This window comes from Typopeltis vanoorti, chromosome 22 (genome assembly GCF_054136105.1).
Source record: "Typopeltis vanoorti isolate ZY-2024b chromosome 22, IOZ_Tvanoo_1.0, whole genome shotgun sequence".
NCBI classification, from domain to species: Eukaryota; Metazoa; Arthropoda; class Arachnida; order Uropygi; family Thelyphonidae; genus Typopeltis; species Typopeltis vanoorti.
Window position 1 is genome coordinate 47358073 of NC_143570.1, and position 72089 is coordinate 47430161.

Sequence of the window (72089 nt, forward strand, 5' to 3'; positions counted from 1 at the left end):
GTTCGATTCCCGTTGTAGACGTGAGGAATTTGAGGATCTTCCTCAGGCATAGCCAAGTTAGCCGGTCTTGGGCGCGGTCAGTAGGGTTTTTTCCGCCAGTTTATCTGGCGTTTTTCATCCCGCAAACAGGCAAACCGGTCCCATGAACATACGCCTCTACAGTCAAAAATATATCCCCCCCCCCCAGCGGCAGACCAGGCGACGGGTCGGTTGGGAGTAGTACTAACAAGAAGTCGCATCTAAAAGTAACACGCGGACCCTGCATAGAAGCGGGAATAACGCGTAGAAGAAGAAGATACTAACTATCCCATTCTGATTTGTTGTCCTTCGTACTTGCTCGGGCATATTATACACACTGCCTCCCTAAAGTCTGCATATCTACTCCCCCCCCCTCACTTAATAACTCTAGTTTTCCTGATTCTGCACTTCCACTTCATTCATGAACACTTTTTCAAGTCTCCGCACACCAAATCCATTCAAATGCAAATCATAACAAATTTCCACTAACCCTACTCTTGGATATAACGCCTTCACACTCCGCCCGTCCATAGTACATACGAATATATTACACCAGCGTTTCTCAACCTTTCTAAGCCCAAGGACCAGTAAAATGACTAAAACAATTCTACGGACCACTAAGTTATTTAATTTTTTTTTAAATGTATGTGGGGATTTCCAACATATACATATTACATTTACATGTTTACATACAATGGATGTCTTAAATTGTTTTGCTGGTCATGGAAAACTGTACAGGAAAATAAGACTATTCATATCGGCCGGAAATGTGTGTAGATGGGGGGGGGATGAATGGCTTTGGAATGTTCTGAGTGAAATTTTTGGGTATATGCAGGGGTATAGGCAGATAAATGGGGACGACATATAAAAGATGCCGTGGATAGATGAATGGGGATTAAAGATAAACGTCGTTGTGGGCAGATGAATGAAGATTTCAGCGGGACGGCGCTGACATTCCCCATGATGCCAACGGCGCTAAAAATGTTGTGTGGTTAGCTTAATGAGTGTGAGCAGATGAATGGGGTTAACATATAAAATATAAAAGTTGCTGCGAGCAGATGAATGGGGATTCAGCGTGACGGCGCTGATATACCCATTCATTTGCCCACAGCAAATCGGAAACTGATAATTTTTATTTGTTTAATAAAAATTAAAAAACTTTGTTCAGTGATGATACACTTTTAATCGTTTACTTCCATATGTAAAATGTTGTATGTAAATATATGTATATATTGGAAATCCCCACATACATTTAAAAAATAAATAACTTAGTGGTCCGTAGAATTGTTTTAGACATTTTACTGGTCCTTGGGCTTAGAAAGGTTGAGAAACGCTGGTGTAATATACTCGTATGTACTATGGACGTTATATCCGAGATAAGGATATAAGGCGTTATATCCGAGAGTAAGGTAGTGGAAATTTTTTATAGAAACAGAATTGAGATTGAGCTGATGTATATTCGTATTTACGCATCATCTTCTAGCTTCTGCGATTATATCAGACAGTATATCCATAGAACTACATCAATAGTACTGTGGGTATGCCACATAATCTTATATAATATATTAATATTCTCTCTCTTCAAATTTCACCAGGTGTTATCCCACACATGCATACTACTTTTTAAAAAAAAAAAATAGGTTGAACAAGGAAGAGAAATCGAGCAACTGGTGAACTACAGATATTGTTATGATGAATGACGGGTGTTAGCTAATTAAGTCTAATATGGTAAGCCGTATAAGGCTAGTCAACATAACACGAAAGAATTTTCAGGATTCATAGAGTAAAACCATAAACTAAAACGAATTCCCATATAACGAGCGAGGATTTTCACACTCTTAAATCGCATATCTCTAAGTAAGAATTAGCACATAAAATCTGATCATCGAGGTATGCTATACCTCGATGATCAGACTATGACTGATAGTACAAAATCAAATCCATAACGAAGAGATCCATCTGACCATTGCTGTTAGGCGAAAATTTACAATGACCTGGAACGAACACAATCTCAGTAGTTTGTCGAAGACGACTACGACGATATGTTGCAACTATTTTTTATTCAAGGGCGAAATTCGACACTTTACTCAATAGTATTTAACTGTAATGTACCACATCGTTTTCTCTTTCTACATTACCTGAACTACCAACTTTAACACACAAAAACACTCACTATCCTTGTTGAGGAGAAATTCGTATCTTCCACAACGCAGAGACAAAAAATGAGGCAGTCCATTTCCTAAACGATAGCCATTTGATAACTATTATGGAACACATTTTAAGCAACAGCCATAAAAGAATGTGAAAATGTTCATGCACTTAATCAATTCTGTCAAACACAGCTTGACAGAACTGATGAACTTCATTAACAGAGGATATTATACCTCTACTTTTCGCATTACGTTCTGATGATGTGGCATAGGCCAGTAGTATTTGTCGTGGAACAGTGCAATTTTTAATCAGATTATGACGATTAAAAGCACGGATGTCTTCGAAATAAAACTGTATAGATGATATTATTGATGATAAATGATAAATTGATGTGTGACATGTTTCGCACGAACCTTAAAATAGTTAAACACTGAAAGGTGGAAAGTAGGAAAATTTCACTTGAGTTAAATCGGTAAATAACTGATAATGAACTAGAATGTATTTCATTTTTAAGGACATCGAGGGTTCAGAAGGCCTAGATGATATCCTGTGTTGCTGTCAGTAATGAATTTGCTAGTTTCAGTTATATCATTTAAATTTGAAAATAAAATTGAGAAAATGCTCAGGGCGAAACTAAATATTTTCAGTGCTTTAAATTGTTCAAGAGAAAGCTTTTACCATTTACGAGCATGTGATTTACGTACGGATAAAAATACTGCATGTGTGGAAAGTAGGGCTGGCTCTGGTCACCAGCAAAGCAATCCATTTAGAAAGACTGTGCCATCGATATACAAAAAAACTTTTTTCTTTTGAAATTTTCAACATTTTGTAACTGTCATTATATGAAAATAAAAATTACTACATTAATAAGAAAATAATTTTTCATGAAATATCTAGTCTATAAATATCATTCACAAATTCACAAACCACGGGCTTACAGCAGCAGCCTCTACTCCAGTAGCAAGCTACTGCCTTGGCTTGCTGAAAGAGACAATACTTAGAAAAAACGCCACAAAGTAGGAAGCATTACATTGTCCAGAATGATCACATACCGTTTAGAGTTCAGCATTCGTGGCAGCACAAAGGTCAGAGAGACCAAATCAGGAAACACAGGACCATACAATCATACCTCCACCTCCGAATTTCAAAGTTGGATTACAAGCTCTGGCAAGAGACATTTACCGGGAATCCGCCATCCCATTCCATCTGCTCGGTAGAGAGTGTAGTGTAATTCGTCGCGTGGGCGGAGATTTACTCGTTTCAAGGAGTTGAGAATTTAAATGGTGATCTACTGTTATTTGCAGATGATGCAAAGTTGGGGAGAGAGTTATGAGAAGTAGAGCTGATGTAGTTTTGCAAGCGGTCTGGCTGAGATATCAGTTTAATGTTGCAAAGTGTGGTTTTAAAATTTGGGATATAGAGTATAGGATTAGTGGAAATAGTTTAGCGGCGGTAGAGCAAATAAAAGATCTGGGGATGATGGTCGACGGGGACAGAAGACAGTCAGGAAGCAAAATGCTCACGAACTTTTGAAATTTCGTGAGCATTTTGCTAAAATTGTTAGGAGAACACAGCGAATTATGGATGTTATGTAAGGATGTTTCGATTCCGTTGTAAAAGGCTTTGATCAGGCTACATTGAATACCATACAAAGATCGTCGCCAGGTTTTCAAAAGGATAATGGGTTATTAGAGAGGTTTCAGAGACGATTGAGTAAGTTGGCTTATGAGGACATATAGAGAATGCAAATAACAGAGCTTAATGGATAGCAGGAAGAGGGGAGACATGATCGAGACGTATAAATTGGTAATTACTAGATTAGCGTGGATGAGTTTCTTTTTTTATAGATCATCTGAAGACAAGGGGAGAACGAGAAGCCATCCCTGGAAGCTATATAAGCTGGGTGTAAGTAAAGGGTGGGTAAGAAGTAGAATTTTTGCACGGAGAGTGCAAAAATTCTACTTCTTACTTCGATTTTGCTATCATTGAACATTTGTGTGCTAAATGAAATTTCGGCTCGAATTTAAAATTATCATCCAGTTTTTAATTAAGGGCGCAGTTCATTGGTCTCGTATAGACGATGTGAAGGTGGTTATCTCCAGTTCTCAACATAATTAAATCTCATTAAACTTCGAATTTCAAAGATTCAAATTTTGTTTATTTACAGATTTTTGCGACAGCAGTACGCCATTCGCGTTATTACAACCTTAAGTAAATTGGGTTCTAAAACTAAGATTACAGTGTATGCGAATATAATTAATACCTTGATTTACGGCGTGCAGCATAAAGCTAGTCGACATAAAACGAAAGAATCTTCAGGATTACAAGAGCAAGATGAAAAGCTGAAAACAAATTCTAATAATTACCTGAGCAGTTTATACTCTTAAATCGCATATATTTAAGAATTAGCCGTTCATAAAAAAGCATACCTTGATTACCTGATTATGACGAGCAGTAGAAATCAAGTCCATAACGATGTAATCCATCTGACAATTGCCGTAAGGTGAAAAACTTACAATAACCTGGAACGAATATTTCAGTAGTTTGTTCTACACAGCAACTACGATGTGTTGCAGCTATTTTTTTTTTTAATTGAAAGGTGAAATTCGTCTCTTCACTCAATAAGTATTTAACAGTAATGTGCGTCGTTTTCTCATTCTTTCAACAAATAGTATGCTATCTAACAATGTTACTACTAACTTCAACGCACAAAAGCACACTCACTATACGTGTTGAGGAGTGAAGAAATTCATACCTTGCACTTGCTAAGCAGCAAAGTAGAGAAAATAATGGGGGCGCAGTCCATTTGGTAACGATTAAGGAACACATTTTAACAACACAGCCATAAAAGAATGTTAATCAAACAGAGCATACTTCTTGATAGAACTGATGAAGCTGCTTCCACTTTTCGCATTACTTTCTGATGAAGTGGCGTAGGCAGTATTACCTGCTGGGCTGGAAGAATGAAAAGGGGGGGGGGGTAGTGTTTTGTAACCAGATTATGACGCGAGATAGTTAAAAACATGGATGCTTCCTAAATCAAACTGCACTGATGATATTATTATTTTTTTTTTTAATGGTAAACTTATGTGTAGTATGTTTCATTCACATCAACCTTAAAAATTAACACTGAATAAAGTGGCCTCATATTCATTCTCTTTTCTCTTCAATAACACACACACTCAAAAACTTAACATCCCAGAATGCAACAGAAAGCCATACCATTCTCTCTCTTTCTTGCTTTAGAATAACAGCATCTACTCGTATGTAATATCGCCAGTAATTAAAATGAACAGGAAAATTTCACGTGAGTTAAATCAATAAATAAAATAAGCTACTAGGAGAGTTCACATGGTGTCTTTCAGAACCTCGGGAGTTCAGAAGGCCTAAACGATTCCCCTGTCATTAATGGCCACAGGAAGCTACAATGCATGTGCGAAAAGCAGGGCTAGTTCTGGTAACCAACAAAGCAAGACATTGATAAAGACGGCATTCCATCAATATGTACATACAAAAAACTTTTTGACATTCTCAACATGTAATTAGTAAGTGTTATTATATTAAAATAAAAATGACTACATTAGTAGGAAAATAATTTATTTCATGAAATATATATTAATTATGATTTTAAAAAAAATGTAAAACTCAAAACTTCTTAGAGTGGCAAAAAAAACCTCGACCAGTTCTGATGAAACGAATAGGGGTAGCGTGTCTTGTCTGCTTATTTTAAGTCATTTCACGGGATTCTTCTTAGATTGTGGTGGTTTTAATATCTAACTGGAAGGAGCGGGGTGGGGAGAGGTGCGTGTTGATTGCGCATGTTGAGAAAAGATCATATATGACCATCGACAAATTAAACTGCCTTGATCATTGCAACACATACATTGATATTATAGATTTAGGTATCTTTATTTTCAATTTCAGCAATGTGAGGATTAATTAAAAAAAAACAAATTGTACAAATTAGTCTTAACTGATTCTAGCCTTCAACTAATGCCATATATCGTCCATAAATAGGAGGGCTAAGAAACACTGCTTTAAAATACATTTAAAGAATCAAGTGATTTCGGGAATAAAATGACGTCGAATATGAAATAGAAACTAAACTGCAAAACAAATAAAAAAGCTTTAAATTGTATACAATGGAATTAAAAAATAGCTTTCTGCTTTCTTTTAAACGATGGTTTCATTTTGGGCAAATCATTTTCAAAAGGTTACAAAGTTAAGCTTGAGGCAACACTAATAGTTTTATGACACCCTCAGGGAGTGGAGTTTAGTGAACTGCCATCTAGGATAGGTGGCAACACGTATGAAAGATGGGAATGTGCCCCTTGATCAAATGACCTATCACTTCGAGTTGCAATGGTTTCCGATTACAGTAATTTATGAAAATTGCTGGAAGAGAAACCCTTACTGGCTATGTAAGAGGGCTGTTCAATAAGTAATAAGACGAATTTTACTGTCGCTAAACCACTCATCACAATATTAATTTCTATGGAATAAAGAAATGTTGCTGTCTGTATTAACAAAAGAGGTTGATAGATGGTATATACAGGCTGATGTGCCAGAGTGTCACGTGACTCAACTCAAGCTGGTTTCGGCGCGCCTACGAACCGCGACCAGTCGTCGAAATGGAAGCGTCCTTGGAACAGCGTTATGGGATTAAATTTTGTGTGAGTTTGCAAAAATCGGCATCGGACACTTTTAACATGATACGCGAAGCTTTCCACGATGAAGCAATGTCGAGGGAAAAGTGTTTTTCGCTGGAATGAAACTTTTAAGGAAGGAAGCCAAAGTGTGGAAGATCTTGAATGTGAGGGAACCCTCAACGTCCATCACAGACAATGATCAGCACAGCAGCGATTATCATCAAGGAGGATCGCAGAATTACAGTACGCCAGCTGCATGTTGTCCTGAATATTTCTGTGGGCAGTGTTCACTCAATCATGGCTGAACATTTGGGACTGAAACGTGTTTGCGCCCGATGGATTCCCAAACTCTTGACACCGGAGCAAATGTAGCATCGAGTGGATGTGTGCACAGAATGGAAAGAAAGACTGGAACAAGAAGGCGACAACTTCTTGAAACGCATTCTTACAGCTGATGAAACTTGGTTGTATCACTATGACCCTACAATGAATGGAAGCATCCGTCTTTGCCTACCCCCAAGAAAGCAAAAACTGTAAAATCGGCTGGTAAAGTTATGACCATACTGTTTTTTTTTTACTATGAAGGCATTGTTTACCAACACGCTGTAGAACCCGGGAATCCTGTAAACAAGTAGTCCATTGCTGAAGAATGGCTTCTTATTGCACCACGATAATGCAATGCCACATATTGCTGGTTGTGTAGTGGACGTTTTGCAGAAGAACAACATAGATATCCTACCACACCCTCCATACAGTCCTGATCTCGCACCGTGCGATTTCTGGCTGTTTCCTCAGCTCAAGAAACCACTAAGAGGCCGCCATTTCGAAAGCAACAAAGCATGTGTAAAAGCTGCGGATGTGGTTTTGAAAGAACTCTCAAAAAATGAACTTTCACATGTGTTTAAGAAGTGGACGCAACATTGGGACAAATACATCGCGTCTTACGGTAGTTACTTCGAAAAAGACCATGTAAATGATGACGATTAAAGGTAATCTGTTTTCTGTATAAATATAGTCTTATAACTTATTGAACAGCCTACGTATATTAAGCCATTAACAGGTGTTAAGTATTGCATGTAGACAAAATATTTTGCAAAGCAACGAAACAAAGAATTGTATGAAGTCATGAGCAATACTTTATTAAATGTACAAATTTATTCTCAAATATGATTTCCATAGTTTACATTAAGGAATTGTTGCAGACTATTATTTTGTTTAAGTAGTTCGACTTTCTGATACATTTTTTCTTGAAATTATTCTGCTGCTGAATTTTGCTTTCAGAATAGTGCGAACTTTACCTTTTAACGAAAAGGCAAGAAATATAAAAAGTCCCTGAAATGCACTGAAGACGATGAAGATGTAAAAAACAATTGAGGATTGAAGAATATTTGCAATCATCGCAGTAGTCCAGCTAACGCCCATAATCAGCGCCAATCTTACATACATCAAAAAACGTTTCTTTAATGTCCGACTTTGATGTTCTGAAGTTTCCATGCTATTTGACTTGATGGAATAAGCACACAAAACAAAAAACACGAAGTTAATTCCAAGCAGCGTATATATTGGACCCACAAAGTAATACAAGGTCGATTTTGGATCACTAAACCAGCAAGTCTCGTTTCCAAATTTTGGACGATATTTGTCCTCTATATCAGGAACATTATCAAGTACGGTTGCCACTATAACTATGAGCAGAGAAATCCCCCAAGAATACAGAGAATAAACCAGAAATCTTTTCCACCGAAACTTTTGAATCACTCTAAGGCTACGAACAGCAAGTCTGAATGAATGCCATATATCAAAAGCTATTGCATTCATCCACAGGAATGAGCTGAGAAGAAAGTAGTAAAGTAATTCAGCAGTTACCACACAGGAAATTCCTTGTACTTCATATATTCCAGCAATAATGATGAAGATGTATGCAAGCAGTAAAGCTAGACACAGAGAGGCCAGATTATATCCTGGTGTGTTTCGGAGACTAGGAACTATGCAGAAAACAATTAAATGAAGGATCAGGAAGAACACCGATATTCCTATGCCTGTTATACTTAAATAAAAATATGCTTCCGGCTCTTCCTCCTTGAATTCAGATTCTTCGTATTGTGAATATTCATAACACATCAGTACATAGTCCTCGAGTACTGCATAAGGCCTAGGCGGGTACGTCACATTACCCCAATCGATCACTGTGATACTTCCATTACGATGTAAGATTGTGTTTTCTTTTTCCAAACATACTTTCAAACAAGATATGAATTCCAGAGTATAATTTTTTGCATCTTCTTCTGATAGTAAACAAGGATTCGTATCCTCGTAATCGGAGAATGTAGATTCGTTAGAGGAATTCATCATTTTTTCAGAAGGATCCGCTTCTGTGAAGTTAACTGTTGAGCGATTATTTGTTAATGCTGATGAAGTTGTCGTTTGGATCTGGCTTACAATTGAGACTGTTGACATCACTATTGATATATGAAGATACAGGATACTCATCCTTGCAAATTTAGGGATCTGATTCATGATGAGCATTTCTGTCTTATTGAGCGATATTTGGCAGAAAACTTATTCAAATATCTCTTAATCGAAATGAATATTTCTCTTTTGGAAAAGCGCACTTACGAAATATTTAGAATCGGACATCTCGATCTATATTCCTCTTCTAAGATTCAGGAATTCGCGGATGACATCTAAAAAAAATAAATAAATAAATTTTAAATAGAATATTTTTTCTACAATAAATAAAAAATACATTTAAAACTAGTTAGAATATTTGGAATCAATACGATTGTCTCTTTTGCCGCTCTTGGTTAATTTAAACTAAAAAGGCATCCCTCCTGTAGTATGTATCATACAAGATCATTCTAATTAGTGCTTGATTACTAATCATCTCCTTATGAAACAGAATAACTCAGCAATTGATATAACTTTATTAAAATGCAAGTAAAAATATTTTGAGCAAGCATCACGTTCACTGGAGAGATTACGGCAGACAGAAAAAAAGATTAAGTTCCTCTAATTAGAGCTTTAGCTCTAATTAACACACAAAACTCCTTTTGGGACTGTGTGGGTGTTCTATCTTCAGGGATAAAACAGGTTAGAAGAAATTATTTACTGACATTGAGCCCATATATATTACTTATCTGAAAAATTCTCTAAGCATTTAGAACTTAAGTTAACTTCGTATTTATTAACAAGCTGTAGCAACACACACAAACATATGTTATTATAACATGGATTTTACATTTAAAATGGACTTAGACTGAGTTCCTAAAATAAAAAAAACATCAAGAACGAAACAGAAAAAAGATGAAAAAAAAAAATACAACAAGAAATATAGACCATTTCCAACAACTAATGACTATCCACAGGGTCATTTAAGTGCAAAAGCTAGATGACAGACAGGGGAATTCCGCATTCTAAGGAAGAAACGAAGATATCCAACAAAAAAAAAAGGGGGGGGGGAAGCATTCGGTCAGAAGTTGTGCTTGAAAATTGAACGAATGAGGGATAGCAGTTTCAGGATTAACGGTCCAAATTGTATTCTGTACTGGCTAAGCTTATAATAATGATACAAGTTAATGAAATTTATGTTGATCTGAGTTTCGTGAAGTTAAACATGACCTTTATTTCTATTTGATTTAAATGAAGCATTACACACAGCTATCAGTATCACATAATGTTTTAAGTTGGCTGTTAGAATACAAGGAGATATAGGATGATGGTTTGATGTAACATCGGGTGTAAGTACTAACTCTCCCTCTCCCACCAGAGCTATTTTATCTGTGTGGATGATATTAAGAAGAAAAACCGGCATGAAATCTGAGGATAATAAACTCATCTTTTTCTTCTAATGTAGGTGATGTTATATCTTAAATAAATCTAAATCTTTATTGAATAATGTCACGCTATAAATCGACAAAAAATCTACGAAAATGAAAATATCAGGATTGTGAAAAATATGAACTGTATCCTCAATAGACAACCCTACAGAACGAGTAAAACATTTCAGCTATTTGGGAACAATTTTAGTCAAGCTGGAAAATTATATTTGGAAACAAATAACAGAATAAGCAAACCTGATATATTGGGGAGACAACTGAACGCTGTTTTATCCACCACTCTGGATTTAGAGGGGAGGAAGCATTCGCTCTAACTTCGAGATGTTTTCAATTGAACAACAGAAATAAAAGCTATATTATTGGTAAAAAAAAAGAAAAAAAGAATGAAGTTCTGTATAAACACATGAAACAATAAATGACTGTTTCGTAATCGATCTTACCAAAACTAATCTCGATTGGACAAAACGAAGTTGAATCCCACCCTCAGTCTACTATCGAAATATTCAACTCTTTCTAGCTTGTCTATGAGTGTGACTTGCCATGGTATGAACATTTAATACATTTACCAATTTAGCACATTAAATAATACATTTATCTATTTAACTTCATTGAATTCCTGTAACTATTTCAAAAAGCATGCAAATGATTCAGATGAGTCAAAGTCTAAACTTACATTCCATAAAATAAGAATAGTTTTATACTTTGCAAGAAACTGTAAATCTCTCACGTACAACACGAATTTAACAATTAAGCGGTGGATTAAATCCTTAAATTAGAAATTATGCTCACCCTGATTTAATTGACATTTTAACCGAAGATCAAAATATAATACGCACATCGACGGAAGTGAACGAGGTTTACTTGTTGACGAGATCGGTGCAGTTTCGTCAGCGGAAGAACTTAGCTACTTGTGCCGTCCGTTATTCTCAGAAAAGCCAACCTGTTTTTCCAGTAATTCCGTATTGCCTAAGGGAGGAGAATTCTAAACATACGCTTGCACGTGAACTGTATTTCGCCTAGTTCATTGTGGGGTCCAATCCTAAGGGAGGGAGGCGTGTAAAATACATTTACAAACATTTTATTTTTTATATATTATTATATGACACCTCCAGGGAGTCCAAAGACTCATCGAGGGAGAGTGTGCCAACAGCATCGAACGATTGAATCCCTTCCAACTACTAACCGCGTTCGAACTTGCTTAACTTTTTGCATGAGCCATTAGTATCAGAGGCTCTACACCCTTGTTATGTTAGGGTTACCACGTTCTACTCAGTTTTGAAGGTGACAGTTTCTTTCGCAACGTAGTGCGTAAGCTACCTGCTATTATGATTTATTTTTACAACAGTAATCAAGGAAGTGTGTTGCAGGGGAGAAAGTGCATGACACGGACATGACGCGAATGTTATGATTTACAAATGGGTTTTCAGTTGGGCAATTACGCCTGGAATAACCATGTCTTATAAAACTGATGAATTAATCATAAGAATAATTCATGTGCCAGCTGATCATTTATTAACTAAATACGAAACGTATCGCTATGGAAACATGGTTAAATCCGTCTGTTTACGATTTTTTTTTCGCTTACTCTGTTCTTTTTGCACCCATCATAATGAGAATAAATAAAGAGAGAAATGCATTTTAATGTTTCATATTAATCTCTAATATAAAAGGTTCTTATCATCCTAGAGTCCTAGATAATAGGGATGGTATTACTTGTTTACCATATAAAATAAAATAAATAATCATTTCTGCGAAAGGAAACGGAACCTCTCTCACCGTTAGTGTCATTGCTCATCTTGATTATACAGGAAGGGAAAAATCATCGCAGGAAGTTAACATTCTAAAACTGCCATGATAAAGGTACTAATAACAAGCCATGCAATTATTCTGTTTTAGTCATTTTGTGATAATGATTTCATGAAGACTGCTTTTGTAATAAAAATTAAAAAAAAACAGCTAACACCTTTTTATTTCCGTATATAGGGAGTAAGCGAGGCCGTTTTAGCCCTATCTAACTGTTGGAGACTGAGTGGGCAGTTCAATCTCCACTGGTGGCCAATCAGAGATAGCTGGCCCAAGGCTATCACTAATTCAGTGGTATGCAGTGAAGAGAGACGGCTCAACAAGTTCCCGCCATCTCGTGGTCCCTAACACTCGTATTTAATGTCTGAAATAATGTGGGTTCTACGGTCGATTTTTTTGAGTTTACAGAGCGAAAAACCCGAGTTTCCAGGAGGAAAAACCCGCTTGCCCATGCCAGAGATCGACTACGGGAACCGTTTAGAATTGGTAAAAGGCTTAGAATTATTTCTTCTAGTCGCCGACTAGATTTGAAACCAAGATTTGATACCTAGGGTCCGATTAGTAAAACAAGTAGGGGTTAAATGGATGAATAACACCATTAAGCTTGAGCTGCAAAAAAAGAAACAACTGTGGAGGGAATTTAAAGAAAGGGGTGACCTGCAGGCACACGAACGGTATAAAGTGCAGGCCAGAAAGGTAACGAGTGTGGTAAAAAAAAGCAAAAGCGGATTATGAAAGGAAACTAGCTTTGCAAGCAAAAGAGAATCCCAAACAGTTCTTTCAATATGCTGCAAGCAAGAAAAAAACTGTACATGGCAAAATGATTTTAAGGAATGACGATGGTAAGGAGGTCACTGAATCAGTCGATATAGTGGAGTTACTGAGCGCGCACTTTGCAAAAGCATATCATCCAGGTGGTGACATTGAAAAAATGAAGGAACCATTAGTTTATACGGGAATAGTGATGAATGAATGGAGGTGACTAGTCTATTACAAAACCTTAATGTGAACACATCTGTGGGATTCGGGGGTATACCGGCACGGGTCTTGCGTGAAGCGGCTAAGCAATTATCAGTGCCCTTGATCATGTTGTTTAATCCGAGTCTCAGGTCTGGTTTAGTCCCGAAGGTGTGGAAAGAGGGGAAAATAGTTTCACTGCATAAAGGAGGATCCAAGACTACGGTTGCAAATTACCGACCGATCAGCATATCAGGAGTCGTCGTCAAGGCCTTGGAGAAAGTAGTCAAGGGAAAAATACAGGAATGGATTGATGAAAATGAGATACTGTACAGGGGACAGCATGGCTTTGTGAAGGGTAGATCATGCTTCAGTAACTTGCTCAAGTTTTATAACAAGGTGACGGCTGAACTGGATAAGGGAAATGGGTTTACGGTGATACTGCTGGACCTGGCAAAGGCGTTTGACAGGATACCACATGGAATACTAATCCGTAAACTACAACATATGGGAATGGATATAGGGTTGGTGAGATGGATAGGTGGTTGGTTGATGGAGAGATATCAAAGAGTAGTTTATTCAGGAGTAGAGTCCAAAAGACGGCCTGTGACTAGTGGTGTGCTGCAGGGTTCTGTTCTTGGACCACTGCTGTTTAATCTGTTCATTAACGATATAGGGAAGGATCTAAGTGGAACAATTCATTTGTTCGCTGATGATGCAAAGTTAGGTAGGGCAATAGTGAATGCAGCAGATGTCAAAGTCTTGCAGGATGACTTGGATAGATTGGAGTTCTGGGCTAAGGAGAATGGATGTCAATTTAATGTGACAAAATGTAAGGTTATGCATTTTGGGGTGAAAAGATTAGCAGCAGTATACCGCATTGGTGGAACTGTACTCCAAGAGATTGATGAGGCCAGGGACTTGGGAGTGTTGGTGGATAGGGAGATGAAGTTTAGGGGGAACATTGCAAAAGTAGCTAAATCTGCTCATCAACTCACTTGGTTGTTGAAAAATACCTTGACGAGCAGAGACAAGCAAGTTATTGTACCTCTGTACCGAGCCTTGATAAAACCTCATCTCGACTACTGTGCCCAGATTTGGTCACCTCGGTTCCTTCTTGATGGGGAGGAGGTGGAGAGGATCCAGAGGCGAGTGACTAAGATGATGTCTATGGAATGAACCATATGAGAACAGGTTGAAGATTTGTGGGTTGCAGAAACTAGTTGATAGGCGGAAAATGGGAGATATGATTGAGACATTCAAATTGCTAAAGGGATTCTATAGGATTAATTCAGAGAATATTTTTGAGATCAGGACTGGTGGTGGGAGAACTAGGGGACACCTATGGAAGCTGGGCAAGAGTGTGGTTAGCAGGGGTGTTAGAGCTGGGTTCTTTACTTTTAGAGTGGTAAATGAGTGGAATAAGCTGCCAGAGTCTGTTGTGGGTGCTATGACAGTGAGCGAGTTCAAGGCAAGGTATGATAGATACTGTGAGAATGAAATCGCATAGTTGTGTGGACATGATGTTTAGGGCCTCTCTCGATGAGTCTAAGGACTCCTGGAGTTGCCCGAAATAATAATAATAATAATAATTTGTGCGGTCAAGCTCCGTGGTATGCAAACGCCATATCCACTGAGCTACACAGACTTCATCGACTGGTATCAAATTAGTCAGTTATTATTATTAATTAATAATATTTATAATTAAATTAAATTAATAATAATATTTTTCTAACATGTTGTTAGAAAAATAGAACAAGGATTGTAGGAGGATATTAGAGTATTACTGATTGGTCGGAAGTTACAAAACTGATTTTAGCAATGAATTGTGGGAAGGGAGAAGTGTATTGTCCGACAGTGGTAGTTTTTATTATTGCGTCCTCTCGGAGAGAGGGTTGTTCCATATGTGTGTTTGGGGGGGGGGGTTGTTTTTAAGGATATTTCATGCGTGTTTGCATATCTATTTTGTACATATCTGTCTATTAGAGGATAAATTAATGAATTTGCCTGTTGGTTTATTTTCAGGCAATTATTTACTCTCCTCTCCCCATGTGAGGGGAGGGGGAGGATCCAGGGTATTTTTCATCATTTCCGGATCAATAAGAGTGAGTTTTCTAGATTGGATGGTTGTGTACGCAACTATTTCTGGAATATAAGTTGTCAGTTTATTCGGATTTTGTTTTCCTCCTTGGGATTTTGATTTTACTTCTGGCGGGCGGATGCTCATAAATCGGCTATTTCCATGCTCCCTTCCCCCTTGTCGGAGAATAAGAAATATTTTGTTTATTTGTAGTTCTGGGGACGAAATGCTGTTGTTTTTGCGCATGTCAAAGAGATTGGATTTGAGGGTTTGATAGCGCTCAAACCCTCAAATCATATCAAGGCCCCCCCCTCAACAAAACTAACGGCCCCAAGGGGTTCGTTAGTTTTGTTGAGGGGGGCGTGAAATAATGAAAACAAATTTAAATTGTTTTAAGACTAAGTGCGCCATGTCAAATGTGCATGTCAGATGCTAAAAATGAAATATTTGCATTTGATTTTTGCAATATTCGCTGTGTATGTTTGGTATTGAATATAAATACAACAAATATTATAATAATATGTCTGTAATACGATTTTTTTTCCCGATTGGGGCCGTGAAATATTTTAATTTTTTTCAAGGAGGCCTTTACATCAAAAAGCTTGGGAAGCAAGCACTGGTGTAGAGCACTCTCTCTCTACAGCTGGAACTTGGCCCCACTGGGCTTCTTATTTCCTAAACTGAAGACCCACTTCATGAGTATCCATTTTGAAAATGATAAACATGCCAAAGCAGACGTGAGAAAATAGTTCCGAAAGTAACATGAGGAAATGTATTATGACGACCTTGAGAAATTTGTTACGTGGTGAGTTCAATGATTTGGGGGGGAGGGATGTGTTGAGTAATAGTTCCAAATATCTATTTCATTTCCATAAATTATCTTTTTATTGCTGAGATGAGAAATTATCAAAATGGAGGCATTAATTTCGGAATTTGTTTTTTCTCTTCTATATTAGGGAAAAAATTCACTGAAGGACATGTCATTGATTTGAGAGACAGTTCACTAAACTTGCAGGTAACCAGAAATGCACAATTTAACTGAAAACAAATAATAACAATCAATGGAAAGATATCATTAAAATAGACAAATAGAATGTGGATAACAGGTAACTTTAGCATAGTATCCACTTACGAGCAAAATAAACTCCATACAGAAAATTGTAGTTTCTTCTCTGTCTCATCACCACAGCACATCGAGAGATTAAATTTGAAGATGAGGGAATTGCTCTCCTCAACCAAACAAAAAAATTATGTAAATTTTTAGTAACTACATAAATGAAACCTGATTTTTAAAATTATATTTAATATATTTAATTTAAAACTGCTTTTTTGTTAAAAAATGAAATAAATTAGATTAGTAGAAATGCCATTAATATTTTTTAATCTCCTTTACTCCTATACTTTCTAAATTTAATCCTGATCTTCCCTATAAACTTGCAACCTTTTAAAACAATGTTTTTAGTATTGCATTTCGTCTCTTTATCTGGTTTCTTTCGATTAAAGGTGAGTTAGCCGGTCTCATACGGAGGTAGAGGATTTTTTCTCCCGGAAACTCGTGTTTTCCGTCCCTTACAGGCAAACCGGCCTGGTTGGCCAAGTGGTTAGAGTATCTTCTCTCCAGTCAAAAGGCTGCGGGTTCGAATCCCGCCGTGGGTATGGATGTTAGTGATTGTCTGTGAAAGTACTAGTGGTGGTAGTCGACGTTACATGGCGTTGGTATTAGATGATGAAGGTTGGTGGAGTAGCGAGATGAGCAATTGTAGAGTATATGCCCTCCTCGATGAGTCTTTGGACTCCCTGGTGGTGTGATGTAACAAAAAAAAATACTCAATTCCTCATTAGAAGGGCTCAACCAGTCCTAAGGGACCGTCGAGGAACGGGGGTAACCCCCACACGAATAAATAAAGTGTTGCATTTTCCTTTGGGGGGGAGGCGGAAGATGGACACTCAATTTCCCTACTCTGGGAAACATAACTGATAATTATGATCGAAAATATTTAAAAACTGTGGACCTCATCTGTAGCATTCTTAACCTATAACTGATTGGTTATTTTGGGTTTACAAATCAACTGAGGCCACGAGACCAATGTATTATTTCTGTTAATTTCATGTATTCTTTTAGCTGTTTTGCCGGAGGGAAAACCCTACTTCTCTGTATGAGACCATTAACTCATTAAATTGAAAATGTCGCATCCTAGATGGAATTCGAACCCGGGTGTTGGAACCTTCGGTTCCAGTCACATGGGTTCGAATCTCATCGATGTCCTTTATTCTGAAAAGGAATTTTTGGATATTATTTTTGTTTGATTACCATTTATTGAATTCTTTTTCAGCGAACTGTCTTTTGATGAATTTTTATGGAGCCAGATTTTTAAACACTGTCTACACCTATACTGTAGTTAAAGAAGTTTTTGTGGTTCAAAAATGGAGTGTTTTCTAGCGGTCATTCCTAATCGTCACTTGCAATCCGACATTATTCGTTTCAATCAACCCCACCCCCTTTTTTAATTATTGCTGTATTGTGCTAGGTGAAAAAGGACTGCATTATTTACAAGGAAGTTGCAATAGAAAGACAAGCGTGTTTTTATTGTTCATTGATGTGTCAAAACTTGACAAAGTGGTTTGGTAATAATAGTCTTTAACTAAGCTCGTATTATGAATCTCGTGTTGCATCGTCTGTTGCGCAGAATAATCAGAGGCACTTCAGGTCTTAGGCAGAAGGGTAATGTTCGAGAAGTATATTATAGCCTCTAACACAAGTCAGTTTTACTGTGAATGAGTAACACAGAAGACAAGATATCACCTTAGAGGTAAATTTTTACATAAGTGAATGAAATGTCCTAGAGCATGTAGAAAGATCGTGGTATAGAAATGGACATCCTGGAAATTACAGAGATCATACGGAATGGAGAAAGTTATTTCAGACGACACGATGGTTAGCTAGTTGCTTTCAGGGTTTTGGAAAGTATCATGTAGTAACCTTGGTAACGAGGAAAGATCAGGCAAGAGATCTACATGGTTATATTCTCGTTGATTAATGACAGGATACTCATTAGGCTTAGAGTTCTATGGAAACCTACACTGTTTTTAACTGTCAAGGAGAGATATTCTTTTCAACTTAAGCAAAAGAAGGGAAGACTATGGAAGCAGGCCTGAGTATGGTAATTTCACCTAGGAGAACGTAAAAATGGTGGTGAAAGCTTGTTAAAATTTGCCTATACCAACAGATTAGTTATTACCAATATGCTTCCAGAAACACCCACAACGCACCCATACTTGGACATCAAATAGTGATAGGTCATTGCACCATATTAATTACATCATGGGATTAACCTTTTTGAGGACTTAAAACCTCTGCTTGAGGTAGACCATAAGCATCTTTGAGTGTTTGGTTTATTATTTTTCCTGAAGCAGTCTGTGGTACAGACCATTAGCCAGTAAGAGCCAAAGTAAGACAAACTCCGAAACCATTGATGCCAGGCCATCTCACTTGATTTGATGTCAGTGTAATCCTTAGCGAAACATCAAAAACGGTGTGTTCTCCCCACCGAGACTAGCAGGGAGAACACACCTCAATGCTCTGGGAGGGAGTCAGGTTATAATGCGGGATAAAGCCAGTAAATATCTAGGTCCAGTTAGAAGAACAAGAGAGCTCAGTTCATTATGGGATCTCATCAAAAGGAAGCTGTTAGAGAAATAGAGATTACATAGAAATATCATACAGTACATGGAAAATTACTAACTATATGAAGAGCCAAAGGCTTCAATTCGACTTCAATAATAAAGGCTTCAATAATATCCTTTAACTTACATAAGTTCGTGTCGCCGAATTGAAGCCTTTGGCTCTTCATATAATTAGTAATTTATTCGGACACCTTCTTGGCAATTCTCATAAAAGAGATGCAAGTTCTGTTCGCTACAAACTTGGTATTAACTAGGTCTACCTACTCACTGATGAGACCTCAAAAAATGTTGAAACCGGTCTGGGTAGTGACCTTCTCTCATAATGTTGAACAATAATACAGCTCCTAGGAGCTAAGTTCACATAATGGGTAAATACCAAGAATAGTGATCGGAGCTTGCTCCACACTTTCTATGAGTTGCCTCAGCTTGCACTACCTAAGGGATCAGGTGCTGCACTATCCAGGTATTTGCTTACGCTTGGAATAGTTTATAGGAACTTTATATAGGAACCTAACCGAATATAGGAACTTTATATAGTTCCTATATTCGGCACTTAACCCTGAGTTTCGTATTCGGCTAAGAAACAATATGGGATGTAATATCCCTTAACTTACATGGAAAATTATATTATGCTAAGAAATGTGAAGAGATGGAATTGCAGATGAGAAGGCACAATTATAATGGTTAGCGTGTCCGCTCTCCAGCCGAAAGGCTGCGGGTTCGAATCCAGCCGAGGGCATGGATGTTTATGGTTTTCTGTGGAAATGCTAGTATTAGTAGTGGGCGGTAGATGGCGTTGGTGTAGTGGTAGTTGGATTGAGTGGTGGAGACAGAGAGCTGTAGAGTAGGTGCCCTCCCTCGATGAGATTTGGGACTCCCTGGAGGTGTCACATAATAACGTAATAATAAAATGCTTGGATAAATCGTGAAGTTAAACTCACGTTTAAGTCAAAACTGGATGTTATTAAAGGCAGGAATGAAGCAGTACTAACAGAAGAACTAGAAATCAAAAACAGATGGAAAGGGTTCTATGAGGAACTGTCAGCAGATAGGACAAGGAAAATGTGAAAGAGTCCTCTTATCAGGAGAATTTTATTTTAGACCCACTTCCACTCAGCCATGAGATTGAAAGAGTTTCTCAAAAATAAGGCCCCTGGTGCAGATGGAATTCCAGCAGAGTTAACTAAGGCTAGTGGAGATGGAAGAATAAGTTTTTCCTAGATTGATTACAAGTATATGGGGGTCAAGATCGTGTCCTAGAGACTAGAAGAAGTCGATATTCATACCACTGCACAAGAAGACATTGAAACTGCGCTGACGATTCAGTACTCCTATGAAAGGGGAACTATGGCGAATCCTTGACATATCAGCAAGGACAGAGGACCTAACCTTAGTAAGATGAAAATTATGATTATCGAAGGAAATATAGACATTGAAGCTCCTGAGAAACAGGTGTAACTTAACGGAGAAATAATTGAGTGAGTCAACAAACTTGAGTACCTCGGATATCCATTATTACTGTGCACTGCTGTTGCCATAAAAGATCAGAGACGTCTAAAATCTGGAAAGATGGATCTATCACTACAGGAACAAGACTAATTATTCTGAGCATACAGTTGATTTTTCAATAGCCACTAATGGATACGAAACTCGGAACCAAGTAGCTGTAAGAAAAGAATAACTGCTTTTGAGATATGATGTTACAGACGACTATTGAGCAATTCATATGCAGAAAGACAAATAGATGGTGTTAGAAAAGGTTGGTAAAATTTTGTCTATGTAAAGTACTGACAGAAGAAAGCCGGAATACTTTGAACAGATTGAATACTTTGCTGGAAAACTTTAGAATGGAAGGATGACTTCTCAAAGCAGTAATAGAAGGTAAAGGTCTTATGAAAAGAGAATGAGATTAATGGTGTGACTGATCTTGAGAGAGAGTTGAAGTCTCCATAAAACATACAACAGGACCAAGTGGCAAGAACTTGTGTATCACAAACTGCATCTGAGAATGTTCAATGAATCTATCGATCGTGTTATGCATCTTAAATGTTTAATCCCTCCCCCGTTATCTCAATATAATATTTTATTTTATTTATTTACTTTGCAAAAGGAACAAAAACACGCTTTGCATCATGAAGACTAATTTTTGAAAGATAATTGCTGGCAGTTGTTTAATATGTCTTTCACTCATCCATGAATGGTAAATCTAGAATACATCTTTTATCCCTTTCCAAGATACGAGGAATCTCTGAAAGAGTGATTACATGGTCTCATATCAAAGCATTAGTTTTTCTCTCGCTAAAGAGACCAACCAGCCGAAGAATACAGCTAACATATATATATAATACACTGGTTTGACCGTACCTCTTTCCTTAATTATTCTTTCCATTCAAAACTGTATTTGGATAAAAGATGCGCTGTTTAAGTTGAGTCTTTGTTCAAGGATCCAGTTTTTATTAGCAAAGCAATTTATCACATACATTCCGAAACAAACTACTGTTGACAGTGAATTCAATAGTAATTGACTATACATACTTAATTATACATTACTTCTAAACTTGACTATACATTAATTCTAAAGTGTAAACCCATGGCATTTTGACTTGTTCGTAAACTGTGTAAAAATAAAACCAGATATTCAATGTTAATATTTATTACTTTTAAGTCTAATTTCCTCATATCCGTATTACTCCCACCCACTTATTTTTGAGCTTATAAATGCTCTTTACTCCTTGATTGCGCATAAATACAGGGAATTATCTCGCAAGAGAGACTGACTCATATCCCTTCCTCTGTTTCTAAGGTCAAAGTCATAACCATTAACTGCTGTCCTGGTATTTCCCAATGGATATATATATATATATATATATATATATATATATATATATATATATATATATATATATATATATATATATATATACATACATACACAGGTATAGGCTTTTTATATTCCAATGATTTATGCAGTTTCCATTCTTTATATGTTTTATTTCAAATAGCGAAGGAAATCTAATATATAATTTTTTTTTTTTTTTTTTTTGCACTTTCCTTTAAGAACCTCATACAATTTCCGTAGTAATTTTCAGACTAAATCGAATAGATTCATTTGGTGCTTATTGCATAATCTTGATTTCATCTTTATATTTTTAATTCATAATTACTCCATTTTTTATGCTTATCTTTTGTTTTATACTGTTCAGATTTAGCATAGTATACTTGGTCATTTTGATCAGATCATTACATAAATTATCCGCATCTGATTTCATCATGGAATCCTTGGTAATTTTTTTTTATATATCTACTGCTGTAATTGAAAATATTTTCTTTGTAATCGGTGCTGTCTGAGTCGGCCTTGTGTGACAATGAAGCTCTGCAACTTACGTGATGATCTGAGACATTACCAAACATGGATGTCCGCAGAAAATTTTCCTGGGGGGGGAGGAAGAGAAAGCTTTGAAGACAAATAATAATTACATCAATAAATTTTTATTTAATTATTGGTTGATTTTTTTTCACAAGTAGATTCCAGGGGGAAAGTGACCCGCCCCCCCTACCGACGCCCAGGTTACCAAAACAGTGTAGAAGGCTAATCTATTTCTTCGAGTTCATAATCAACACTGTAATCCAAGTAACAGATTATTTGCACCTTAATTGGCTGGATAAACAGCTAAACCTAATGGGTCATAATAAACAACGCATCATGAACCATTACAAATCCCACGCTGTGTATACTCATATCAAAGTTGTTATATTTGTTTTTATTTTATACAAATTATTATACCAGAGTGGAATAATTATGTGTGGAATAAGAAGAATAGAAGTACACAGCGAATAATAAATGTATAATCTCGGCAATCATAAAATATGTCAGCATTGAGAGAGCAACAATCGATTTCAAACTATTTTTATCTGTATTTTATTTTATTACTATATCGATATACGAGTACACTATTATTCAGTTTCTGCAAAGAGTAACAAAAAAATTAAAATTTTTTTTTGTTGGATTTGAAGGATTTTTAAAACAGATTTTTACTGTATTCGTATTGCACAGCTGGTCACAGGTCTTCAGAACTAGCTGTCTTCAGTACGTAGTTTAGTCAAGTCAGTGTTTCTCAACATTTTTTGGGGCATGCCCCACTTCAACGTCTCAAAGATTTTGATGCCCCCCCCCCAACATAATAGTCAGCCAAGTTCTGAAAAAGTATAATATAAACATGTATATGTACATTTTCTAATTGCCCCCATAATATCCAAATTACCCCCCCCCTATGGGGCGTACGTCCCACGTTGAGAAACACTGAGTCAAGTGAACCGTTACACAAGATCCACGTACTCGCGTACGTGGATCTTATCGCGCACGTACAAGAACACCAGAAGACACTGAAGCAGAGGCGCAGCTAGGGAGAGGCGGAGGGGGAGATCCCCCAGGCGGCACTTTGAACCTTTCTTGAACTTTTGCAGTTAATTCTAAAATACAGTCTCTCGAGAACTCATTTCGAAATATTGTAATACTACCACGAATTTTCCTCACAATTGATGTAAGTGTTGCTAGTTGGGAGAGGAGTTTTTCTAAATTAAAATTGATTATGAATGTACATTACTATGAAACAGACTTCGATAATGTCATCGACGAGTTTGCTAACAGAAAAGCAAGAAAAATAACATTTTAGATTGTTGAAATTAAGGTTTTACTTTAAAAATAAGCATATTGTTTTAACTATTTCCCTATGCGTGGTTTGACTTTTTGTAGTATTTTAGTGTGTATTGAGAGGGCGGCAAACTCAGGAACCACCCCGGGCGGCGAAAGCTCTAGCTACACCACTGCACTGAGGTCTTCTGGCGTTCTTATCGGTATCATTCTTTATTTTTTTTATTTTTTTTTTTACCCATTTAGAATGTTTTCGTCTTTTACACATTTTATTTGCTAATCTGTTCTCTCAGATTCAAAAAAAAAAAAAAAAAGTATTTGATATATATTTCTATCCAATTATATAATTGTTCACTAAACTATTTTGCTCCTTTCGTATTTCTTGCGTCCTCCATTGCTATGCAGTTGGATAACAAGTATTATAATGACTGTTTGCTTCTCTTTGTAATGTTAAATGTCGACAGACAAAATTCTAGTGCCTGTAAAAATGAAGGTCCAGAAGTACCCAAAAGCATGGATCTTTGCAGCACTTCGATGGCCAAGTTAAATTCGAGACTTCTCAAAGCCACCAACGATCACTTAACCCTAACTAAATGCAAAACAGAACGAAGTGATTAAACTGTCTTATAGGATTAACGAGAAGCGAAATAATGTATTTCAGGGTTGCTGATATGACACTTCACATCACAAAGGATTCATATGACAAAGGCTTCAAGGTGAGTGTTTTAGCAACACTGTTTCGGCATAATAACGCAATTCCCCGAGCGGTTTGGAATTTGAAATATTTTGAAAGCATGCAGTTATTTATTTCTTTTTCAATAATGTTTCCTTAGTTTTTTTTGTTTTTTTTTCGGAATTAGAGATTTTTCTCACGCAACAGAGACAACTTAATGAGAAAGCGAATGAGGTTGCTAATAGATTGTGATGCATGAAAATCTCAGTTAGCTTCAGTGCCGTAGCTAGGGCTTTTGCCACCCGAAGCGATCCCCGAATTTGCTGCCCTTCTCAATACACACCAAAATACTACAAACAGTCAAAACGACACATAGGGAAATAAATTAAAACACTACGTTTATTTTTGAAGTAAAACTTTCATCCCAACCTTCTAAAATGCTATTTTTCTTGCTTTTCCGTTAGCAAAATCGTCGATGACATTGTCCAAATCTATTTCATCACTCAGTTGCTGCCCTACAGACAGTACGGCAAGATTTCTTAAACGGTAAGTGCCGCCCGGGGCAGACCGCTCCCTCTGCCCTTCCGTAGTTACGCCCCCTGGTTAGCTTCCTCATTTTGAACGAACCTAATTAAACGTTTTGATACAAAAGTTGCAGAACTGACAACTTAGATGGTTTCATTTTTTATTCTATCTACACAACAAATGCCAATTTTCATCCTATGGATTCCAAGCAAACCATTCTATAATACAACTTTTAGGTCTAGCTGAAGAAAATATGTACCTGTATGAAGACGGCAAAAAATCCAAAGTAGTGCTAGCTATTGGACAAGGTGCAGAAGAACTTTTATATACGAGTACAAAAACGTAAATCACCATCTATAAGCCATTTCATTCAAAACTTAGAAACACTGCTACTGGTGTTCTTAAGTCTTTAATGAAATGGCTTATAGATGGCGATTAACGTTTTTGTACTCGTATATAAAAGTTCTTCTGCACCTTGTCCAATAACTAGCACTATGGATTTTTTGCCGTCTTCATACAGATGCATACTAGTAATACAACCGAGATTTAAAATCTAATTAATGTACGCAAATAGATACGAGACTCTTCGACACTTCTGCGCATGTCAAGAGAATCCATTCCGATAATAGGGTAATCAATCCATATTGTGGGATGAGTGTTTATTATTACACATCGGAAAATTAACTTCTCTTTTATGGTCATTGTAGTTTTTAAAGTGATAACTATTTTGCTTGTATAACAGTTGGAAATTTTACGTATAAAGCACGTGATTTCGCGTGTTGGTGACCAACTCGTACATCACCTTATTTCTTTCTCCCCTTCGACATGAATCGACTCTTCTTGGCAGTCTGCCAACGACGGCTCTCGCTTATGTGGTCGGACTATACTCAAGGTTGTTTTTTGTGTGCATTCCGCGGATATCATTATGTAAACTGATATACAAACATTACGTAAACCTGGTGAGAAGGGAATAATTTCCACTTTACAGCCTCCAGAAGATACCGACGAACTGCGTAATTAACATTAAAAACTCGAAGAAATTTTTAGATTAGAAATCATTTCATTCAACATTCACTTGACGGCGATGCTCGAAAAGAAAAATCAAGAATTACAACTTTTTATGAGCGTACATGTACTTGCAGGAGATGATCTACATATTTTGTTTTCTACTTTATATAATCATATATTCCTTTTCTTTATAACTAGATGTGTTAATATAATTTTAAAAAAAGAAAGTAGGTGTTAAAATCGTGCTCAGTTCAGAATACTGGGAATGTTAGTTGATTTTTTTTTTTTTAATCCCATTTCATGTGTCAACGGAAAACCATTTCGATGTAACAGAATGGATGTTTAGGGAATTTAGTATTAAAATATCAATTAAAATTATTTTAAATGATTCTTCAGACTTTTAATCGATTTTCCAAACGTGGGAGAAAAGGGTAGAATTTTACGAAGACCTGGCTTCTTACTTTTGCAAATCTCACACGTTAAAAGATTTTTTTTTCCCTTTGCACAAAATAAAGTGAACTTGCCATGAATTCATCGCAGGCAATTGAATACAAACAAACAGAATGAAGCGTTATTTGAATGATAGCTAATTTTCAATCTTCATGTTTACAAAAACCGATGAGTTGCAAGTGCTTAATGTTATCCAGTTTCTTTAATCCATCACTATAGGACAGCGATTCAATGCTCTTGCAGTAGCACAAAGTGAAGTCAGGAGACGTAAGGTGATCCTGATAAAGTTCAAGAGAGAAAGATGACTAAAATACACTTTCGGGTCAAAATAATATCATGCACTCCAATCAACACAAAACGAAGATGCCATCGGTTGGTCAAGTTTTAACTATTCTTCTTATAGCTACTTCCATATATAAAAATACATGTAAAATCAGCCACTGAAGCCATAATTTTCCTAACCGAGTGGCGCGCGCACACACACACACACAGAAAATCCTAATAGATATTAGCTGGTGGGTGACTGGAAGCGAGAGTAATGGGCAGATGTCTTTCGTACATACATCATCTATAGATTTGATTAGTTTCTTAATACAGAGTGTTTATAATATGAAATTAACTTTTCTATCCAAAATTACTAAGCTATCGCTACCCAGAAATTTATTTTTTTACTGCATGTTTAATGTTACTTTTTTTCAGAGTTCTATTTTATATATATATATATATATATATATATATATATATTTTTTTTTTTTTTTTGTCAAGAGACAATCTTTTAGTTTACTGGATCATGAAAATATTTCTTTCGGAAAAGCCATTTCACTGGAAATGTTGAAAACACTGCTCTAATGCAAGCTAGAAATATATAGCGTTTTGAGCTGTGTTAAACTGCCATAATATATATAATTTATTTTTATTGCTAACATGTAATCATTATAGAGAAACGTATCGTAATCAGGCAATATTTAAATAGGGATTGGTTCTCAATCTGTTGCTAAGTATTTTTCTATTAACGCCACTGCTAAGTAATACAGTACATGAAACTACTTGCTAAGTCGATTTGCGTGTTGTGATGGGGGGGAGGGGGGAACACTCCCCCTTTCTAACCTCGGCCCAAGATTGACTAATTAGGTTTAAAAAAAAAAACAAAAAAACGCAGACTCAATCTGAGAGATTCAATAACAGATTGTTTCACTTCAGTGACTGCAAGCACACAAACACTAATGTTAGTAAAGTCTGACATAAAAATATGTCAACTCGGATATTATCAACTACGCAATTCTTCCACATTGAACGGACGTTTAATATTAATCACACGTACCAGTGTGTTAAATGAAACAACTGGTATCCCCCCCCCCAGGAGAAAAGACTATCGAGTTTCATAATACATGCTACTACTGGGATAGCATGCTGATGTTATAATTCTGACGAAATGTGCTATTTAGGGTTGAAGGACGTGATGTCTATCCGGACATTTCCTGGAATTCTCATGCCTTTCTTCAACACACACAATTTTTTTTTTTTTTTGAAAAATAGGTGGCAATACTCATTAACAGCAGGAAAAATTTTAAATTATATGGATATAAAAATAATACTTTCTGATGATTTTTTTTCAGCTCAAATGAATTTACTGATTTACTATTTATTGTAACTTCATAATGTGAATGTTTCTTTCTTAAAACAGTAACTTTTGCTGTTTATTTTCCCAAAAAGAAGCAACTCCATTGCTTGCCCATCCTTAGAAGTCTTCACGTCCATCTTCTTTCCCTCTCCAAGCATTCCAGTTTGCATAATACATACCCAATTCTCTTATTTTAATCATTTAGCCAGCTATACGCTGCATACAAGTCATTATTTTGATCACCAGCTCAGTAACTTGGGCAGTCATTTATGTGAAACATTCCTTGCTGTTGGAAGCGGATACTGTCATGAACAGAAAGTCTTTGACACAGATTTTGAATTCGCTTATTTTCTCGCTTGTTTTTAATTTTTGAACTTTGGAAGAGGACAAAGAAAAACAATAACAAAAAAAATTATTTCAGGTTTTTTATTTCACTAGTCAAGGCAATTTCCATATTGCTTCTTAGATAAATAGACCATCTGCGAAAATCTGATAAAATTGGTAAAATGATTAATTTAGCACGTTCACAAGGGGGGAAGGAATAAATCGGTTCGGGTTGTACTTGACCTTGGATTAGGATACGATCATTTGTCCTATGCTTTCAATTTGCGAATCTGGTATATAGTGGTACTTTAGTACTTGAATAAAAATGGCCCATATACTGAAAAACATCTCCCCGAAAAGACCATTCTGCACAGATATAAGAACATAGGTGTGTTTGTATTCATAAAAACAATGTATACATTATTTAGTGAAGAATATAGTAATTAAAGTATTTAATATAATTAAAGCCAGCTGGAATGAACACCATACTGCATAGTCATAAACCAAACAAAGTAAAGTTTTATTGTGGCATTAAAATATAGTCCAACCTGTTATACAACTCGCGTGAGACAGCCTGGAGGGAACGTGTTAATAAACAGAATGTTTCAAATTAAAGTACCTCTATTTAGAGAAATCTGTAGAGAGAGCACCAGAAGACAATCCTTGTTGGGTGCCCTAACCAAATCATAATACTTTGACAATAAAAATATTAGTACAAAAATTACTGATCGGAGGGGGGAGGTGATGAGAGCTCTGAGAGCTGGAAAAAATTAGATTTTTTTTTTTTTTTTGGAACCGGATGGTAGGTGATTTTGAAATGATTCAGAGTCGATGACAAACGAATTATTCGATTATGTTTATTTCGCTCATTTCATAAAATAATGCAAATACAAAACACATATCACAGAGCTGATTATGCTGGAAGCAGCTGTTAAGGAGATTCGGATGTTCAATGAGATTCAATATGTTAGTCCAACAGAATAGCTGCAACCGTCATTATCTACAGCGGCATGCAGCTTATCTATCGAAAGGTTTCACACATGATATGTGATTTTGTCTTTCACATTTGCCCTGATCAAGAACTTTATGTAAAGAAAATGAGTGACTGATTACTCTATCCACTTTTAAATGTTGACACGATCATTGTTGAACTTCACGTCCATCTTTGCTACATTTTCAGGTTAACGAAACTGCTCGCCATGTCCCTATAACACGCAACGCAGGTCATAAATACGGTTCGATTGATTTCTTCGAAGAAAAACGGTCCGATAACGAACCTGACCCTAAATCATATCCATATCGTAACCTTTAGCGAATGTAAGGCAACTTATTGAAATGTACGGGGATTTTCTGTAGCCCGGATGTGAAGGTTCTGAGTGTCTACTGTTCCACAAACATGAGAATACGCTTCATCACTTCACAGGATGTTCTAAGGATTTGACTCAAATCCTTCATAAGTGCCAGAACTGTCAACGTTTCTGCAAACGGAAAATGCTGAGGCTGCTGCTAGAAAAGTTTGGTAGAACTTTAAGGTTCCTTAAGGATATTGAAAAAGTTCCTGGAAAAAGAAGAAGAGCTAGACCATCAATGAGAGGGATGGATGGTTTGTCTGAAATGACTGATCTTCAGAGAGGTAAAGTCTCTAGAAAGTATCAGTGCCACCTGGCAAGAACTGGTGTGGCGCATCAAGCAACTAGTGTCCATACGGTATCTGCCGATGTCCAATAAACAGGTGGATGGATCGAACAACGTTACAGGCTGCATAATAAAATTGCATTTCCCCACGCCTGTTCTAGAGTTGGCTCTCTATGAACAGGTAAGGAAATATGCATTGATTTTCTTTGTGGTGGGGAAACAAAGAATATGTCTAGATGATAACTTCGATTGTAGCATTAGACTATACATTCCTTGTATTGATTACATTCACTTATGAGTATTATTTAAATTAAAATTCCATTTTTACAGAGAAAATACAAGAATTTATCCGCAACAATTGTGGATCATAATTTACTTCAAACATGGTTTTTATTCCACGAACTTCGTGCAATCCCCTCTTTTTTTTTTTTTTTTTTTAATGATTGATCCCCTTATACTTAATCAGACAATACTTTCATTACCTGTGGTGACAATTATTTCGTGGTGGGTATGCAATTAAAAATGTTCTAAAATAGAAACTGCTGAACTGCTCAGGAGGGGGTGGGGGAGGAGAGAGAGAGAAAATGAAACGACGACAAATTATTACTCGCTGGCTAAATTAACAAGATAATGATTCATCTTTTAATTAAAATATTACTTTTCCTACTTACTTGTATACTTAAACCTACTCTGGTAATTGCATTCCACAAGTCTCAGGAATACACTCGTGTTGGAAAAAATTGCGAACGCAGTTTTCAACGGAGCGGAGGATATTTAAGGGTACAGCACAAGCAACTAAAGGCCGGAGCAAGTGTGTTTATTATCTGTTTGCTGCGTGTGTTTTCCAGTTAATGTGTTTCGAAAAAAAAGTCTCCGTATGAAACAAAATATTGCCTTTCAGATGTGTTTCTGGTATCATAGAAAAAAAAAAAAAAAATTGAATCCAAGTCTCTCTTTACAGGATGTCAGATGTCGCAATTTACAGGAAACTGAGCTGAGGTGTACGCAATGCTAATCTATAGCAAGGAGGAGGGAAGAACTGTTTAGTGAACGTATAATACATAGAGTAGAACAACAACTCTCCAAAAAGGCATCGTTAGCCTAGTTTCCATTTGCTACTCATGAATACGGTATATTGTTTACGGACACAAGAATTTGTGGTGCTATTACCCCTCTCCTCTTGAGTGGTTCAGTAGTTTCTATTTTAAGAATATTTCCCACCCCGCTTTGTATCAATAAATAATTTTTACAAAATAATTATTGCAACAGATCATGAAATGATAATATTGATATTATTTGTACTGAAAAAAATAATTGTAATATTTGATTTACACATTCAAACTGTCAAGAATATTCTGGTAAATTTTCGAGTTATTTTTGCAGATAGGTGATATGATTCATTGCAGATTCTTCGATAACGAAGGTAAGTTATATTCCAAATTTTGTCTTTATTTGTACTCGGATTCATTTGTTCGTTTGTCGGGATCTTTCATTGTGATTGCGTTCTGAAGATAATTTGTATTCTTTCATTTGTATTAATTTGCATTCATTTGTGCAATAAAAAACAAAGATAAAAATGTATAAATGAACAAAAATTCCCTGATGAAATGATTGTTAAAAATTAAGGAGGACATCAAATTGCATTAAGGAGTTATGAACATAGAAAAGTATGGACATAACGAATTTAAAAGTTCACACATTGACATTATGAAAAATAAAATAATTGACTCATTTTAGTCATACTCAAATCCATGGAGGAATGCTCAACAACTTTCAGCAGCGAAGTCCGGATGTGCGTGACTTTATCGCAAGATCAGTAGAAGTGTTCTTTGTCTTGTGATTGGATTGCGATACGCCAGCAATAATGATGAAAATTATCACCAAATGATAGTTTTGCAATTTGGACTCCTTAGTGCTGCTCATTTTTTAACATGATCTTTAAATAGAACATTTCCGTTCCCTTTTTTTTATTTATCTATTCCCTTCTGCCATACGGCCGGGGGTGGGTAGCTATATGCTACCATACTAGGGAGATGATTATGAGCAAGGTGGTTTCCCGTTGCCTTCCTTGCGGTAAGTATTTATGACTGTAACCTGTGTGTTCACGGGGCCGGTTTGCCTGCTTGAGGGATGAAAAACCCCAGATAAACTGGCGGAAAAAACCCTACTGTCCATGCCCAAGACCGGCTAACTTGGCTATGGCTGAGGAAGATCCTTAACTCCTCACGTCGTGGACGGGAATCGAACCTAGGACACTCCTTCCCCAGGCATATGGTTGCGAAGCAGAAAGCCACTAGGCTAACCGCGCGGACTCCGTTCCCTTTTGAAAGGCGAATTTTCCATTATGAACGATGTTTGTCATTATTATCGCGTGACTAAGAAGATTTATTTGTAAGTATTCACTTAAAATTGTTTATATTTGAATTAATTTATTAGTTATTTAGAAAGGTTTGAATGATTAATAGGAGCTGATGGAGAAAAAATTGAGTGTAGTACAAACTGCAATTAGCCGAAGGATCAGAATGGATACCAAATTCAATAGTAAATCAAAATTAAGAGGCTCAGCTTTTATAAGTGAAAAAAAAAATACCCGGTTAGTTTTAAATATAACAGCATTTTTTTTCTTTGTGCATTATTGCACATGGTTGAGCTCCTATTTTCGCGAGCTTTCATATGACAAAGCATAAGATAGAATACTCTAGTTTCATTTATTTTAACAAGCACCTGCATAGATCATAACAGAGAATCAGAATACTTTAATCTCATCTTTTTAATAGCACAGTGATTTTTCTAGGACTATAATGAGACGTGACTTTGATGCGTATGACTTCTATGCAACATGTTGACATCAGTTACTTATAAACTAGCTGAGAAAGGTCAAAGCCTTTGAAGTAATGGCAATGTTGTTTCTGACCAGTTTGCCTCTTTTTCAGGGTGAAAAACCTGATTTTCCAGGCTGAGGTAAAACCCTGTGTCCCACGTATCAGATCTTCTAACTCATCCTCAACTGAAATGTTCAATCAAAGATTCTTAGAGCCATGGATGTCTTGATGAGACTGTAATAGAATCAATAGTGATGTGCTCATCGGCCACATGGAAATTTGAGTTTAACATCATTCAAGATTTAAGTAGGTTATTTCTCCTGTAATTTTAGTGGGTATTCACAGGTTTTTGCGCATTGCTTAGCTTTCCTGGATATCGAGCAAGTATTCTTAAATTACTTTTTACGCTATTGCACACACCGTCGAAAATTCGAGCAACTTTTAAGTAATATAAATTCCCACATCATGCATGTTCCAATCTTAAACTATCCTTGACAATCTTAAACTATTCTTGACCTTAAATTGTGCATTCAAAGTATAAATAAAAGTTTTCAAATTACTGGATCAATGAAAAGTCTTAATTATTATAGTGTAAATGCTACTACATGTATGTAATTGTTTGGGAATGGTGATCCTTTCTGGCACAATATTATTCTTCATTGAAATCAATTTTCGAAGAAACCTTAAGTTTTAATCTGATGTCTTTGGTTGGGTTTCCAGAATTTAAACACTACAACAGACTGGTTGGTGGGAATGTTCGAGTTCAGTTTTATTCCTAAAGCAAATACAGTACTCTGTTTAGCTGTTATGGTAGAAATGGTTTCTTGGACCTCAAAATCATGTTTTGGTTGCAAGATTTGGCCAGTACCTTTTTTTTTTTTTTTTTTTACAGTATTCACTGGTAAGGCATGCGTAATACGGATGCCGTACATTTAAATTTTAATATTCAGTTTTTTTACACATTTATCTAGTATGCAAATAAGCAGTAATGAAATATATAATTTTCATTAATAGATTGTTAAGACATTTGCCATAAGAATTTTTTTTTATAGGTATTGCTGCCATAATAAATGCATGTAATGAATCATATCCTTAATAAAGTTCTGTGAAAACTCTCTCCATTCTTAACAAGATAAAAGAGAAATTATAAAGGTATCTTTACTGCGATGTTAGAAATTAACGCTCATTTGACTGAACTCAGGAAACACCTTAACCCGTCTCCTTGAAATACTTCTCGAATGAGCACATAAGTTGTACACAACTAAAGGATACTGCTAGGAAATTTCTATTTTCAGAGCCGTACGCACTTCAACTACTTTATTTGTCAAAGAAATGGCAAGAAATTTATATAAATAAATAAAAGTCCTCGAACGGCGATGAGCAATGTAAAAATACACCAATGAATGGGAAATCGTGTTCAACTGATTCCCATGAAGAGTGCCAGTCGTACATCATGAAACTCTTCCTTTCTTAACGACCTTGAATTCCAGCAATTATCATACTGTTCGACTTGATCAAGTAGATACATAAAGTCCCTTCATATAATGCAGCAGCAAAGAAATGCACAGCGAGGCAAGATTACACCTCGGGGTGTTTCGCAGTTTTGGAAATTGACAGAACACAGAGTACCAAGAAGACAACTGATATTCTTATTCCACTTAGTATACATACCGGACTCTTTTTCCACTTCCTCTGGTTCAAAACTTGAATGATAACCCTTTAGTAGGTAGCCATTGTTTATTACGTAATGTTAAGGAGAATAAGTAACATTATTTTATGATTTAACAGTCATGTCCTTATTGGATATGACGGTTAAATACAGCACAATAATAATACAGCACAATCTTCAGTAAAGCATAACTTCAGATATCAATTAATGATTTATTTACTATATAAAGTAGCGTTTTCGTGTAGTATCAGTTCATTAGATGTAATTTCAATTGAATTATCAGAAATCGTTTAGCGTGAAATTTCGTCTGATTCTCTGAAATCGAGTTGCAGAGTAGATGGAACAGGTTAATTGATATTATACTCTCATTTTTGAGGTAATGAAATATCTGTCGTGATGAAACTGGTAGAGAAAGCTAATTTTAGCATTTCAGCATTTTACTTAAAAGGATTCCTGTATACACGCTTTTGCATTTTCATCGAGATATTTGATCATCTGCAAACAGATGAGAAAAATACTATCTTAAATAATTTTTAAATAAGTTTTATTCATTAAATTTTAGCATTTGATGAGATAAAAATTTTAATATTTTTTGCTTTTATATGAGAGTAATGATGAATCATTTATTTGGTTCGAGCATTAGAGAAGGAAGTTATCACGCAAAGCGGGACCTTTTGTATTTACATTCCTTCTCGTGCGAATGAACATAATCCTGAAGTAATCTCTAAAGTCAAATGGCACAGCTGAAAACTTCAATTGATCAGCTTTGCACTTAATCGCATGAAATAGTAAAGGATTTTCTTGGGTCCATTGCACATAGGAATTTCTCAGAATACATACTATCAGTAAGTTCCTATTAGACTTGAACTAGTTATAAAATTAACTGAATTAAAGGACCAGTTTAGGCTGACATGAATATAAAATAAATGATTAGTGAGTGATATTTAAATAAGCAATAACTAGAATCCAATAACCTCAAGAAAAGATTGCCTTGACAGTTATTGAGTCGAATCTTTGTTTTTAAACATTACTATATCTTGCATAAGAAATAAAAAGTAAGGTTGAAAAACTGCAGCGGATTGTACGCAGATGTGTTCTGTGAACCTACTTTTTGCCAAAGTTATTTAGAAAATGAACCGGTTGTTTGTTCGATACACGTTTGGTATCGAACAAACAACGTAAATGTTAAATAACTGGAATTTAGCAATATTTCACTTTTCAGAGAAATTTCCTGAATTTTGAGAATCTGTTTCGTTCTTCCACTGAAAGACAAGACCTATGAAACATACATTGTACGCTTCATAGACAGGTTTTATCTCTAAATATGCAGTAAACTGATTGCGAGTCTTATGCTTACTTTTGCAAGGCGATTTATTGCACAACTGTGGATGGAAGAACCTGTGTGTGAGAGAGAAGTACAATGGTTCCCAAACTTTTTCAGGTTCACGGCGACCTTAGTGTATCAGGAACTTTCCATGGCGCCCAAAGTCAGAACATAGGTCTACCTAACAGAATGCGCAGTTGCTGAGGTTAGGTTGGTTAAGTTAAAAAAATAAATGAAACAAGTATTTCAAATTCACAAACATTTTATATAAAAATTATTAAATGAGTATATATTTTGAACAATCAAATCATTGAATAAATAAATCTTAATTGGTGGGACGGGTGAGCTGGTTGCTCAATGCACATTTTCTCAAATTTTGGAATAAAAATGGACACAGCCACCCCCATTTCCTGTTCCACGTCGAAAACTCAGCTTCGCACAAATATGACGTTGCAAATGGAATTAAGATCGAGCGCCATCTAGTATTATTATGTATTACTAAAAGCGAAGCAGTTAGTGGTTTGTACAGTGTCCATTAGATGTCCTTCCCATCATCGCATCGATCGTCCGATTCTGAAACCACGTGGGTTAAGTGTCATTTCAGTGAAAATATTAGATTACTTCGCGCACCCGAGGGAGCTGCAGCGCACAGTTTGGAAACAACTGGAGTAGTGTTCTGAACTTTTACGTTCATTCCTCGTGGCACTTTCCACTCATTCTCTTAATATGTTCGGTGATATCTTGCTGGTCTTTCCTACTTCGAGGTGGGTCTTCAATAAATCTGCCTTTCATTTTTTACAGTAGTTACGATAGATTAGACATACGTATCATTTACAGCTAACGATATTGGCTTAAGAGCAATCTATCTTACTAATAAAATTTCTCATAAATATATTCGATAGACGAAAATCACTGATCTTCGCGACCAAGACGAGAATGAATCTTTAAGGGACAAATACAGAATTTTTTTTAAGAAAAATGGGTGTGTGTGTGTGGGGGGTCATTCTACGTCATAAGTAATTCCAGTCGTAATGATTATCAATTACATCAGTGGAAAAATGGACATCTGACAGGGAAAATTAGATATTAAAACCAGTTTTTGCTATTAGGATCAAGATTAAACATTAATTACCAAATATTTTAATAAGATACTTCTCCTAATGCCTTTTATCCCCAAAGAGAGTAGGCAAGGCTTTCTATTATTATTACTAATCAAATCAAAACCTGAGGTTGAGAAATTAACAGAACATAAAAGGGGAGGGGGGGATAAAGTAGAAGTTCAGCTGAATATGGCAAATTCATATGACATTTGAAATCCTTGATGTTCATTCTCATCACTTTCTAGTGGAATCAATAAATGTACCAGATTTTATGACAATTTACTAACATGATTAGTTTCTAATCACCAACTTTCATTATTTGTCATATCTCTGATATGATCACTTCGATATACTGTATTTCAACACTACATGCATCACTTACCTATATATATATATATATATATATATATATATACACACACAAATCTAGAGGCTCTCAATTAGAGCCTCTAGATTAACATGCATTTTGTTTAGTCACCAACAGTATGACTAAAGAAAAAACAATGGTGTGCTAAGTTCAATAAAGTGATATGCCATGTGTGTTGGTCTTACCAATGACATTTATTTTGATAGTAGGCTAGATCCTCCATGATATTTAATATCATGGAGGATGATCACAATCATACTTTAATATAGTTTTAATTACGTCAATATTTTAAACGTCTACAGGCCAGAAAAAGCTGCCTAATTAAAGATTTATACACACATACACACCTTGAAAGGTTGTCTGCTGGCAATTGTATAAGCATTACCTAGAGTTCATGTAAAACACAGAGAGAGAAAGGGATGCTTGCTATGGTTCAGTATTAATCTTATCTGTACATGGCAGTGCTGATTATTGCTTACTTGCACCCCCTCAGTCTGTTGTATTGTATTTTCTAAAAATAAAGTGACTATAAGAAACTATGACACATTTTAAGAATGTTAGTCAAGTGAGTTTTATTTATCATCCTACTATTTTCACCGATTTTTGCTATCGGCATCTTCTTATACAAGTAGTCAAGAAGGAAAATCACACAAAGTAACTATTACTTATTATTCTTTCATTTGCTGCGCAAATAATTGCATGAGATGGAAAGAAAAAAAGGTAAGAAACTAACCAGACAGCACTAATATTGAATTTAAAAGAGATATATGGCTTCATGGACTAGGGCAATGTTGGAGTATGATTTGAAGAACATTTTTGACAGGGACTATACTGGCAAATATTTGGAAAGCAAACAGTAATTCTGATAGCGAGTTACCTGTTTTATAAAATGTTCCTCATGAGTAAGTTGATTTGGAGAAATGACAATATTCCTACCAGAAATGCCAAATTCAGACCACTGGAAATTGTGGGTACAAAAACATCTTGAATTCAATTGTAAGTGAGTGCATCCTACTGGACCCCCCCCCCCACCACCATTGTATTAGGACAAATCCATATGGCATGGAATCTCACTGCACACAGGAATATATAAAGGACAAATTCAAGAGGTGCCTAAAAACATTTAGTTTATGTGAAAACAGAAGTGGATACATTGTGAATGCAGGGAAAAACTGATGTCATCAACAGCCAGAGACTACTGGGTGTGACTGGATGTACAAACCATTTGAAGGATGCAGTCAGTGCACTTTTATTATTCAATTTTACACTCCTATAAATGGTGACAGAATGCTTGACAATAAATTACCGAACTGTTGCAACGATAACAATGGTAGTATGTTAAGAGAAATGAATGAAAAAGCTCCTGGTCCAGATGGTGATACCATCTGAACCAGGAGCTTTTTTTGGTTAAATGCATTATGACCTTGATTATTTCTGCTGGAGTAGTGGAGGCGATTCGTTTGATTCATCCATTGTTTGTCTTAAGGTAGATCTGTTCATAAACGCATTTCCGAACATCAAGACCGTATCCTCTTATCAACCCGCAGAAATCTGGCCTCAGTCAACATGAAGTTGAAAACCCAAACCATAGGATCCATTGGAAAAAGTCCAAACTTCTACACAGATCTTTATATAAACATGAACGTTTATATAAAGAAAGTGCTTGAAGCCCTACGTCACAGACCAAATCTAAACCGTAATGACGTTCTTGGTATTCCTAAAGTATGGAAAATTGTCATACAAAACTGTGTAAAATAATTTTTATATATGTTATCTTATTTTAATATAATCTATTTATTTTTTCCTTCAGATATATTTTAATTTACTTCTATAACACGCTACTGCACGTATATTGGATTCCATTGTAATCATGCGCCTTAACTGTATGTTATTCCTAGTATTGTTTGAATTAACTGTACTGACGATGTCTCAAGATACTTGGAATGAAATATTTACTTAATAAAACTTATTAGTGTGGATATACTTATTATTTTAATTCCGTTTTTATTTATTTTTTAAATTATGAATCTCGCTAACTAACGTGAACGATGGAATAACAACTCTCGTGATAATCTTAGTGTTCGACGTACATTATTTTGTACGGGAAAATAAAAATAAATTTATCTCAATCTTGCTGCACACAGGTTTTCAAGTAGTAACTGCCATCTGGTGTGCAGAAAGGAACCCACAATGCATATTAAGTAAATATGCAGATTTTTAAAACACAAAATTTGAATTTTTGTTGCACTTTCTGAGTCCTTCACGAAAGGTAGATTATCTGAAAATAAAAGCAGTGATAATATATTAAATTATCGCTTATTTTAGTTATTTTTCTCCCCTCTAACTTATTAAAATAATTAAAAATTCACGGCGATCCTATATTCCAAAATCATTATTTCTGTCCGCCTTGCAACGCGTCCATCAATTGTTAATGCCAATTAGGAATCAGCGACAGAATGTTGAGAAGTGGTGAGCACTAACCTGTGAGCTACAGAGCCTATTTATACAAAACATCTATTGTTAGTCCGAAAACAAACTATTATATCTTAGATCAGAGGTCGGCAACCTTTTCAGACTCGCGGGCCACATTCAACTTTTATTTTTAATAATCAGGCCGCAAGCGTTTAAATTAAGCGAATATAGTAAGTGAAAAAAAAGGAGTCAATTTTTATTATATCGGTCTTAAAAAAACACCGAAATATTTAAACTACGAGATATGAAACAAGCATGAAAATGAAACTTAATGAAAAATTATCATCACGTAAAAACAAAGTAATATACATTATGCATCACAATATGTGTGTTTCCCTGCTTTTTTTGGCAAAGCATCGATAAAATGTTTGGATGTTTTCTAACGAAAATGCGTTCTTTAATGTGCGCCAAAATCTCGGTTGTAGTCGGATGAAGTCACCTTTGTTATCCCCACTCATGATGACTCACGAGATTGACTCGCACCAAGATGCACGGCGATATCAAGAAGTATAGGTATAAAATTATTTTAAATATATTATTCATATTATAAAATGTATTATTTAAATAATTCAACATACGGGCCACATGCCATGTAAGTATGGTCAACCTTTTATGGGCCGCCAAAAATGTACGTTTCAGCCGCCGGTTGCCGACCCCTGTCTTAGATAAACAACATTGACAAACTTCGCAGGTGCTTCTGTATGTCAAAGTGTCAGCAATGAATACCTTTGATAAGATCTATCGTGGGTTTGGGTTCAAAATCATAAGGTTTTTAATCAAGTTTATGTATTAGGTTTATCAACTTATGTTTATTACAGCATATATCTATGATTAAGAGTCGTTTTGCAAGTTGTCTTCCACGGAAATTGTTCTGTAATGTAATATGTTACCGTTGTAAACTTACACACATAAATAGTAACACAAACATCATGAGCTAAATATAAAACCATGGCAATCGTATACATGTGGTTATTTTCAAAAAAATTAGGTTTAAATATTCCTGTCTCTTATTCTACATAAGAAGTCATAGATTAGAAAGTGTATATGGAATATTAATTCTCAAGCAGAAATTAAGTATATAATGTCTGTTTTCTGCTAATGTACTATAAAGATTATATTTTAACATTATCACAAATAAAACCATTGAAAATCTGGCTACTAATATTCATTTATTTTATTTTTTCCATATAATGTGAGTTTATTCTATGAAATCATATACTGTAATATTTTATACTATATTTGTGCATACATTACGCATTTTAATTTTATTAAAATCGATTAAGAATCGTAGATTAAATCGATGTGCCATCCCATTCCTCTTCATAAAATAATCAATGCAAATATTTATCGTTATACTTATTTCATCATAGATGGCAGCACACGAGTAGCATTTAAAAATAGGAATATTCCAATTTATGATAGTATTTTACAAGTTCTGTTCATCTGGCCGCATATTTTTGACATTTACTTTTGTATTTTTTTTTATAATTTTCAAAAATTTTCTTTGTAAATTAATAAATTTCTAAATGCATTTAATTTTATAGCATAATGAGAGAGCGAAGAATGCCAGTGTAAGTGTAAATAAAAGCAAGGATGATGTAGAGAATGAAGAGTTAGATGTAATGAGAAAGCTTACTTAAGTGTAGTTTTTCATAAGACGAAGCCTAAAGCTTGAGAGAACGAATAAGGGTATGTGCCAATGAAGCGAAAGGAATCATCGTGAAAGAATGATAATAAGAGTAGCATGAGAAAATTTTGTATGTCGATTCTGTAATAAGAGGAATGCTTTGTGAGGAAGTGACAGAATGATGTTTTTCAGATGCAAAGATTAATGACGTCAGTGATGCTATTAGCTTGCAAAAGGATAAAGTGAAAGAGTTGATTGTTTTGACAGGCACAGATGATCTGTAAGGATCAAGTATGGTATGAGGGAGGACCTGAAAGTTATTGACTGTAGAAAAAGAAAACAGTGAGTATAAAGATAGTAACTGTTGCAGGTGGTATAGAGGTGAGTTGCGAAGAAGGGCCATCATTGCAAATGATGCAATGCGTAGATTGCATAAGAGGAATGGAGTGCAGTTACTGGATATATGGAATGAGTCTGATGGTCGAAAACACTTATATATGGCAGATTGTTTGCACGTAAATGAATTTCATGTTAGAATTCTAGAAAAAGTGAAAGTGTTGTTGGCTGTAGCAAGGTTAGATATGCAAAATTAGGGAAACTAGAGTTGTTAGGGAGGAATGGTAAGGAAGGCAAAATCAGAGTATGAGAAGAGATTAGCCGAACGAGCCTTGGCTAGCTCGTCTAATCTCTTCTCATACTGTGCTTTATACTGCTCATGTACTTGTTGGTCACCTCCATCTATGAATCTCTCTCTCTCTCTCTCTCTCTCCCACATGCTTCTCTTTCGTTTTAACTCCTGCTTAATGCTGAGCTCCCATCAGATCTTGGTACTCCAAGAGGAGATTCCTACACTTCGAAAATCTAAGGTTAAACTCAGATGAAGAGTTTGTTAATGCAGCGCTTGAGATCTACGAATTGGCCGATGATTCAAACGAAAAAAAAAAAATATTAAAACTTATGTATATTTTATAGTAATATTTTATGACTTCGTTAAAAACGTAAGTGAATTATCGACTAGAAAATTACTCACGTACTTCAACCCACAAACTCGTCTAAATTTATTCAGATACTGGCCGCTTTTTTTAAAATATATATAGTAATATATCCCTTATGTCGTTGCTCTTTTGCAACATCATTAGTTTAACAGTTCTTCAGTAATTTGAGAGCGGTCAAAATACCTTTCTTCTCTCCCCTCCATCCATGACTTGTCATCTCAAAGCAGATGAAACTGAGGTGAACAAAAGAAACCTCCACAGCTTAGTCGCTAGTGAATTCCTCTTTTCGGAGAATAATCCCGCTTCGAAAATCGCTGCTCGACATTAAAGCACAATACTTCTCACTAGCGTTCAACTTCGCTTACGGAGAAGATCCGATAACAGCTTCTTGAAGCCATTCCTGACAGTCTGAAATTGACAGCTGTCAAGTGCATGAGATAATTCTCAGACGTTACGTTTGCCGGCCAATATATTCCAGGAAACCTCGCCTTCGACAGTAGACGTGCGGTTAAAAGAAACGAAATATGGGGAGGGTTATAGTGAATAATGGTGCGAACGGGGTAAGATTTTTTTTTTTTTTTTTCTCGAAGAGCTACTTAGTTACAAAAGGGAGAAAATGCTGTGATATAATATGGTTTGTTCGCAGGATTAACTTCTCATCCACCAGTGAATTAGCCCAATGCGCTTAAAGGAAATTGCTTTCGGCATCTTCCCTGTGCAAAATGAAAGATAAGAACCTCACTGGGCATTCTTACTTTTAAAGAACTTCCTTCCCTCTTTTTACCTACATATAATGAATGGAAAATAGAGGAGGGGAAAAAAAAAGTATACGCTGAGAATACGGTGGGTCAATTGTTCTTTCATATGAATCTGTCAACGTAAGAAATATCTTAAGTCCTCGTCGATATTATCTACGAGTATGCATTATCTACCATCCCTCATTTTTAACAGAATATCTAGAGATGAGGGGGGGGGGTTAAGGTGTTGAAGACTGTACAGTTTGGGTCAAAAAAAGTCATTCCTTTACTGAATTTATAAAATTAATCTTTGAATATTATTTCTCTGATCATGTAAAGCTTTATCCGTTAGCTGTATGCGTTCATTGGCTGGTTTATCCGTTTTTTGGGGAAGAAAAATCATTTATTTCCCCTTAAAACCGTTAACAATGCCTTGGAATGCCTCTTTACTAGATTCGATCTTAATTTTTTTTTTTTTTCTACACAAATTCTATTAAGACTCACCTCTTGTTTGACATCGCAGTTCAAGTCGTGATAGGCCATTTTGATTTCGAATTCTAGGCTGTTAATTGCATCAGTCACACAGGAAGTAGGTCGATATGATACGGAGATTTTTTTCGTTAAATAATCTTGCTTGTCTTCATTCGAACAACCATCTCTCTCTCTCGGTACTATAAGAAAACAAAAGTATAAAAAAAATATAATATGCAATGAAAATAATCGAAATTCCAAGTTAAGAATAATCCCACACACCACTGTAGCACGAGGCTATTTCATAGGTGGCAGCACTGCAATCTTCACATATGGTTCTTGGATGTGAGACAGGGAAGCAGCAGTATATAACCGATGCGCCAAACGCTAGTCGGTGAGTCCCCGAAATCAAGCGAATGACATCGGCAGTTCGTATTAAGAGATGTTTCCAAGGAAGAGAAGTCTTGATAAACAACAGTTACAAGGAGTTTGCTATTTACTTTCCGAACAGGTTCTGAAAATTTAAATTGACTTTAGAAATAAGAAAGAGAATTTTTTATTTCTTCCTTCTGTCTATATTTTGCTTGTATATTAATGCAAAATACTTTTATTTTTCTTAAATGTGGTTTCAAAAATTCAATGCGATATGAATATTTTAATTAATGGCTTTATACTGTTAAATGCATCTGTTTTATTGCAAAATACTCTCATAAATTTGATAAGTTTGTTTCGAACTAACTCAATTTCACTACCAAAACCATTTCGCGCAACTTGCAAATAGTTAATTTTATCAAAGCTGTTTAAGTGTTGGTTTTCTAACTTTCTCAGAAATTGTGGCATGAAGCATGAGCTCTTTATTCACTTGCAACCTCTTACAGCTGAATTCAGCTTCCACCCCATCACACTCCCGTCGTTTCTTGACCCGCTTTTACAGTCAGTGAAGCATAAAATGTCAAATCGGATGTGTGGTGCTTCAATTTCATTGGTTAATAGTGTTTGGTTGTCGGCATGCGATAGCATTTGGTCACAAGGTGGCTAGGTAATATAGTAAACATGAAAAAATAAATAAAAGGGGGAGGGGAAGATAACTAGCAACGAATTTTTAATGTCCACTTTAACTGCCTATAACTTAATTATATCTGGAACTATCTTCGCCGTTTAGAAAAATAAAATTATTTCTTTATCATAAAATACCGAATAGAGGTGAACAAAAACCAGAACTTTTAACCCAAACAATTTTTTTTTTTTTTTTTTTTTTTTTTTTAACCATGTGTGAAGTAAAAAAATATATAAAACACTGCATCTTTTATATAGCTGAGATTATACAGTTCACGGGGATGTTGTAAAACGTTTCCAGAACAAAAGATAGTTGAGGTGTATTAGCTTTGTGCACAAGATGCATAACACACGAATGCTTTGTGTGTGAGGTGCTGACGTTAACGAGTTTTCATTCTTGGATCTAAATGCCGACAATTTTTAACAGAAAATTCAAAAGGGTACTTAGCTATCAGAGAGCTTCAGAGTAACTCCATAAATTAGCACCAAAACGTACAACCAATCACGGATGACGCATTTACCTCCACCTGAAAATACAACCCGGAACTGTCTGGGTAAAATATGGTTTTAGAATAAAGAAAATTAAGTTTAACATTCTCTTGTCAGAAGGGTGGATGATAGGCACTGGGAGTTGATTTTTAGCATGCAGGTCACCACAGCTGCGAGAAGTGGCGGGAAGAATGGCAAATCTTACATACGCACGACTGCATCAAAGTCTTGATTATTTTTTTATTTTATTTTCTCTGAACTGAACGTTCTTTCCGCACACAGAAAAAGTGGTCCATTCTTCGTATTCGAAGCAACGATTGTCCAAATATCTCTATCGTCGTTTTGGTTAACAAATGCTTTTTGCTATGGATCAAGCGTGTCGAAACATTGTTGTGGTGGCGGTAGTGGGAATTTGCCTTACTCGACAGCATCCACTTAAGCAATTGATGAGATTCGGGCGGGTACTTGCATAGGGAAAAACTTCTCCTTTCGGATTAAAAGATTTCGGTTCAAATTTCGCTTCGACAAGTAAACGTTTCTATTGCTTTTTCACTTTCAAGAGTGTAAGCTTGTCTTATACGGAGGTAATAATGGAGCATTATCTCTTCCGTAAAAATACTTGTTATTTTCCTTACAGACCCCCCCCCCCACCACCCAACATTAAACCCTGAGTGCGCTACTGCATTGAAGATATACTGCACAATGAACTTAACAGCGACAACTCGTGACTTACTTGGTAGCAGTTCCATTTATGAATATTTAAGTCAAAAACAAATATGGTGTTGATATAGTGGGGGAAACTGTTCTTTTCTTGCTCTCTGAAGAAAACTTCAAATACTCGATATAATATGTAGCTTGACTTTATCCTTACAGTAGTACTGTAATAGTTAATCGTATACTTCTTTTTTCTATTTCCTTTACGAGGACTCAACTTCTTATTGCGAACAAGTGAGGCATCATTCATCCTAGTCTATCTATTAATAACTTCTGAACAAGTATTTTGAGCAAGAAAAGGAAGCCGGATTACTTTAAGAATATATTTTAAAACTTAGGAACAACGCAGTTGTTTTCCAAATAATCCACGTCTTCGTTGGAGGGAGCAAAATATCTTCTTCCTGGAATAATGTCTGTCCATGTCGCTAAGAAAACATTCTTTAGTTAATATAATAAATTTAGTTTAATCCTTTATCCAAATATAAGCAAACAAAGTTTGCGCCAAGTATCTTCAGGACTAAGGCATCTCGTGGTAAAGGTGGACCAAGCTCTCATCACTCCTTCTCTTAGTATCACATAATGCAAAGCACATCTCCTTGCGGACATGTATAATGCTATGCATTCTGGGAAGGGCCTATCTAGACCGGTTTTGACCTTCATTGAGGTCTCATCAGTGGGAGCCAGAACCCAGAGGTGGTGATACTAAGGTGGAAGCAATGGAGAAGTGATGTTTACCTATACGAATTGCCAAAACCTTTTGGCAAAACGTTGTTGCCAAAAGATTTCAAGATGTTGAAAGTTTTTTTGACTGAAATATGACTTCTCCATTACTTCCACCTTAGTATCACCACCTCTGGGTCTAGCTCCCACTGACGAGACCTCAATAAAGGTCAAAACCAATCTGGGTAGTGGCTTCCCTTAATGCATAGTATTATACATGTCGGCAAAGAAATGTGCTTTGCATTATGGGAGATACTAAGACAGGTAGTGATGAGAGCTTGGTCCACCTTTACCACGAGTTGCCTCAGTCCTGGAGATACTTCAGGCGCAAACTTTGTTTGCTTACACTTGGATAAAGGATTAAACTAAATTTATTATAGTCTAACCAAGTGGGAAAAACTCCAAGTTTCTTTAGTTAAGTTGTGGAAAATCAGCCGATCTGCATTCAAAGTCTTGCTGGGACAAACGCAGAACCATACACTCCTCGAGCGACTTGGTGTTTTGTTTCATTCTAACACGGCCCCTAACTCGTAACCTTTTAACCCTCTCGAACTGCCAGGCTCGATCACAAATCTGCCTTCCTGGAAAAAAAGAAACGGTGAATATACAGATTCAAGATGGATTTTAAAATAATCAGGAATAAATCAGTTACGCTCTGTCTTTTTCAAATAAATAAAATAAAAATTACACCTACAACTTTCCTTCTTAGGGGAATACCTAAGAAGCAGTCAACTAAGACTCCTTCACCGTCAATGACTATGCGTCAATTAAAAAAAAAAAAAAAAAAATGCGGTTTCTTATTATAGTCCTACTTTCCAGCATTCTCCTTATAGTTCAATACATAAACGAACTTAAACGAATTTCTTGTTATAGAATACTGAAAGTTTTTTTTTAAATTTTTTTTTTACCACAAGCGACAAAAATTGTATGCGATTCCTGTACATCCGATATCACCCGAAGTATGCAGTGATTGACATACGCTATCTTACTTGCAAAGACATACTGAATATCTCTAGAGGGGGAAATCACTTATCCTTTTCTAGGATAAAATTCATTCTCGTTACTACAATGTACCAATAAAGACTAGGATTTATAATTATTGTCTTTCTTGACGTATAAGGCGACATATTTGTACGATATCAACACTATAGTAGTGCTCGGCATGCATTCTTGACCAGTTAGCATTCTAGCCCCGCGGCTGATCCGACAGATACGTGCAAATTGTTTATATAAATATTCTTACACATATCCAGTGTATAGCTTGGAGGTCATGAGTAGCTGCGCATGCGTATATTACGAGTGATATTCCACACAGTTTATGCGGTCAGTTTTGGTTTATTAACACGTTATGTAAAGATGTGTGATATTTCATAGTAAATTGTATCTGAGAGATACCGCGACCTCCGATGTCAGTATAGTATTGGTTTAGTTCTTTTTGTTTCTTTGTTCAATAATTTCTAGATTGTAACTGAAAATAAACCATGTGTTATATTTGCAGTTTTTTTTATTTTTCAAGTTTTATCGTATTTTAGCACAGACTACTAAGGAATGTGTGTGTCTCTCTCTCTCAGATACACGCGACCTCCGCAGGGCTGATAATTAACTTGCGTACTCACGGTGCCCAAAGCAATAAAGTTAACGTGCATGAATTCTATCTAATCTGTTGCTCACTTCTTACTGTCCAGAATCAGGCCAATATACTGCGAGCACATCGAAGTTCAACGAACCAGACATCGAAAACGAACGTATTTGTTAAGTATTCATTTCGACTTAGAGAACCAAGCAATTGCCCTGTTTCACTTACATAACTTATATACCTTCTCCCTACGAATAGGTCATTTAATCACTTCGTCACGGCAGTAGAAATGTGGCTTGCATTACTCTGTGGATTAGGAATGTTGTTTGCAATCAAAACAAGTTCCCATGACTGATACGTTTAGACAATCGGCATCCTATGCATTCCCCACCACCACCCTTATTATTATCATTATAACCAAGCAGATCATTTCTACACGATATTCACAAAGGCTAGAATTGGCCGATTGCAGCCCTGATAATAATTTGATTGCTAGACGAAAACCAAATTCATAAAGCAAAGAATCCAACTGAGTATGGATAGAATCGGCGATTATTCCGGAGATAAAGGCAATGGCAATCACTTGCCATTCATGATTTACTAGTCTAAGAATACACTTGAGGAAAAGGGAAGAATTTCCATTAATGACTGCAAATATTACACTAAAGAAATTTAGAAATAAGTATTAGAACTTGCCACAGGGAACGAAGGTTCCATGCACTTTATTATTATAGGGATAGTTCAAACTCTTCTCCTGTTCCTACTAAGACATATGACTGCTCTGCTGTACTTATCTTCTCAGAGATAGAGGTTCACACAACTGCCTAAGAAATCTAATTACTTCTCTAATAGGCACTTTGAACTCGTTTCCCATCCACCCTGCTCTTCCTCCCCTATGGAATTATACAATTGGATAGCAGAAAAAAATTGACGTGGGTGTGGTGCCACGTGTTTTTATTGATGAATTTGATTAAATAAATGCGCATGATCTTCATGTTATTGCGAGTTTGTTCATTTAAGATTTTTGTTCCACATTACAATCTTTTAGAATTTTGGGTTATTTTAATCAGCACCATCCGAAGATAGTGCCAGTTTGAAACAAATTTATTCCAATAGTTTTATTTATTTTTCTTGGAAATTTCGATGAATTGGCCGATAAAGAAATTCCTATCACTTAAAATTAGGAATTGTACAGCAGAGTAGTCAGATGTCTTAGTAGGAATAGGAGTAAAGTTTGAACTACCTCTATTATAATAATAATGAAGTGCATGGAACCTTTGTTCCCTGTGGCAAGTTCTAATACTTATTTCTAAAGTTCTTCAGATGGGTCTTCGATTATTTGTGAGTTATTAATTCTCCTATTTAATAATTAGGAATTCTTGGCTACTTTGCTTTGAATAAGGACAATGCCCTACTACTTTCGTACGACTAACCCATATACAGTTGCAAAGCTCTTATAATAGTTCCTCTTGTAATCCTAGATGACTTCTTTCCAACTGGCGCCATGCAAGAGCTGAATACTTTAGGTAATGAATACTTTTTTTAAAAAACAAACTTTGTTTCTAGACCAATTTAATAGCTTAAACTGCCATCCCGTTCAAGAGAAATGAAAGCTGGAATATTATAAAGATATATAATTAGAGTTAGAAGTAAATATTTTTTAATGAAAAAAAACATGCAGTGATTGTTTTTTTTTTTTTTTTTTTTTACATGACGTTTTACAGGATGACGATAGCACGTGCCCGGATAACATTCGACCTTCCATAAAAGATGTATCCAGTGCCTGCAATTTTTAATGGTCAGAGTTAAAAATACCGAAGATCATGGACACTGGCTTTAACTTTCAGAAACTAGTCAGATACCGACGTGTTACTATCCTATGACAAATTAGCTCACAACAAGCTCAAGACTTGGCCACAGGAAGTCAGTCTAGCGGACTCCGCGTATATGACACTTTGCCCAAGTCAGAATTCATTAAAGGCCTAGACGTACTGACTGTATTACGTAAAATAGAAGTCTTCCAAATCCTTTAATTTATTACTTAATCTGCCTTGAGCAATGGCACTCGTTCTATTAATATGTATGACTGCAAAGCACAGTCCGTTACATCATTACGTAACTGATTGATAGTTCAGGAGAGCCCTTTTCGACTCGAGTGCGCACTGACAGCTGAAGAGAACAGCGATACCCTGTTTATGCTTTCAGCCGACAGGATGCATGAAAACATCCCCGTAGACACCGTAATGATACATCATTGGTCAAGCAGGCGTAAATATAACGAAGCCAACACTCATCAGCTCACTAATATATAACGCCACACTCGAATACCGTTCTTAGTTTCCGCAAGCTAACATTGTAATAAAATAGGATCGATTTTCTAACATTGAATTCGAATAGTTCGAGACTTACCTAAAATAGATCAACTGGAATTTTGAAGGACCCTACAAGGTCATTCAATTTGTTGACTCGTTTAGATTATTGTTAACCAAAAATCATCTTCATTACTTCTCTAGAAGTTCTATTTTGCTGAAGGGAATTATGAAGTAAGTATAAGCTATATATCAATGTCTTAGGTTTCTTTTCTTCTTTCCATCCCAAATGTCTTCAGATTGCTATCATTATTGCAGTCTATTCCAAATGACTGATATTTATCATCTACTCTGTTATTGCTCTTCCATTGATTCGCGATCTATATATTGCTATTAATGGGTGAGACGAACAATGTTAAAGGGCGGTACCAACGTTTACAATTATCTTGCGTCAGTGACCATCTATCACAGTTGCGTGTGTGTTCTTTTTTCATTCGAAGAAGTCTTCTGTTCATTACTCTCCAACAAAGTGCGCTTTGTGATAACAAAGCAATATAAATAGCAAAGGTGAAGAAAAGAAGTCTCGATAAAGCCTTGAACAAGTCCATTAACTAAGTGAAAAAAATAAAGGATATTCTCTCAAGTCAAGGTCTGAGACGAATGGCTTTTAGTAATTCCCAGTCGACTTTAGTTCCGTTTTAGTTTGATTAACACAGCCTTGGGTACATGTTCAAATTTCTCCATTCAGTGAGTGTAATTTGGAAGTTTTTATTAAGTTAATTCACCTTTTGTATGCATACTGTCCGCGTTCTATTAATTCGTAAAACAAGGAATTGAGACGTTACAGTAAAAAATACATGTGGAAATTTTAATACGTAACGTCATTGACGATCAAGAAAAGAATATCAATTAGTCTGATTTGAGCAGCACTGTGTTTTGTATTTCTCTGAATCCTTGGTACAGATAAAACAATTTAAATTCTTCACTACTCTCGAAGCATGAAGTGCCCTTCTATGCACAGTTCTGAGAATGTCGCATTATTTTCTCTGGATGGAAGGACCTTGGTTCAAATCCTGCAGTTTTTCATCCATAAAAATAGACGCAATTAACAAACCTGCTAGACTGACTTCATAGCGTTAGTTGCTTCGGATCTAATTCCAAATAACCTAACTTCAAAGAACGGAAAAACGAAATTTCTGTTTATATTTTTTTATAATAAGAAAACGCAATTTTTTTTTGGTATAGTCACAGAGCGATCCTGGTGGCTGAATTGCAAGTCTTTTGTAATAATTTAGTCCACAGTTTCTTTCTGTACTAAAAGCTTATCCGTTTTGCTAAGTCAAGTTAAAAAGGCTCAAATTCCAGCTGCACTTTCTCAGGAAAATTGAGCGTAGCTAGCAGTAACAGCTTTGCTGTTCTAGTATCGAATTCGATTTCTAGTAATCCCATCATTCCTTGAAAAAAAAAAAAAAAAAAACAGATCGAGTTTGCCACGAAGCTTTGTTTCTAATGATTTAAATCTGAGGTTGTGAACACAAGATAAACGGACTGAAGGGGCAGCACACAGTTTCAAGAAATTTGTAATTTATGATCGCTATCAATGAAACTTATTGGAGGAGGCTGATATATTAGAAGCGTGTTCAACAATCGTAGATCGATGTTTTCTTTCACCGTGATGATAAAATGTCTTGCTCCGCTGCGCCTCAAGCCAAATCTAAACGCTACTAGATTAATTTCAAAAACAAATGGGAGAATATTTACAGTGTCGGATTACTGTACAAATTATCTGTTGCTAGGTGCTGCAGTAATTGTTGATGTTTTTGTGCAAGAATCCATCACAATACCTCTTGTTCGAACAGTATTGTCAATTGAAAAAAAACGTAGAGCGCTGTGAACTGGATACGATATGATATAAATAGGATATGGATATGACGTCATTAATGGGAAAACAGACAGCGCGAAATGATAAGAATGGACTAAGTATTTATTTACAGATAATAAAAAAATTTCTTCGCCTCTCATCTAAGTTCCCATTAAGTTGTCTTTAGTATCGTAGCTTTTTTTCCACGCTGTATGCTAAAATTCATTTATGGTCCCTTATCTTTTCGTACATCGTTGTGGATAATCCTGTTTCTGTTATTTCTGGTTGAATGTAAGTGTGTGCGCTCAATTTCCTACTACTGAGGTGAGTGGCGGAGCAGAAATTAAAAACAAAAAGCAACGGTCAAGTTGCGAGGGCCTTTCAATATCATGAAATGGTGCCTAGTTCAAGTTAGTCTTGAAATAAAGTCCTTGTCAAATCGACCGCGGTCAATTTGACAAGGACAATTGTGCAGAGTATCGGAGCCACAGAGTGCAGTAACCCTACTTCATTACTATTGATCTGTTCATGGGATCGAAAAGCGAACAAGAAATAAACTTGCTACTTTTGTTTATAGCCAGGCCATTAGGGATGACAAATATACTTTCTGTTGGCCATCTTACATCGCACGCGGCAAACATAATGGAGACAAATAAGATGGCTTAGCTTCTAGAGGGGAGGGGGGGGGGAAAGAACTGACTAAACATGCTCTTCGTACGGAAATGTCCTATTGTAAAAACTCGATGTAGCTTAAAAATACCAAAGCGCTTTATATCGATTTTTACATAGGTCAAGTATCATGAGAACTGCAACAAAAATAATCTTGTTTGTATTTATTTTTTTTATTAATGTAAATAACCCTATGGGATTTGATTTGCATTTTTGCCCAAGTTTCTAGAATGTCAAAAAGAAAAGGCAATGCTTTGCCATCGGAACTTTGTTTAATATGTATGTGTATATATGTATATGTGTATTCATTTTTCTAAATTAACTGACTTAAACCCGAGAATTATAACACAATGACATTTATTTGAAAAAACGCAACACGTTTCGTCAAGAATGACTTCTTCAGGTGTGTCAGTGTGTCAATGTTAATTTGTGTCTTTTATTATCTTTCTATGTTCTTATCGCCTGAAGAAGTCATTCTTGACGAAACGTGTTGCGTTTTTTCAAATAAATGTCATTGTGTTATAATTCTCGGGTTTAAGTCAGTTAATTTAGAAAAATGAACATATCCCAACCCCGAGTTAATAGTACGTTTCATATATTAGTTATGTATAAAAGCACAAGTAAGGTTGTTTATGATTTGGTGAGTGAGAGAGTTGTTTGTAAGCTCTGCGCATGAATACTTTCAAAGCAAATATCAAAGAGGTCCGCTAGTTTTATAGACGTTTTCACTGCCCGACGAGACAAGGAAAATATAAAAGAGGTCTGCTAATTTTAGAGGATTTTCCACTGCCAGACAAAAAAAAAAAAAAAAAAAAAGCCGGCTGGCCTTAGCAAAAGGATTAAGGAGAACTGCCAATTTCTTAGGAGTCTACAACCCTTTGTGCAAGGTGCGAAGGAGGCGAAAATAAAAGACCACTGAGACGAACATCATAGGCAGTCCCCGGCAGAGAAGTGTGGGCAGTTTTCGGTAAAGAATCAGAGACAGAGGGTCATCAGAAGTCGGCAAAAGCAGAGAGGAAGGCCCCAGTGACTGAAGAGAGAGGCAGTTGGAACCACAGCAGAGGGCAGTCGGAACCAGAGCGGAGGCGAGCTGCAGACCATAAGCGGAGTCCGAACCAGAGGCAGTCGCAGAGAACCAGAAGTTACAGCGAACTCGAGCCAAGGGTGTCAGATGTCCTTTTTGCCGTGGGAAGTCAACCGGAGTCAAAGGCTGCAGAACGATCGTCAAGCCTGTATGCTGAAACTTCTTGCCTGAGCCTTTTGAATACCAAAAAAAATTGCAGTCCACGGCCACCCAGTAATCCGACCCCCTTGAAGCAAGACTCTCCAGATGAAAGCCAAGGCTTGACGAAAGAAAAAGGCATAGAAGCTCTAATGCAGAACCTTTTCGAAGAATGTTTCATAATTTTTCATTGTTTAGAACAATGACGCCCGTCTTTTCCATTGTAGGTGTTGAAATTTCATTATTATCGTTTCAATATTATTGGTAGCTTCTTTAAACAACTTGCTGATTTTTTCCCCGCCATCCTTTAGTAGCTAGGATGAAATTTTCATTGTTTGTCAACAGAAAGTATAAACGGCATTCAACAAAATTTTAAGAATACAGAGATAACATAATTAATTGGAATCCACATATTTGTTATAATTCTAAGTAGTTCCCTAGGATATTAATGCATGGCAAGTCGACACTCCTGGATTTTTTTTTTCTTTTGTTCTGAGGGAGGCTCCCTTCATTCACCAGGAAAATTGTGTGGTGGCTAAGCTCTCTCTATATCCAACAATCTCTGAGTGAGGTCCCTGGACGCTAAAGATGGGCCCTTTAGAAGCTTTTTTTTTTTTGATCCTGTTATATGCTCTCACCAACCCCACCTTGCTAAGATTCACTGTATAGTATTGTGGGAGAACTTATGCTCATACAACATAAGTAGTTATGGAGTCACTATGAACAAGATCAAGATCTAGATAACATAAGAAAACTTGACGTCATTGGGTGATTACAGTCATATGTATGGAATCCTTGGAATTTCCCTGGGGGACAGATCTCTCTCTCTCTCTCTCTCTGTGACATCACGTTGTGTCTTTTGGTTCCAGTATGGAATTTTGGGTAATTGTTCGTGTATAGAATTGTGGGTGATGGTTAGAGATAAGATAAGCATAAGTGACGTCATTCTGTTGGTTCGAGTATGGAATTCTGAGTGATGGTTAGAGACAAGATAAGGGTAAGTGACTTTATTGAGCTGATGATGGTTAGAGTATGGAATCCTTAGAATTTCCCTGGGGTACACATCTCTCTTTAACATCACGGTCTTTGGTTTGAGTGTGGAATTCTGAGTGATGGTCAGAGATAAGATAACTGACGTTATTGATTTTTGTTTGCAGAGGAGGATTCCGGGTAATGGTCTGTTGAGCCCAGTTGCCAATGAAGTGTTGTTTCGTTTGGTTCGAGCATAGAATTCTGGGATGTGACGTTAGGTGAGCCTTTCGTTCGAGTGTGGCATTGTGGGTAATGATGCTTCTTTGGTACTATAGCCCCATGTAGGGCTTTGGCCTCCCATTTCTGAGTTTCATAACTCACTATGAGGTGGGGTCCTTACCCTCAGTTCAACCATGTGTAATTGTCTGAGGCGTTGTGTCCTTAAAGCCAGTTTGCCTGCTTTGCGGGAGAAAAACCCTGCAGTCCATGCTTAAGAATGGCTAACTTGACTATGTCTGAGAAAGATCCTTAGCTCCTCACAATTAGTGACGAGAATCAAATGCAGGACATTCCTTTCCCAGGCATATGGTTGCGGAGCATGTGACTACTCTGCTAACCATGCCAACATGGGTAATGATTAGAGATTGGAATTCTGGAAGGATATATGGTCAAAATGTCACGGTCATTGGCTCAATTGTGGAACTATGGAAGAATATTTGTCTATAGGTGGCTGCACGATTATCCAATATAAGTGTGTGGTATTTCATTTCTGTTATTGACTATGGGAATTTTAATTTAGAGTCGAGAGATGGCACCAGCATTTTTTTTTCATTACATTCACCTTTTCTTGTCATTGGGTACCAATTAGACATTTTCTAATATAATTATCTACTGGATATCAGTTTTCCCGTTTTTGCATGCATAATTAACCAGAAATCTGTATGTTTTCAATAATCCTTATATAAGGATGCTTCTATGTTGTGTTTAAGATCTTAAAAAGTTCATTACTTTTTTCCCTAATTAAATGTTAACTTTATTCCACATTCTAACCAGAATAACTTAGCAAAAAAAAAAAAATGCGAATTCAAATAATTAAATACGGTTTGTTTGTTTTTTTAATCTATATTTGAATGGTTTCTATTTTCTTCATCCTTATTATGTTACGTATTATTTCCACCACAAATAAATAATTATTTATTATTATTTCAACTGAATATTAGATCTGATACTATAATTTTCAAGCTTAATTCCTCTGTTACAACTTTCAAAGATTGTTTTAGAACTGCTGTGTTTATCTTTAGCATTAGTAAGTTTGACTAAAGGAAATGAAACAAACAAGGGATTCGACTCTGCATTAGCGTTCTCTTATTAAAAAAGCCCAGTTATCCCATTCTGTTAATTTCACACTTTTGTGCGAACAGATGGCACTATGACTTTTTAATTTGCAGTGGTAAATATTTTTCCCATGCATACATAAACAGAAATCTTTATGTTTGCAATAATATTTTACTATGTATTAACAGACCATTGCTAGTATGATATAGTAAGCGTAATTCTAATAATGGGTTAATTTGTCAGAATTAATATTCTGACACGAGGGCAAACAGGTCGGCATTTTTACATTTTAATCAGTAGGATTCATCTTAGAGTGGATTACTTAGCAACTTTAACTTAACAATTGTCTGAAAGATTTACACAAACAGATTTACCATATTTCTTGAAAATAGTATACAACATCAATATCGAACATTAAACAAAATTGCACAGAAAAATGTTTACCATCAAAATAAATAATTATTCACTTTAAATGCACCATTCATATTTTTCAGAGGAATGAACACTTTAAAAAAAAGTGTAATTTTTATCAGTTCAGAACTGAAAGCAATTGAATTCACTTATTTGAAGGAGATGATTAGTGTTTTCAGTTAAAAAGCAAAATAATTAATTACTAGATATCAGTTATTCCCACTTCTTTGTACCTTTTTGTTCCCTGCATTAATTTCACAGTAGTAATAACACTTGGAAGTGCGATTTGGTGATTTTAGTGTGTGTAATATTTCATATCAACATCTGATAAGATGGGGCAAGATCAGACAGGGATGACAGTGACATTCCATCCCCACTCCTTTACCCTTACTCCTATTTGGTTCTTAGTGTCAGAATTGTATTAAGGGATAAAATTATGAATTGCTATATCAACGTATAAGCAGAATAACTGAGTAAAAATCTTAAATATTTTGCATGCATAAATAAGCAGAAATCTATGTTTCCAATAATCTTTTCTCATATATAACTCGACTAATATTTTGATCTGTGTTAAAGATTCCTTTGTGTATATTTTGATATTTTGTGCAAACAGTCTTCATGTAGTTGTCATTTTATAGATCTTAAATGTTCATTACTTTTCCTAATTTAACATTAACTTTTTTACCATAATTAAACAGAATTGCATTAAGGTATAAAATTATGGCTTTAAATATCAGCTTCTAAGCAGAAAAACTGAGCAAAAAAATTCACTGTCATGTTACTTAAATATGGAAAACACCAATGACTTAAAACTTTGTTCATATAAGTTTTAAAATGCATATTTTATTTTGCTGAAATATTTACAAATATATTCACCAAGAATAATTGTAAACATACAAATATTTCACAAGATTTAGTTTACACTCTTAACATTTTCCAATGAGTTTAATTAAGAAAATGTTCGTATTTCAGTGTTTCTTGGTTACAAAAAAAAAAAAAATAAGCTAACGCCTTTTTATTCCCGTATACGGGGGAGTAGGCGAGGCCATTTAGCCCTATCTAACTTTTGGAGACTGAGTGGGCAGTTCAATCTCCACTGGTACCAATCAGAGATAGATGGCCCAAGGCTATCACTAATTAACCGGTACTCAGTGAAGAGAGACGGCTCAAATCTGCCGCCATCTCGTGGTCCCTAACCCAATATATTTAATGCCTGAAATAATGTGGGTTCTACGGTCGATTTTCTTGAGTTTACAGGACGAAAAACCCGAGTTTCCGGGAGGAAAAACCTGCTTGCCCGTGCCAGAGATCGACTAACTCGGGAACCAGTCGAAAAAAGGCTTAGAAAAATTTCCTCTAGTCGCCGACTAGACTCGAAACCAAGTCTTCCTTCATGCGGCCAAGCGCCGTGGTTGGCAAACACCACATCCACTGAGCTACACAGGCTTACATACCATCAAAATAACTGGTTCATGTAAAAGAATATTAAAATCGGATATCATAGGAAGCACAGCTCCATACTGTACATTTGATATGGTGTTAATCTCGAAATTACACCATGCTTGGTTATCGATTCCTGATATTCCTTTGTCACCAGGTATACACAACCTGTCTTCATGTAGCGTTCACAAAGCTCCCAAAAATAAAGAATCTTTATGAAATTGAATAAAGTATTGAAAGTCTAATTTAACAATCAAATAGTTCAAATGACCCACTATTATTCTTCCCATGATAAGGACAGCTGGTAATTCAGTTTCCAAAAATAGTAAATGGTTATCGATGTCACTAAATTTCGGTGAAAATCGTTCTGCTTCTTCGCAGCTAATAGAGGAAACTTTACTTATACTATTTCCTGTTTCCTCGATCATTAGTTCACCATCTTCGCAGTTGAGAATATTACATTATAACTTTTCTTTATGGTCGACATTGATGTATATTGTTTACAAGAAATATAGTAATTGTACTTTCAGACACTTTAAATTTAAAGTCTTAATTTCTGTTTATTTATGCATGCAAAAAAATATTTAAGAGTGCAAATTACCAAGTTGTAGTGCCATCTGTCACACTACAGTGTGAAATTAACAGAATAAAGGTGACTTTACTTCTAATGCTTGTTTGTCTCATTTCGTTTTAGTCAACATTTAATAATGCAAAAGTAAAATATGGGAAGTCTAAAGTATAATCTTTGGAAGTTGTAACAGAGGAATTAAGGTGATAATTATAGTACCAGACCTAATTTGTAGTTGAAATAATAATTAATTATTTATTGGTGGTGGAAAATAGAAAACCATTTGATTATTGTCAGAGATACCGTGACAAAAAAAAAAAAAAAAAAAAACAGAATGAAATACCTGAAAAGTTAATAAGCAGAATTCTTGGTTAATTAAATAAAATCACCAACTGAAATAAGACATTGGTTCCCTTTCTCTTTGACCAAAAGTGAACATATAATGTGCACATATTCATGTTATTGGAAACGAAAACTTTTGTGCCAATATCAATGCCCAAAAATATGTACCGTTTGTTTTTAAAAAATAAAAAATGTATGCATCAATTTTACTACTGAAAACATTTCCCTGATAGGGCCCAGAGATGAATAGCATCAGTTCAATGTCACTTCCACAAGCATGCAAAAACATGCTCGTGAGTCGTCTGCATGGATGTTACATTTTGAAGGAAATGGTCAGGGTAAACAATCCGATAAGGGACAATACTCAAGTGCATTTTTTCAGTTACTGCAATTCGTTCATTCAGCAAAGAAATCATCTAGTGTTGTGGTGTGTGTCCGGTTAAGTAAAATAATGGGTGAACCCCAAAAGCCTTCGAAATTTTCTTTCAGGAAAATAGCACGAGAAAAATCACTCCACATAACTCTAAAAGGATGGAAACCGATTATCATTTTAGAAGACGCATATATTGTGTTGTGGTTATCGAGAAGCACATGGGAGATGTTGCACCGCCAGTGGAGGAATATCCTAGGATATGCAAAGAAGAGTTGAGTATGAATTGGACATAGGAGACTGTAATATTCTCAAGTGCAATGATGGTGAAATAATCGTTAATGTTGCGATCATTGAAGTTAAAGTTGCTAAGTAGGCCACTGTATGAAGAATCCTACTAATTAAACTGTTGCAAAATTGCAACAGTTTAATTAGTAGGATTCATCATACAGACGTGTTTGCCCTCTCGTTAGAATTACACTTACAATATCATACTAGCAATGGTCTGTCAATACATAGTAAAAGATTATTGGAAACAAATATTTATTTATGCATGCGAAAAATATTTACGAGTGCAAATTAAAAAGTCGTAGTGCCATCTGTTTGCACAAAAGTGTGAAATTAACAGAATGGGATAACTGGGCTTTTTTAATAAGAAAACGCTAATGCAGAGTCCAATCCCTTGTTTGTCTCATTTCCTTTAGTCAAATCTTACTAATGCTATTGATAAATACGGCATTTCTAAAGTATAATCTTTGGAAGTTGTAACAGAGGAATTAAGTTGAAAATTATAGTACCTGACCTAATATTCGGTTGAAATAATAAATAATTATTTATTTGTGGTGGAAAAAGAATGAAGAAAATAGAAAACCATTCATATATAGATTTAAAAAAAATAATAATTTTGAAGTCGCAGTTAATTCGCACACAATTTTTGTTTGCTAAGTTATTCTGGTTAGAATTTGTAATAAAGTTAACATTTAATTCGAAAAAAAAAAAGTAATGAACTTTTAAAGATCTTAAAAATTACCGAAGCATTTGTTGATTATAGACAAATCCAAATATTTGGATGAGTTATGTATATATATAATATTATTGGAAACACTGATTTCTGGCTAATTATGCATGCAAACACGGGAAAACTGATATCCAGTAGATACTTATTTTAGAAAATGTGTACTGCTAACTATTCACAAGGAAACGTAAACAGAGTATATTTGGGTGAGGGGGTTGGACACCACTGATATCCAGTAGTTAATTGTTTTAGAAAATGTCTAACTGGCACCCAATGATAAGAAAACGTGAATGTAAAGAAAAAAAAAAAGAAATGCTTGCGTCACCTCTTGATTCTAAATTAAAATTCCCATAGTCAATATTAAGAACGAAATACCACACACTTATATTGGAAATTGTGCTGCCACCTATAGACAAATATTCTTCCATAGTTCCACAATCGAGCCAAAGACCCTAACATTTGACCAAATATCCTCCCAGAATTCCAATCTCTAATCATTACCCATAATACAACACTTGAACCAAAGGCTCACCTCACGCCACTGACAGATGGCGGCACTTCCCAGAATTCCATGCTCTGACATTACCCAGAATTCCATGCTTAAACCGAAAAAAACATCATATCATAGGCAGCTGGGCTCAACAGACCAACACCCAGAATTTCATACTTGAACAATTACCCAGAATCCTCCTCTGCAAGCAAACAAAAAAACAATAACTTCACTTATCACCCAGAATGTGGTCCCCAGAGAAATTCCGAGGATTCCATACTCTAACAATCATCATCAGCTCAATAACATCACCTACCCTTATCTCTAACTATCACCTACAATTCCACACTCGATCCAAAGACACAACGCTACTTAAGTTGAGACGTGTCCCCCAGGGAAATTCCAAGGATTCCATACTCTAACCATCATCAGCTCAATAAAGTCACTTACCCTTATCTCTAACCATCACCCATAATTCCATACGTGAACAATTACCCAGAATTGCATACGCGAACCAAAAGACACAACGTGACATCACAGAGAGATGTATCCCCCAGGGAAATTCTAAAGATTCCATACTCATGACGTCACTTATCTACTCACCCAAAGACGTCACGTTTTCTTATCTTATCTTGATCTTGTTCATAGTGACACCCACTAATTACTAACATAGAAAAAAATCTCCCAAAATAAGCGGCACAGTGTGCAATACTAATCCTTAAGAGACATGAATTATTGCTAATTTTCTTAAGTCGTTAGTACCTCTTTCGCGAATATCAGAAAGAAATATTTTTAGTTATTTCCGTTTCTAAATAAGCAACTTCTAACCTCATTTACTACATAGTTTCATCTCCATTTCGGTATCATGACATCAAACTTTCCACACGTACTAGAATCAAAAAGAAACCTAGAAGTGCCTTCCGAACGTCCCTCTCTAAATGAGTTAATTATCATATTCATAGATACGTTGACACAAGATCTCATTAGTTTGTTCAGCGGTATGCCTCCTTCCCAATTCGGATTCACTCTTGTTCGCTAAGATTAGTTAATCCATCATATAAATTTATCCCCTGAAGACATTTTGGACCGTCATAGTATAAAGGCACTTTTTTTTGCTATTCGCATTGGGGGAGTGTCGTGGATTAATTGGATGTTTTATATGGAGTACATTGATCTGGTTGAGCGCCATTTCTATTTTTTTTTTTTTATTTTTATTTTTTATTTTTTTATCTATCCTTAGAGCAGCCATTAAACAATTTCACATTTCTACAGGCTGATAAGAGGATCGCTTTTCGGTTAATTCCTATGCGAAGCAAGGAGTGGATACTGTGTGTGGGGCGGGGGACAACATATCTTTCAACTTTGCTTACTTGATCCACGATATGAAAATAGATGGGAAAAGAGGCTTCATTCCGACACTAATTATAAGGGAACTGGAACGTTCCGTTATCAGCAATTAATATAAAACATTGCGATTTATATATGCTATTCTTTCTTTCATAAAGAAAGATGAACGCCTTTTTCTCATCTAATAAGCATAGGCTATTAATAAAATATTTTTCTAATGAAAGCTCTTGCACGCTTTCAACGCTTGAACATGTTGTGCGTACTAATTGTTGGAACTGCATAAAACGCTTGTTAACACGTACTCGTTCCACACTTCAATTTTGATGTTTTGCACGATTTCCTCCCCCCACTACTGAAAGTTTCATAATTTGATTATGATTCACGAAAATATTATAGCTCATTATACAAAATGTGCAATGCAGATTACACGTAATGATTCTTTGGATAAACGTGGAGGAAAGCAGTAAAAATGAGATATACATTCGTATCCTAGGAAAGTATTAATATTCAACGCGCACCTTGTTTTTAAAAATCTGCTGAGATGGAATTTTTTTCTTTAAAAAAAAAACTTTCTCTCCGAGATAATTTACTGAAAATACTTCTCGGTAATGGAATATTTCCGAATGGATTAAATCAGCATAAAACTCATTAACACTGCAAGACAACTTTGGATTCCAAAGGATACACGAGAACAGGAACAAGAAAATAAATTTCGCTTGAAGGCGGCGATATTTATAACCACAATGCTCATGATCTGAAAGCAGTAGCATCGTTATTTAATTCTCTGACGATCGACACAAACTCTCCGATAGACTAATTTAATTACATTTAGAAACCGGCAGTTCCCGCTTTACGCATTTCTCGAGTTTACGAGCTTCATTCAAGCATTAACAAAATCGAAAACACGTAGTTTTTCATTCCTAAATACGGCATTTCAAACGACGCTCGTCGCTTACTACTATGCGTGCTTTGTCCAGGAGGAGGAGGGCACTTCGCTGACTCGTATGACAAACCGTTACTATGCTGTCGTTCTGTATAAAGAGTGGTTGTGTTGCTCTTCACTTTCGCTGTCTTATTTCAAAATTTATTCCTCATCTCTACTGGACACTACGCTAGGAACGAAGCACTACTGTGGAGAGCGATGCTAATAAAGAAACTACTTATTTCTGGACACCTACTCATAAATATAATGAAAGCAAAAGAGTTAATTGGGACCATTTATTATTAAACTTCGTACACCGTTTCTTTTTCATTTCACCATCAGCAGTTACAACACAATGAAAGGTTTTTTTTTTTTTTTTGCACACAAAAGTTCCCTAAAGAAAGCAGTTCTAATCGAATCTATTCGTCGACTACAGGAACTTCTTATAACCGTTTTTTTCGACCTATTCCCAATGGTCGATTTCTAGCACGGTTAAGTTAGTTTTCCTTCCCAAAACTGTTTTTTCTTCCTGTAACTTCCGTAAACTATTTCAGACAAATATATTGAGTTAGAGACAACGAGATGGCGCCACTTTCTGCTGTGTCCTTACCGGCTGCCATTTATAATCAGTGATAGTACAGCTATCTGACCGGCTACCAGTGAAGATCGAACTTCAACATTATCAGATCTTATATTTCTGTCTTCTAGGGAACTTTTTGTTATATCAATCCACCTGCATCTTGGTCTTCCTCTGGGTTTTTCCTGCCAACTTGGCAAAGAACACTTATTTTGCTAATCTTTCATCTTTAATTCCGTATTAGTGACCCGAGATTAGTTCCACTAACGCATTCCTGAATGGATTAGATAAGTTAGCCGCCTAAATGTGGAGTTCATGTTTTTTCTCTACTAAATGAGTGTTGTAATAACACCGCAAAGATTTAATTTGAAGAATAGTTATTTTGCAAATATACAAATTTCTTCTGCTGTATTATCTTTTTGTTGTTAACAGTTAAATACATTTCTTTCCACTCTTGACGAAAAGTTCGGATTTGTTCTCAATAACTTCAGCTTTGTCTGGATACTTGTATCACTTTCGGTATTTATGCCACAGCAGTTTCCGAAATTCTTTTGTTCTTTTCTTATATCCATACTGAAAGTAGTAATAATACGAAAATAGAAATATAAAAAATAAATGGCTTCACTAGGCAAAAGTTATGTTAGTGGTTACTGTTATTTTCCAATAAAATATGCATAAACCCCGCTGCCTTAATCTGTACGTTGGTATCAATTTCTTGTCAGTTGATGCCTGCGACACAAACTATGCTATGTTCCCTGGATTACTATCCTCATACTTGATTCCTTTAACCCTGCGGAGGTCACACTCGAAAAAATTGCAGGGTAGGTCGCGTGTATCTGAGAGATACATTCATTACTACTATTTGCTAAAATGAGATAAAACTAAAAAAAAAAAAACACTGCAAATATAATACATGGTTTATTTATTTTCAGCTACAATCTAGAAATTATTGAAAAAAGAATCAAAGAAAAAAAAAACTAAACCAATACCATACTTACATCGGAGGTCGCGGTATCTCTCAGATACAATTTACTATCAAATATCACACACCTTTACATAACACGTGTTAAACCAAAACTGACTGCATAAACAGTGTAGAATATCACTCGTAATATATGAATGCACAGCTACTCATGATCTCCAAGCTATATACTGGATATGTGTAAGAATATTTATATAAACAATTTGCATGTATCTGTCGGATCAGCTGCGACCTCTTCAGGATTAAACATTACTGGAGGTTCATTTTCGAACTCCTCTTTGACGTGCACTCATTCAAATGAGCTCTGCGTTTTATCACATCAAAGCAAGTGTTACACTGAAGTCTTTCATTGTCTTTAGTATTATCTCCTCTTTGCAAAATTCTTTTAGCAAAATAAGCATTCTTCTGTACTAATGCGGCGTGTTTCATTAATGCTCTCAGTACTTTGAAAACAGGAATATAAGAACTTACTAACTAGTCGCCATGTTAAAGTGGAGAGGGGGGGATTGTTTATTCTCCCTCAGTTTTCTAATTAAATTAAACGATATCGATTGAACAATCCGAAATTGTGGACTTACGGTTTGTGGAATAACTCGCGTTATTCCACAAACCGAAAGACGTTCTCTTAATAAAATATCCGCCTCCTGTCCATCATTTAGTCGAAACCGTAATGTTTTTAAACGAAACAAATGAGAATCTAAATTCTTAATAACTCCTTTATCCGGGATTATGACTGACTATGCAGCTGATGGTGAAAAAGGCACTTTTTTGCGACATTCAATACTACAGAGATCAAGAATAGTCATTTGTTTGTTTTTACTTTTACAATTCAATCATTTTATTAAAACAAGCCTTTCAAACGCAACTGTTATAAAAAGCCAGAAAAATACATTTTCAGCGTAGAAGGCTTGTTTTTCAGATCTGCACCACACTTAATTGACTGATACTGAAACAGCGACTTAAACTTTCAGGAAACAATAGAGACTACGATGTCGATTTGAAAAAAAACATCAGCGCTGATTTACTGAACTTTTATCTTTCCAATTAATTTGGAAAGGATAAGTTTAACATATCAATTAAATAAAAACACGTTTTAACAATTCTTTAATATTCCCAACTCTACAGGTTTTCCCATTCGTATATCTGATTCAATTCGATATTGAATTTGGGTTGACATACTTAACAAAATTAAAACTTAACACTCCCCTTCCAACTACTCTACAATTGATAAAAACATTACCACCTATTGAAAATCAATGTAATGATTACATTTAGTATTTTTTTTAAGCAGCCAATTAGTGTGTAACCATTTTATGTCATATGGGATATCAAAATGTGTGTATGCATATACACGATGTATATAACACATAGGTAAAAACAAAGAGTAACCATGAATTTATAATATTATTGACATCCCCCCCCTAAATAGTAAACAATTTTGAAATAAGAAATTAAATATTTGTTTTTGTAAAAAATCAGCTAACGCCTTTTATTCCCTTATAGGAAAGTAGGCGAGGCCATTTTAGCCCTGTCTGACTTTTGGAGACGGAGTTAAATCTCCTCCAGTAGCCAATCGGAAATATTCAGAAATCTGAATGCTTAAAATTAGTGATGGCCGAAGACTATCACTAATTTTAAGCATCCACTGAAGAGATGGCTAATGAATGCCACCATCTCGCGGTACTCTGTTTTGTAGTCTATAAAAATATCTATTTCATTATTTTAATGCCACTTAATTTTTTACGTTTGTGATATCAACTAGGATGCCCGATAGTACACTCCATTCCTCCTTTTCATTCAACAAACGACATTCGACTTATAGTGCTCAAGTGTTAGAATCTTTAAGATCTACCATGACCAACGACCTCAACTCAAATCTCCTGGCTATATCCCAGTGGGGCAAAGACAATCTTGTACACTTCAATGCCACCAAAATGCAAGACTGTTTTGATGACATTGCGGTATAAATTTATACCGCAAACAGTGAAGGCATACCCATAGACATAAAATACTTAGCCTTAGAGGACTTACCAGAGTAACCCGTCTAAGGATGGAGTATAACTGGATGGATAAAGTTTAAAATAAAACATTTATAAACTCGACTTAATCATTTAATGATATTACCTGGTAAACAGGTCTTATGGGCGTAGATGGTGAATACCAGAAATTGAGAAGCAGTTAAGACTCCTGATTGTTGGGTGGCGCTGGAAGTAAATAATACAGAGTCCAGTCTCAAAATTAACAGACTGACAGGAATCATTGTTCCGGCAATGGGCAAGGCAGTCCGTTAGATGTAGCGTACCAGGTAACAAATTAATTATATTCCTCCAGTGGTCTCCAGTGACAAGTTCAAAGGTCACACACCCGTCGTAGCACGCTGAAAAATAAACAGTATAATTCATTAAAAGCTTGTTTCAAGTGATAAAATTATAATTTAACATTTATGCTTTGAAATATTCTTTACAAGAGAACAATTTTGTCATTAATTTAATCTCAAACCGCGCTACGAACTTGAAATTCTGGCTTAGAACAGGCATATGAATAATTGTTTTATGAGATAAAAGCAATTCACTTTGTATAAACTGACACATGACACTGACACAATTTCCATTTGTCATGCTTATTATCGCGAATATCTGCCATTATAAATCAACTACCATCAACACAAGCGACGTCATCTTCAAATGCTCCAAACTTTTTAAATTTGTACATATTTCGTGTGTCCGCGTGATGGGTGTTCCCTTCTCTGGAGATAGGGAAAGAATGGCTAACATAGAGGAGACGTTATTTGCGAAGAGAGGATTCAGAATTGCGATCTGTTTATTGGATTGTTTACAGCTAGTTGCCGACTTTTTTTATATTTTTTTTTATTTTTTATCTTTCTTAATTTAAAGAAAGTGTGGTTGAGATTTCCTGACTAAGTATACAACGAAATTATGGCCTGATAAACTTTTAAGACAGATGAACGGCCAAAGGCAAATGTATCTAGTAGTCTTCGGGGAACACCAGCTAAGACGCTGTTACCATGAGAAAGAAATATATTAGAGCTACGAGGAAGCCGTTAACAGGATTTCAGTTTCTTAGAGGATTAAATGAATTTTTCAGATGTCCAAAAGAAGAGCAGTAGCGAGAATTGGAAAATGTGAAAAGGAGACAGTTCAGATGAATAAATATGCAAATGACGGAGAAAAGATGTCGAGCTCTGCAAAGGCCATTCTGCCTAAATCCTTTAGATCCAACTTTTCGGCAGAGTTAAAAGGAAAAAATGATTTGGAATATTTTAGGGCTAACTTACAGGAAGGAAGGATGTTGTTGACATGCGTGGGGGATCGAGAAGAGATGTTCATATTAGCAACCTTTTAGCGAGAATTTAATTGAATATAGATGAAGTTTTAAATATTAATGAAAAATTAAAATAAAATTCCATATGTACAGCATTTGGAATACTTGGTATTAAGAAATCAGAAGACTATCAGTTTCCATGGCAAGTATCATTGACGGTGTAAGAAATGAGAAAGATTTAAAATTCGGTTTATGCAACCGAATGACTCGTCAGTACTCAGTTGGTATAGACGAGCCCTTTGGTTGGAAAATTCTGGTTTCGAATCCTATCAATGACGAGAAGAACCTTTTATAGGTGTTTTCAATCAAATGACAAGTTCGCCGATCTCATATGAAGATGGTTTATTCTTGCTGGAAAGTAGAATTTATCGTCTTTCAAAAGAGGCCAGTGAACACACGTCTACAGGATATTAAGTGCGAGATGGAAGAGATCAGAGCCTCGGCATCTTATCATTTCACTGCGCATTTTGGCTATGAGTAGATATTCAAATTAGTCAGCTTCCTGGATGGAGATGACATTCGAAAGGACAGGACAATTAGATTATTTAAAATGCGCATTATAAAAAAGGCATGAAAATACAGTGATAAATATTACTATGGATTAAAACGCAACAAATATTATTTGGATCTTTCGAGAGAGAATATTAGCTCTCCCTGTTCAAAATATAACAGGACAAGTGCCTTGAAGATAATTCTCCTAGAATTCCTTATATCTTGCGCAGCGAAGAGAATAAGACAAACAACTTGTGTCCAGTCTTCTGTGATATTTACTCAACTCTGACCACTTCTCAAAGAGAGATGATTGTTTTATCCATTAAAATAAACGCTACGCAAGGAAAGAGGGATGGAGAATGTCAGATAGAAATGAGAAGTTATGACATTTAAGCTATAATAGCAAGCGGTTAAACGCGCGAACAAAATTTCATCAAAGTCAAGGGTGTTCTCTAATCGCTTCAACGCCCAGAAGGGTTGCCTCATCTTATGTTCAAACTCTGATAAGCAGTACAAGAAGATAATGAATGTTATGCAGATGTTTTTCTCATCTGATTCTTCGTCCGAGGGTCGTACACTGGCAGAGGCCACAAATATTCTTCACTTTTATCTCTTCTTTTTCTTTCGCTATGCCTTATCCCGTGTTAAACGGGATCGGCGTTCCCATCTTTCATCTTCTTCTTCCAGATTCTCCGGTCTAGGGCATCTTCCCGACTCCATCCTTTCTCCCTAAGATCCTTTGCCACCTTATCCCTCCATCTGAGTTTGGGCCTGCCTGTTTTCCTCCACCTCCATACGCTCCACTCGTTTACCTACATACACCTCACTCCTCTCTACATGACCGAACCACCTCAGCCTGCTTTCTTGTACCTTCTTACCGATCGGTCCCACCTTGATCGTCCCTCTGATGTAGTCATTTCTTATCCTGTCCTTTGTCACACCACTCATCCATCTCAACATCTGCATCTCCGCCACCTCCATCTTCCTCTCCTGTTCCTTTGTTATAAGCCACGTCTCCGGGCCATGGAGCATCGCCTGCCTCACCAGCATCTTATGCAGCTTTCCTTTCATCTTAAACTCACTCTCTTGTACCACAGGACCCCGCTCATCTTCCTCCAGCCGCATGTTATTCCGTGCTGTATTTCCTCATCCAGGTCACCATTCCTCTCGACGACCGACCCAAGGTACTTTAATTTCTTCCCTGAAGTTAACCTTTCACCCTGGAGTCATATGATCATATCCTCGTCACTCCCCGTTGACATATAGGTTGTCTTTACCCGGTTAATTTTCATGCCTCTCTCCTCCAATACCTTTCTCCACTCTTCCAGGGTCTTTTCAAGCTTCTCGCGGGATGATTCGCAGAGAACAATATCATCGGCAAACATCATGCTCCTTGGCGCCTCCTTCTTGACGTCCTCTACTAGTACATCCATGACCAGATCAAAGAGGTAGGGGCTCAGAGTTGATCCCTGATGGAGTCCTACGACAATAGGGAACCCCTCTGTCATGCCGACACTACACCTGACCTTTCGCTCTCTCATACATCTCCTTCACCAACCTCGCGTACTTTTCTGACACCCCCTTCTTCCTCATACATCTCCATACCTCCTGGCCACTCTGTCGTACGCTTTTTCCAGGTCTATAAACACCATATGTAGCTCTGCCTTCATCTCCCTATATTTCTACATCAATCGCCTTAGCGCAAATATTGCATCCGTTGTCCCTCTTCCTGGCATAAATCCAAACTGCTCCTCACCAATTTTTGTTTCCTGCCGTATCCTTCCTTCAATTACTCTTTCCCATATCTTCAACGCGTGTGACATCAGCTTGATCCCTCTATAGTTGCCACAATCTTGAACATCTCCTTTTCCCTTGTAGATTGGGACGAGAACGCTTTTCCTCCATTCCTCTGGTATCTTTTCCTGTTGGGCTATTTTCCTCACCAGATCCCATAACATGTCTACGCCCTCGCTTCCGAAGCTTCTACAGGTATCTGGTCTGACCCCACAGCCTTTCCATTCTTCGTTTTTCTCAGTGCCCAATACACTTCCTCTCTGCTTATGTCCTGCACCGATCCTTCGTTTGCCTCTCCATCCTCACACCTCTCTTGGATTCTCCTCATTTAGCAGATTACGAAAATATTATTTTCATCTTCCTCTGATTTTGTCCTCCTCTTGTAGTACTACTCCTGTGGCGTCCTTTATCTGCTTAACTGATGTTATGTCTTTCGAGGCCTTATCTCTAGCTTTCGCTATTCTCAACAACTTAGCTTCACCACCGTTTCTCTCCAGTACTTCATAAACCTCTTTAACTGCCTTCGCCCTTGCCACAGCTCTCTTTGCACTTTTTTTCGCTAATCTTTATGCCTCCTTGTCGGCTCTGGTTCTAGTCATGTCCCATTTTTTCTTTGTCTCTTTCTTTTCCCTGATCTCCAACTGCACCTCCTCATTCCACCACCACGTCTACTTATCCTCGGGCTGCCCCTTTCCTGATGTTATACCGAACACCTCTTCTCCAATTTTTCTAATATTCCGACTATTTACGTCCCACCATTCTTCCATATCCTCTGATAACTTCATCCCTTCCAATACCTTTTTTCTTTAAACTCATTCCTTGGACCTTCCTCTTCCAATTTCCGCCACTTCCGTCTATTCTTCTTTTCCCCTTTTATATCACAGTCTACCACAACCAACCTGTGCTGTGCCGCTACACTTTCTCCGTTAATCACTTTACAGTTTTTCACCTCCTTCAGATGTTTCCTTTTGCACATAATATAGTCAATCTGACTCATCCTGTCCCCGCTCTTATAAGTTATCAGGTGTCCAACTCTCTTCTTAAACCACGTGTTAGCTATAGCCAGGTCGAAGGCCACAGCATGCTCTACGATTCTTTTACCTTCTTCATTTTTTCACCACTACTCCAACCCCCATACACCCTTTCTTCACCACTTCGTCGCCTTCCTACATGCCCATTCAGGTCTGCTACCACGATCACTCTCTCACCATCAGGGATTCCCATTACTACCTGGTCTAGTTCTCTCCAGAATGCCTCTTTCTCCTCCTCATCACAACCTACTTGTGGAGCGTATCTACACACTATCACAGCTACGCTTCCTCCAATCTCAAGTTTAACACTCATAATCCGATCGTTCTTCCGGCACACCTCGCAGATTCCTCCCTTCAGCTCCTTGTCGATCATTATTCCAACTCCGTTTCTTCC

General features: G+C 36.2%; 1 protein-coding gene across 1 annotated transcript; it reads right to left on the reverse strand.

The window, feature by feature from the left end:
- Positions 1-8021: 8021 nt before the first annotated feature.
- On the reverse strand, positions 8022-11460 carry LOC150094401 (G protein-coupled receptor Mth2-like). Its single transcript, XM_090412262.1, has 2 exons — positions 11328-11460; positions 8022-9502 (listed from the first exon to the last, which is right to left on the reverse strand). The coding sequence occupies exon 2, from the start codon at positions 9342-9344 to the stop codon at positions 8034-8036; it is 1311 nt and encodes a 436-aa protein (XP_090268388.1). The 5' UTR covers positions 9345-9502; positions 11328-11460; the 3' UTR covers positions 8022-8033.
- Between the last annotated feature and the right edge of the window lie 60629 nt (positions 11461-72089).

Bases quoted from the DNA above. Each gene is read 5' to 3' on its own strand.
- LOC150094401 (XM_090412262.1), bottom strand. From the start codon at position 9,344: ATGCTCATCATGAATCAGATCCCTAAATTTGCAAGGATGAGTATCCTG.